Consider the following 71,325-nt stretch of genomic DNA (forward strand, 5'->3'; position numbering starts at 1 on the left):
CAAATAAGACCCTCTAAAACAGGGGTCTATAACCCATGGCCCCCAGGCCAAATCTGCCCAGTTTCCTATGTTCATACAGCCCATAGGCTGGGAAAGGCTTTTACATTTTTAAATGATTGGGGAGGGAATCAAAAGAAGAATATTCCATGACATGTGAAAATTGTCGGAAATTCAAATTTCCACGTCAGTGAATAAAGCCTTGTCAGACTACAGCCACGTGCATTTGTTGATGTCTGTGGCTGTTTTTGCCTTTCAGTGGCAAAGGTGAGCAGCTGTCACAGACATGGTAAGGCCTGCCAAGCCCCAAATATGTATTATTCAGTCCTTTACAGAAAAAATTTGCTACCACTGCTCCAGAACAACAAAACTAAGCAAATGGGAACTCTTGAGTCAAACCCCAATCTTTGGCTGTGTCCACAATCCTTACATCTTTGGGTCTTTGAGAGTCGATGCAGACCTGACTTCCTGGAGTCTGAATTGCTTATGACTTGGGCTGAATTGGCAAAGCCCCCAGGAGAGCCCTGGTGCAGGGCGCCCCGCAGACCTGCCCCTTAGGAGAGTTGCAGAGCCATACAAATCCCATCCTGCCTGCTGCACATCAGCCATTGAAGTTGCCTCGCGTCAGCCACTGGAGAGCTTCGCCTGGTGACAGATCTTCCATTTAGATATAATCACCTTTTTATATCCTCTCTGAATACCTCTCCCCACCAGAGCTTTCCCTGGTGATTGAAAAGAGCTGATCCAACAAACGGCACGAACTCCTCTGAATGGCCTCTGTTTATCACCTGGACAAGCCCAGAGAGTTCCACCCTGAGCTTCTCTTTGTTGTAGCAACAGGTGCTCAGGAAGGGGGTGGAGGTGGCTGAGGGGGAGGATGGCTTTAAGCACTGGAATGGGGCAAGAGGAGGAAGGCTGTAGAATGATCTTTGGGGGAGAGCTTTAGAAATAGGATCAGCTTCACTAGTCTGATATGGGCTGGGGGGTAACATATGTCTCAAATGCTAATATTTTTAGAGGTATTATAATGTTTAAATATACAGTAAAAGTTAGTACTGGGGAGCCTGGAGCTTAAGTTCAGAGAAAGCCATATAGTATAGGGCAGGGGTTGGGAAAGTTTTTCTGGAAAGAGTTAAATAGTGAAGAGAACAGGTCTGCAGGTCATGTGGTCTCTGCAACTATTCAACTCTGCTGTTGTGCAAAATTAGCCATAGATAATGTGTAAGTAAATGATCCTGGCTGTGAACCAATAAAACTTTATTTACAAAAGCAAGTGGCAGGCCAGATTTGGCCATGGGCTGTAGTTTGCAGATCCCTGCTATAGGGTTTTATCCTGCTCTGTATTAACATTCTCTGCTTTTCCCTATCAGATACTAAAGCACAGAGAATGTGTCAATTTATGGCAGGAGGAGCCCTAGTGGGTCTAATGTGAGCTGAAGTTATGAGGAAGCAGAATCCGGGAGAAGAGGGGCAAGGTACTCAGAGTCCAGGTGAGATGGTGGTCAACAGCAGAAGGAAGAGTAGAAGCAGGAGGGAAGGAGCTAGGTCTGCCCATTGGCAGAGCATCTGAGTATAGATGCTGAGGTTGGGGTGGGCTATGGTGGTAAGACACCTGGTCCCTTGAGCTGCCAAGGACCCTAAACAACCTCACTCTCCCAGGCTCCATGAGGTCCACTTCTACTATGATTTCTGCTCTTTTTGGCTATCCCGGATGTCTTCTAGGATTTCTGTCTTCTTTAGTGCATCTATATTATTATAAACTCCCAGTCTCGGCTCTCCCAGAAAGCTCTCCTTTAATAACCCTGCCTTGTGATAACAATAACCGTCCCAGGTTCATGACATTCAGAATGAATTAACCCTCCTCTGTGCTTCCCTGGTCCAGGTATAAATTCCATAGTAGTGCAACTTATACTTATGGCTTCCTTACTGTTTGATTGTGAGATTTTCATGTGTCAGTTCTCCTTATCTTTACATTTTCAATGGCCAGTTGGAGAAAAATGCTCATCCAAGAAAGAAATATACATAGGTGCAAGGAGGAGTTAATTAAGGCTACTCAATCTAGTGCCATCTGGCATGGCTTTTACTTGTTTTGTTTACAATGTCTTCTTTCTCAAGAGGTTATACTGTCTTTGAATGAGAGGACGATGCTGTAGTATACAACCTACAATTGTATTATATTGTAGGTAGCATATTGTAAGTCATAGAGTCACAAATGGCAGAATTCCCATAATCACTCCAAGCTAGAAGAAGGATTTGTTGGTTCCTGTATCCACAGTAAGGGAAGGCAGAGTGTAGCTGGTCCCAGGGACAACTGAATATGGGGAAAAGATGAGGGACAAGACTTTCTGTCCCTCATCTCTGTTTCAGTCCATGTGCCGAGTTTCACATCTACCATCTTTATCCCAAAGGAGGAACTGCCTTTTTTTTTTTTCTTCCCTGAGGTCTAATTCAGAAAGTCTTAGGGAAACATTAACCTTCCTTGGATCATGTGCCCAACCTGTGATCAGAGAGGCAGATTTCCATCATTGGTAGCTCCCAGAAAAATATCATTGGCATGAAGTGGGAGCACTATACCCCAAGGAAAGAGGATGCAGAATAAGAGACACCATATTAGTGTCTGCCCTTCCTCAGTGCTTGGTCCTGAACTGGGTAGAAACATACCTGGACCAATAGGAGCCATTTTCCTTCCGAGCAGCCACTGTTTATCCCTTGTTCAATTTATCTCCAGACTGGGGCTGCGAAAAATTTTATCCAGAGTAAATGCATCCCCTTCACACTGATGGATAAAGAATCCACCTTTTCCCAGACGTTATAGGGTAGAAATGCTACCATCGACTTTGTTCTCCCTTCCTTGTCCTTAAGTGTTGAATAAATAAGTCCTAACCATTCATCATCCATTCAACACATATCTGTCTGGCACTATTTTTTAAATTAATACATTTTTTAAGAGTAATTTTAGGTTCACAGCAAAATCCAGCAGGAAATACAGAGCCCCATCCAGCTTTTCGTAGGCTACTGCCTGGCCAGCTTCTGCTGACGTTATCTTAGTTGTTCCACTCAGCAGCTCTGGGAGGCAGGGATGCATTTTCACCTGTGCTTTTTGAATAAGAAAAAGGTCTAGAAAGGTAAAGGGTCTTGACCAAGACTGTGTGGCTTTTGAGTGGCCAATCTGGAGTATTACTGTCGCTTTTGTTGGATACTTTTAAAAAGCAGAAGATTTCAAGGCAGGAAGGGCTGATTCTTGAATGGTAGAATTCTCCACACTCATCCAGATGCAGGGAGACATAGCATACATTTTCGAAACTGTGAACACAGCAAACAGACCAAATTGTTTGCCCAAATCTGTTCAAGTTATCAACCTCCAGTCCCCACTGTGTGCCTAGAAGCAAGTCTGGCAATTCAGTTAAGTGATGAGGATCTGGCGTGTGGCTCCCTCTACGATACAGATTTGGACATCCTGAGCCCCCCATGCCCATTGGCTCCAAACAGCAGATTCTCTGGAGGGAAAGGTGCCAGGGACGAGGGGGAGGTGGCTGGCAGGGCTCTCCGGATGCCTCCAGTTTGTCTCTTCCAGAGCCAGTTCTCATGCCCAAAGGAGTCTCATGGCTCAGCTCATGAGGCCCGCAGGGCTCCAATTCCAGCTTCTTTCTTTGGCTTCAGTGCTTCCTAGCTCAGGTCTCCTGGGGTTAGGGTGTATGTGGCTGAGAAGTGGAGACTGGGGCAAGGGAGGGGGCAGTTGAGTGGAGTGGGTAGCTGGTAATATTTTCCAGCTCTTTCTAAAACGTCTGCCTTCCCTTAATGGATACGGAAGTGAGCCAGCCAACTGACTGCTCCCACTGCAAGATTGGTTACTGCTTACATCATCTGGGCAGCCAGACTGGGGATGGGGTGGGGGGAGAGGGGGGAAACTGAGCAGGGATTAAGCCAACCCTAAGGGAATTGATAGACAAAGGCGGTGGTGATCAGGTAACCTTTTTCCCAAGCATGGGCCCTGGGGAGGTGGAGAGAAGCCAGGTAGTCACATTAGTGCCTGCATGGGGTGCTTGTTCTGCCCTTTACCAACATTTCAATTCCATTTCATTCCACTCTATGCCGCTCCATCCTAAGAGCTTTGACTGAGAACTGAATGTCCCAGGAATATACTAGTGAAGAAGTGATATACAGACATCTAAGATTAACCAGCCTGCGGTGAGGGACGGGGATGCACATCAGTTAGCGTGTGCTGCGTGATAAACCACCCCCAAAGTCAGTGGTCTCTGGCACCATTCCTGTAGTGCTGCTTCTGAGGCTAAAGGGCAGTGGGGCAGCTCTGCTGAATTGGAAACGGGTTCTGTGGCCAGTGGGTCAGCTGGCTGGCCAGTGATGCCCTGGACCACCGGCCTTTCTCCACATGCCCTCTTATCCTCTCCCAGGGCCACCTCGGACTTGTTCACGTGCAGGGGCAGACTTCCAAGAAAGTAGCGGGCAGCATACAGAGCCTTGAAGTCTAGGCTTGGAGCACGTGTGGAGTCATTTCTGGCACATTCTACTGGCCCCAGCAAGTTGCAAGGTCAGCCTGGATCGAAGAGGTGGGGGAAGGGGCTCCACCCCCTGCTGGGGGAAGGGGCAGAGAACTGCAGACACTTTTGTCCTCTCCTCTACACACATGCATCCTTATTATGTACATAACACTGATAGCGCTCTATTATTACTTTTTATCATAAACTGCTCAGCAGGACGGAGGAGGAGTAGATTCTGATAATGGAGGGTGGGGTGGGAAGGAGTTTGGAGAATAGTTCACAGAAAAGGGAGCCTTGAAGGACAAATAGTGTTTCAACAAGAGCTGAAACACACACCCGAGTCGCTTCCTTTCTTATTCTGTTCCTTTTTGCCAAAATCCAGCCCTGGATCTATGAGCTACCACCATTGGTCTGATTTACAGGGATTCCATCAGTGACCTGGCAGGGTGTCATCTCTGCTCCCTGCATCTGGAGACAAGAAAGGCTCCAGCCAGCCCTTCTGGTAATTAGAAATAAAGGGAGATTCCTTGACTCATGTTCGGGCCAAATTGTGGCATTTCTCTCCTATCTCTCTTCTCTTCTTGAGCTCTCTCCCTATTTCTCTATCTTCCTCCCCCTGTAATTTCTTTCTTTTTTTTTTCCCACTGTAATTTCTTATGAGATGGGTCATGGGAAATCAGCAAAGGAAAAAGATAAATAAAAATGGCTTTCATTCCATTGCCAGTGGAAAACAAATTCGCTTCTCTTGGTTTACTGTGGGGTCATGCGGACCATTCCATGTGCTGGCAGGTAAAGCACTTAGCCCAGTGCTGGGGATGGAGTAGGTGGGTGACTAAATGGGGTGGGGGCTGCAGGAGCGGTAGCAGTGGTTGTAACTATCGTACCTAATGTGTCTTTGGAGCTGGAAACATTGTTTGAGCAGAACTCTCCCACCTTAGCAGAATTTGCTGGGATGCTTTACCAGTATGATCATTAGAAACAAACAAATAAGCAGCTTTCCATTTTAGCAAATGCTTGGGGGAACTCTCTTCCCTTTAGACCAAAGGGGGAAAAATCCCAGGAGGAATCTCAGCCTGGGGTTGGTTATCCTCTGGTTAAGTCTACCCTTGGAGAAATCCTCGGGCTTCACTTCCTACTGCAGGAGGACCATCTGAGCATGTCCTGCACCACCCACTGCTCCCCCCAACCCCGTCTCCCTAGCACCAGCTAGAGAAGACAAGAAGAATTCTGAGGGTGCAGGCAGGACTACTTAGGCAAAGAAAGGGGTGGTTCTGTAATCCTGATTTGTCTTTTCTTGGCCTTAGAAGTTCCCAGAGGCCTCTTGCTTTCTTGGGTACCGATAATGGAGGGGACTGGAGTCTTTGTTGGGGCTTCTGTTCCATTTGGTCCCACTCTAGAAGACAGGGCCAAGAATTGGGGGTGCAAGATGGGGGCAGCGGCAGCCCTAGATACCTCTACTCATACAAGGATGTCAGACCTCCTTCCTCTCTGCTCTTTGTGACACCAACAGTGTCTAAATCTGAAATCATTGGTTGCAAGGAGCAGAAACATAGCTCCCATGAGTGTAGACAAATGAGACATTTATTCCAGAATTGGGCAGGGCCCTGGTGCTCATAGAAATAAAGGAAGAGCTGCAGGAATCAAGGCCCCTCCTCTTCCTCGCTATTTGCCCACCTCTGCTTCTCTGTGTTTGTCTCTGACAGTTAGTCAATTTTAACTACTTCTCAGAGGCTTTCTTCTCCTGGTAGGTATGGTGACCACCAGCAGTCCCTGCTTAGGAACTTCTGCAGAAAGAGGGTGACTTTTTCTTTTTTTTTTTTTTCCCCCTCTAGTATTCTTAGTTCAATCTCAGGGAAGGATTCTGAATTTCCCTACTTAGGTTATAAGCCACTGCTGCCTGAACTTGGGCACTGGGCTTTCTGGGCCCTCAGTCAGGTCTCCATCCCTCTGAGTAGGGCTTTAGGTCCTGTCACTAGAAGAAAGAGGATGAGAAATTTTGCTCAACAGACTGCAACCAATTAGAACAATGCCGTTACTATCATGGTACTAATTGGTGTAACCTAATCATTGCTGTTCTGCCACCCCCCCCCCCCCATCGGCAGTGACGGTTTTAGGCACAAGCAGATGATGTAATTCTGGCCAAAGTACTGTAATGAGACACCAAACTGGAAGACTTCAGAGAAAGGTTCTCGTTCTGAAGAATAATCTCTTTTATTGGCTGCTGTCTGATCTGCAGAGGATGCCGGGAGCTGATAGACCAGGTTGTAGCTGTGAGGACCCAGTCAAGATTGAGACTGAGATGCTGAAGAGGACAGAGCAGAGTGGAGCCAGGTCCTTGAGGAGTGAGCCAGTGAGTCAACTAACCTTGGAGCCATCTTCTCCAGGGGCATTTTGTTTATGAGAGTACATTTTTTCCTTATAGTTTAAACCAGTGGCCTTCAAAGTATGGTCTCTGGACTAGGAACATCAGCATACCTTGGGAACTTGTCAAAAATACAAATTCTTGCAGTGGAGGGGGGAGTGTGGCTCAGTGGTAGAGCACATGTCTTGCATAAATGAAGTCCTGGGTTCAATTCCCAGAGCCGCCATTAAATAAATAAGTAAATAAATAAATAAACCTAATTATCTACCACCTACCCCCAAACAAAAACAAAAACAAACAAAAATGCAAATTCTTGAGTCTCACTCAGATCTGCTGAATTCTGGGACTAGGGCCCTGCCATGTGGGTTTCAAGGAATCCTCCAGGTAACTCTGATACTTGCTAAGTTTAGGGAACCACTGTTTAAGCCATTTGAGGCAGAATTGCTGGGGTGGGGGGAATTTTATTTTGTTTACTTGCAGCCAAATTTTCTAATTGGGGCCTTCATCAGAGAAAGGGTCTGGAAAAGACCTAGGATCATTCTAATTGCACACTTGTATTTCACACCTGGGCCTGGGTGTAGGGAAGACCCATAAGCAAGGTGTGTAGTCTTTCTGCCATGATGCTGTTTCTGAAGTCTGGGTCCCTTCTCCCTTGGAGCCTTTGATCTCATCATTTTTATTGTTATCATAAGACATCCTTACTTTCCCTTATTTTGCTTTGAGGACTGCATGGAGTGAGTCACATAGACTCTGTCCTTGATGGCTTTAATCTCAAGATGCCAGCAACAGTCAGGGTCCTGGCAGGAAACAAAGGCTCAAAGCAGGAAGTTAGAAGAGAGTTTAATCAAGGAACTGTTTATTAGTGCGGGAAGGGCAAAGGGAGCCCAACCAGGGACAGTGCATCTCCACCCCTAGGCCTCTGACAGCAGGAGCGAGAACAGTTGCTAGAACCCACAGAGAGGGCAGCTGTTGTGGGGTGAATGGTGGCTCCCAAAGATATATCCACACCTAATCTCTGGAACCTGTGACTATTATTTTATGCAAAAAGAGTCTTTTTGAATCTGATTAAGTTAAGGATTTTCAAATGAGGAAATTATCCTTTATTATCCATGTGGGCCCTAAATCCAGTGATATGTACTTATAAAGGAAGGGCAGAGGGAGTTTGAGACAGGCAGAGGAGGAGAAGACAGAGAAGAGGAGGCCACGTGACCACAGAGGCAGAGACCAGTGATGGGGCCACATGCTGAGTACTGACAGCACAGGACGCTGAGAGGCAGAGCGCAGATTCCCCCTCAGAGCATCCCAGAGAGTGTGGCCCTGCCAACACTTTGGTTCCAGACTTCTGACTGCCAAAACTGTGAGAGAGTAACGTTCTGTTGCTTTAAGCCACAAGTTGGTCATGGTTTGTTTCACCAGCCCCAGAAAACAAATATAGTAGCAGCTCCACGGAGAGGACTGCGTGACTACTGCAGAGAAGCTGGGTCGGCTGGCCGGAGACAGCGCGGCAGGGAGGGAGCTGGGGGGCTGGTTTCTCACTTGCTTCGTTCTCTGACCTCCAGATGGTGCATCCCACTGGCCTAATTCAGATGAAAACCGCAGGGCACAGGACCCCATGATACGGTCCATCAGGTCATCCTCCCAAGACATCCTCCCTATGAGAGCAGGGTGAGAAGGCTGGGAGAGGACCAGAGGGGACAGGTGAAAGCTGCCCAGCACTCACAACTGCAGGACAAGCACAACTGAACTGTAACCTTTGGACAGACATGGAAGGGTAAGGTCCAGACATTGACATGAGATGAATGTGGCAAGAATTAGAGCTTTGTGAAGTTAGAGAAAAACAGTCACAACGACAGTGACAACAATGTTCCTCTGGAGAAACTGGCCAGAAGGAGCGGAAATTCCAGAGATGTTTAAGTAGTGGGATGACGATGGCTCGATGCTCTGGGGGTGAGGAAGTGTTGCCTTGCATACATCCATGCTTGGAAGATAGCTAGAGGTGATAGTGGGGTAAGAGTATGAAGGGTGTGTGACCAGGAGGTGTTTAAGAGGAGTGGGACACAGGTGGGGAGAGGGAGGAATTGGGGAACTACGACATTACCCAACGGAGGACTTTGACTTTTTTGTAAATTTCTGGCATTACAGTTCACTCAACAATAGGGTCACTGTTGCCCCATTGAGGGCCTTAACTGTCCCTTTTACTGACAGGTGAGGACAACCCCATAAGATCTCGCCTCAAAAGCTTGGAGAGTTCTGCTTCCCAGAAGCACGGCAGAGTGAGTGTTGGGGTCAGTTCTGTGCCATTTGGATGAGGATGCTCGGGACCCACAGCATGTCCTGGGTTCATCTTCCCAGAAGGAAGTTGCTAGGCAGGGTCTGGTGACAGGGTTGGACTCAGATCCATCACAGCCACTGCCTTCTGTGGCCCCAGGCAGTATCTTTTGTCTTTTCTGTGCCTCAGTACAGTAGGAAGAATGAGGCTCGCTAGCTCTATCTTGAAGAGACTTTGAAAAGAACAAATAACAGTAAATAAACCAAGGGAAATAAATAAATAACAGTATGAGTTACTAAACAACTCAAAATTATCTAATTACAAAGCAGGAAAGAAAAAGAACAGGCTAGGGAGGTGGGAGATCCAGAAAGGGCTAAGTGGGGGGGCCACAGAGGGACTAAAGGAATCGAGATTGATTAGCAGGAGAGACAGCCTCACGCCCCCTTCCCCCTTCTCAACAAAATTTGCTCATCTCCTCCAGATACGCAAAGAGGGAGGGCTTCTTCACCCTGACTTGGGAGGATTTGGTCTGCGGAATTGTTTTCAAGCCTGCAAATTGTTTGGCAGCCTCTAGTCTGTGACACTTCTTTCTGCACCAAGTAAGGCACAAGCTACAACAAAGAACTAAGTTACACAAGGAAATACAAATTTGTCAGTCACTTGCCGAGGGCCCCTGAGCCTGGGGGCGGGTGGGGCAGGGTTAGGCATCCGACCCCTGGAGGGCCCTGTGGCCTGCGGCTAGCTCTTGCTGTTTGCGTGTTTCATTGTGAGCAGAGGCTGGCTCTAAAATGTACAGAGAACTAATAGTTTCAGAGTCTTTTGCATTTGGAGTGTGTTTGTGAGGGTGTGTGTGTCTCTGACTGTATCTGTGTGCCTGTGTGTGACTCTGGGCCAGCAGAGGTGGACATACTTCCAGGCATAAGACAGGCCCTAGCCTGGCGGCGGGTTGTGGGGGATGTATGAGGAGGGGTGTTGATGTGAGCTGATCCGGAGTCCGGGCCCAGGGCCTCTGGGGGCCTGTCGCCTGCAGGGCTCATTATAGAGAAGACCAGGTGCTTGGAGTGTCCCCAAAGCAATACAGAGTGCAGTCATGAGTTTGAAAAATATTCCTGCGAGAGATATAAATAAAAACTGCAAGCCCAAAGCCAGGGTTTGAGAAAGCCATCCTTAAACACAGGATAATTTATAGCCATTGCTGTCCTGTCCTGTGGATGACTCAGCTGGCCTAGCCCGGCAGGCCCAGCATGATCTGGCTGAAAGGGAAGCGCTCAGGAGAGCTCCAAGGAACCCACCGAGCTAACCACCCAGCTGCTGGGCCACTCCTGCTGGGCACACCTCGTCTCTTCCCTTTGGGCAGACTCCAGCCACGACGTGGATGACCAGGCCCTGGAAGCTGAGAAACGTGACACTTGGGTACTCCCAGCTGGCTGGCCCCCTGGAAACCACAAGATGGGTTTGCGTCTACCTCTGTCACCCACACAAGGGGCCCGCCTTCCTTCCAGCCACCGTGCATTGTCCTCACCCCTGGGAGGCACAGTGTCCGAATGCAGGCCTGCGTAGGACTGGAGAGTTGATCTCAGTGACAGGGACTCTTGATCCCACAGAAAGAATAGAAGTGAGAGTACTTTGCCCTTTTATTAAAAAAGTCACTTACCCAAGTCAAGTGCCAAAAATGGGCTGAGAAGAGGGGCAGATGGTGATACGCTTAAACATCGTGGTGAATTTGTGGGGGGACCAGTCAGAAATGAACCGGGTTAGTTTCTACTTTTCTCTTACTGACACCGCCAGCCCCCCTTCCTTCATTATATTTTTAGCAGACTCTGGCCAACCGCGCCTAACAAGACAAATGCAAGTACAGAGAGTGCTTATCTAAACCAATGGATGTTTCTTTTTACTCTTTCTTCTTTTTCCCTTAAAAACCTTCCAGGAGCAGAGAAAGGACTGGAAGTACTTGAAGGTCTTTTTAGCTCCATTCCTCACCCCGGCTTGGATCTCAAGAACATTTTGATGCCAAGGCCATGGGCCTGACTGTCCAAGTGTAGGGAGAAAAAAAAATCATTCAGGGCTATTTTAAAAATAGTTTCGCTCTTTGATTAAATTGCTACATAGCCCTGAATCAACTTTTCTCTGCTCTAGCAGATGAATTTGTGCAATTGGCCTAGTTTTAACCAGGTCACTGCACATCAGAGGTATGTAATAATTGTTGAATAGATGAAGTGCCTTAAATCCATAACTAGGTGTCTTTATTTAACATACATTTAATAAGCCACTCTGTGTGTGTGTGTGTGTGTTTCTGCAGATGTGTGTCTGCGAAGGGGGTTGTTAAAGATTTAAGTGAGGAGGAGCTGGGGTTTGATACGAGATGAAGCCCAGAGCATCCTAGAATTCAGTGCAGGGTGGTCAAGGGGTCTGCCCTCTGGACAAGGCAGCATCCTGGATGCCCACCCCTGCTGTGTGCAGGACTTATTTCTAAACCACTGTCCAGGAGGGGCAGCCCTGGCCTGGGCCCCCCAGGTATTTGTTGCTATACTTAGTGTTTATTTGTGGTCCATAAAGTTTTCTTTATTTGGTGTATGATCAATAAACACTTTTAAAGAGAAGGCAACTTCTTCCAAGAAGGAAGCTTCAAGTCAGCCAACTGAAAACACGAACCCATATGCATCGACCCCCAAAGCTGCACAAACTGACTTCACAGATGATAGAAAGCAGAGGACCTTGGAAGCCGCATCATTAAATCCACACAATTCTGGCCTGGCCTTGTCTCGTTGGGAACACACAGAGCCTCCTTCAGACACTGTAGCTCAGTCTTTTGAAGTCTGTCCTCTGTCCCCTGCCTCCTCTTCTTTCTGATCTTTCCCTCTGGGAATTTTTTTGCACCTTATTTCAGTTTCTAAAGGCCCTTCACTCTTCACATTATCAAGATAAGAAGGCTACCTTTCTCCAACTGATCATATGTGTGGATTGACGGGTACCTATACATTGATTTGACCCCTGCATTTTATGGGAAGAAAACAGACTTATGGAGAAGTGAAGAGACTCCGAAGATCACCCAGCTATTGAAGAGCAGGGACCCAGCCCCCTTATACTGATGGAGAATCAGGCTGTAATTGTTTAGTAAGAGCTGGAGAGAATTCCACAAGCCTGCCAGCTAGGAACACTGAGGTGGCACTGAGGTTGAGTCAGGCCAGTCCTCCTGCCCTTTGGGAGCAGATTGCTCTGTCTGAATCAGTGCTAGGGAGCATTTGCTTAGGCTGTCAGTGGTTTGTCCTCCTCTGTTTAGAATCCACACATTGTATTTAGAATCCACACACCTGGCGGGGCTCCCTGGATGTCATCTATGCTCTGAAGTTCTCAGCCACCATGCAGAAGAGGTCCAGCCCAGCAGTCTTTGCTTCTGAAGGTTATGGGAAAGCCCTTTGGTAAGAAGGCCAGTCTTGGATTTCTGGATTCTCTTCCAGAGACAGAGACTCCCTTTCTGCTGGGTTTGCAAAGTGAACCCTGGAAGCCCCCACTGTGCACACTCTGATCATCACCATTCTTGGTGAAATACTCCAAAGACACAGCACCCCATTTTGGGTGCAACAGGGAACTCAGAGAGCCAAAAAATACGAACCTCCAGCCCCCAGGGTTAAGGTTGGAAGGAAGACAAATACACAGGAGTATCTGTTGCTCAGAGGAAAGGGACTGTGTGTATACAGATGGATGGTGGGGTGGCCTTTGGCCAAAAGCAACACAGTTCTGATCTGCCGGACTTTGTCAGATGGGCTGTTCACGTGCACCGCAGCGCATGCCGAGGTCACCGGGACCGGCACGTATGACCACTTTGGGAAAGGAAGATCTGGAGTCTCTGGAGAAAACTCAGAGGAGCGCAGAAGGAGAGGGGGAGGGGGAGGGCAGAGAGGGGGAAGCCCACCTTGAGAAGCCGCTTCCACCCGCTCCCACCTCCCTCAAGGCAGAAGCCAAAGACGGGACAGACCGGAGCCCGCTGATTCTGCGGCTGTTTATACCTGTAACCCGAGCCTGCGCAGCCCGCTCTTGCCCAGGCTGCCTAACAGCTGCGGAGATGAGGCGATGGGCTGGTGCTTCCAGAGACAGGATGACCTGTGCTGGCGTCCCCCCGGGGGCAGCTCATCCCGATCATCTGCCCAAGCCAGGGGGTGAGAATGGGAAGAGGTGGGGCAGGCTCCCAGCTACTGGCAGAGGTGACCTTCCCGAACCTGGGGTGAATCCTTGAGCTCTACATTGGCTTTGCGCCTGTGCGCTCGCCAAACCCCCGGCCCCACCGTGGAGTTGCTTTCTGCAGGGTCAAGGGAGGTAAGAGAGGAGTTCTGCCTGTTTCATGGGTTTGTTTTCCTCCCTCTTTATCTTTGTCATCGCAGAAACAGAAAAGAACACGTCGTGAAGCTCTGGGTCAGGCAAAATGTCTAGATTCTGCTGCCAAATGCATCTTTCAGGCCAGAGCACTTCTCGCCTTGCCCCCATCCAGGGTCCTCCCCTCAGAGTTTGGCTTGTCTTCCCTCCCATCTCGGTCCTCCCCGCTCTCCAGGCAGTAGCAGGGACCTCCCTCCATTCAGGCCATTCTGGACTCCCTGCAGGAAGGCAAGGGTAGTGAGTTGTCCCTGCCAGTATCTGGTGATGACTCACAGTCTTCAAACCAGGGGCATCGTACTGGTCCTTCAATGAGCGATGCCTGACGCCCACCATCAGTGCCATATCCCTCCACCTCCACCCTCGTCTTCCTTTCTTCTCTCCCATTCTGGCCCTTCTGGCAGCTTCTGTGACCATCCCCAGTCCCCGGTCCTTGGTGCCCTCTAGGGCGGGTACACATCGAGTTCTGATTCTCAGTGTTCACACCTCTCAAGTATGAGATTTGAAGATTGTTAACATGTTCTTCCCTCTGGTCTCTTGTTCCCCTGCCACCTTGGCGGGATGCAGATTTCTCTTCTCCTGGAGCCCAGCACTGGCATGGTCTATGACCTGGGATGCCAAACAGCTTTTTCACTGTTCCTGCCCTTCCCTCTTCTGACAGCAACTTTGGCAGGGGTAGGGAGGGAGCCCATGGGGTCGGCTGAGTTTGTTCAACAGCTGCCTCAGAACGGACAAGGTGAGGGTGAGGACCTCGGGTAGGGGATAAACAGCACAAACCAAAGGCTTTAGACTGGGAGAGTTCTGAGTTCAAGTCCATACCTGGCCAGTGACCAGCTGTGGAACCTCAGCAGTTCCCTCATCATTCAACATGGAGATGATGCTACGTCACACCTCTTGGTGGGGAGATCAGGGTCAGAGGAGCTACTGGAAGGGAAGATGCTTGGGAAATTTCTTCCTGTGTGTGGCTCGTGGAAGGGGTGTCAGCAGTATTTGCTGCATGTGCTGATAAAAAGACAGGAGAAGGGGAGGAAGAAGGAAGGAGGGAAGGAGAGAAAGAGAGAGGGGAGAGAGAGGAGAATGAAACATGCAGCTACCCTTGCTTTTTCAAGTATCAAAATCTGAAGCAGACTGATCAGAGGCTGCTGAGTTTTCAGGGTCCGGCTCCAAGATTTTCTGTGTCTCAGCTTTGTCATTGGCTGCTCACTAATGAAGCTTTTCTTTTTTCTTTTTTTTTTTCCTGCCCATTGATCAGCATCTAAGGGAGCAGGGAGAGCACCAGTTTAACAGCAGGCTGCCTGGCCCAGCAAGTCTCACCCCTCCCCGCTCTCCGCCTCACTCTGTGCCCCAAGCTCATCGTCCCTGCTCAGTTCTCAGGTTTCCCTTGCTCCCTCCCTCTGCGAGGCCTCTGCCACATCTTCCCTGGGCCTGGAATACTTTCTGATGCAGGTCACCTCCAAGACTCTGCCACTTTCCAACTGAGTGACCGGGGTAGGTCACTGAATGCCTTTGGGTTTCAGTTTCCTTATCTGTAAAGAGGAAAACTAGACACAACCTTTGGCTTCTTGGGAAAATGAAATGTGATCAGGTAGGTAAAGGAAAGACCCAGTCGGAGGCCTGGCACTGCACAGGCACTGGCCTCTGCTACTTCCGGTTATTCAGGTAATCTCCTCCTCTCTCTGGGGGAGCTGTCACCTTCTGTTCCATTCTTAACTCTGCTCTTCCCCCAGCAAAGACAGGCTTTAGCCAGTTTCCTCCCTATCACCAAAGGTAAGCCCATCACCTCCCACCTTCCCTTCCTGCGCTTTGTTTTACTGGGTGTGAGAGAAGTTATAAAGATTTTAGAACTTAACACAGTCCCACATGCAGACACCTGCTTAAGATCTTCTCTGTTGGAATAATAGCTAGAAACTCTGTTGTGAGTTAGCCTCCTGCTTGAATTCTTTTTTATTTTTTATTTTTAAAAGCAAAACCACATTTATTTGCTAATCAAAGGGACACTTTGATATAGTCATATGTAAAATGTTTGTAATAAAGATAATTGAATGCAGAAACAAAATTTTTAAAAAAACAGCACTATGAAGATTTGGACTGAGCTTGCTTATAATCTCACAGCTAGCTGTCATCAAACGTAATGATGAATTTTTATTCTGCTCTTTCATAGATCTGAACACAGGTGACATCGTTCATGACGCAGCCCACCACTAATTTTCCATCGTTCATTTTCTTGTCATTGGTTTTTTTCTCTCTCATTCTGTTGCTGGTGTTGAACCCGTGTGTCTTTTGTCAGATTGCAGATCTGAGTTTTCTGCCATCAGCTACAGTTTCTTCGACCCTCTCTCCTGGGTTACAAGAAAACTGTGTCGCTTTCACAGAGCTCACAGCTTTTATAGTGAGGCTTTTGTTGTCAGAAGGGATGATACAATCCGATTTGGCCATTGCACCCATTTTTGACAGAGCCATTCCCGCTCCTACTGCTTTCATGTGTTTATCAAAGTCCATGCTCTTTCCCAGGCGCCATCTTTCTCCTGGCTGCTGAATGGTGGGCGTGGTGGGCATGGCTGGGCTTTGGGCATGGGCAGGGCAGGGTCTGGCTTGGGGAGTGGGCACCAGGTGGCCAATGGGTGGGGAGGCTTCCTATTTGAATTCTTAGTAGTGGCGTCACAAAGCTCTAGCCCCTCTATTTCTGATAGCTCCCACCTCCTGGATGGCTCTCCCCTTATCAGAAGTAGACCTGGGGATGCAATCAAGGAAGAACAGTAAAGGGTACTAGCTCTTCTCTGGACATCCCCCACACCAGCTATGAGCTTGACCCTGAGCGTCGGTATGGGGAAGTGAGAAGAAATTTGCTTAGTGGTGGTTCTTAGATTTTAATGTGCAGAAAATCACTAGGGTGCTTTCTAATAAATGCTAACAAACACAACAACAACAACAGCAAAATGAAATAAAATAAAAAATTAAAAATGCCAACTACCTGTCTTCCCTACCCACCCCCTCACCACTGATTCTGTCTCCATAGGTCTCAGGAGGGGCCAGAAATTTATTCTTTAGCAGGCCCCTCAGATGATCTGAGGCAAGCAGTCTAGGGAACCCCAACCATAATCATGAACAACTGAAAATACCTTGTGCTCATCCCAGAGTAAGTGTGTCACTCCCAGCTTGTCTTCCCTGTCACAGCCAACTGGAGTCTACCTACCTGAGCACAAGTCTTGGGTATTTTCGAAGGTTAATGTAGAGCTAAAGAAGCTGGATTTGGGTGAGGTGAGCTGTTCCATCTACTCCCGCCACCATGTTCTAAGGAAAGCAAGTCTGGCCAGATTCATACCTACAGTTATCAAACAGGTGTTCAGAGTCAAATAGGCAGGATCGCACATCTGCTCTGTTAACCTAAGTGAGGTTGTCCTGGTAGCTGCTGTGACCTCCCATGCAAGGTTTACTCAAGGCAGAAGCCACACAGTCCCAAAGGGGGGCTCCTATTACGCTAACTAGCATCAGGCCACTAAAAATCTTTCCGCGCAATGGCTGGACCCAGGGTCACTTAGGGGCCAAGTCCCAGAAGCTCTCCTAGTTACAGGCCCAAGTCTTCTCTGGTTTTTACACCCTCTTCATGCCAGGTGGGGAGGGTTTCTAACCTATTTTAGCCAATCTACATGTTGTACCTAGCTTTAATTTCATGAAAACAGCCCATTTCCATCATTCTTCATACTCATAATTGGGGTACCAATTTCACCAGTAAAAACCCAGTTTTGACTAGAAAATTAACAAAGTCTTAGATGTGGTTAAGATCTTGATACTTGAAGGACTCAGGGTGGCTGACCCTGGAGACGCGACTTACCCTCCAGAGTCCCTGGGGGAGCAGGCGGAAGCCACTTTCTGCTGGACTTTGTCTGAGTTCACATCCTAGCTGGGTTTCTTCCTTCTTGTTCTGCATCTCCATTTCCTTATTGGACCTTTTGGGGGCACTACCATAATAAATTGTCATGTAAGAACCCTCCTCTCAGGGTCTGCTTTTGGGGAACCTAATTTAAGATGATTGGTTATGCATTTCTGTAGGTTGGTGGTTCTCGGGGTTTGAGAGCGAATCAGACTCACTAGAGGATCTTGTGAAAAATGTAGATTTCAAGGTCAGGTCCCCGAGACTGTGGTTGAAAAGGGTGGGACCCCCAAATCTTCAATCTACTGAGCTCTCTGGGGGGGCCAGGGGTCCCTGTTGTCTGTGGCCCTTGAGCCGCATTTTGAGAGCCTCCTCTGTAGCCCGTCTGGAAGCACTGTTCCACCAAGTAACAGGCTGGTCACTAGCTTAGGCTTCTGTAGCCCGCCCCTGCCCTGACATCTGCTGATCCTACAACTCCAAGTGGCTTGGCTGCATCCTAGAACAAATTGCTGCTGCCTACAGTCCAATTGGCACCCCGCCCCTCAGTGTCAGGCTGATCCTCTAGGCTGGGTCACTGACACTCAGCTCCAATCCAGTGGGGGTGCCTTTCAGAGACCTACAGGGCTGAACGTTTGAGAACCATGAGGCTTCTCCTTGGTTCCCATTCTTCTGTTCTTTCCAGCACCTGCTCAAGTTGCTCAGTTTTCATGTTCTGGTTACTGAGACTCACACACACACACACACACTCACTCTTTTATCTCAGTCTCAGCAGCACTGGGGGAGGGACAGAACCCTGAAACAGCCACTTCTGGCAGTAACCCTAGTAGTTACATACACAGCTATTATTACACTGCTTGGGTTGAACCCGGTCTCCATCACTTACTACTGTGTGGCTTTGGGCAAGCTGTTTAATCTTTCTGTGCCTCGTTTTTTTTTTTTTTTTTTTTTTTCAAACTGGAAATAATAAGAGTAACTACCTTTGAGTTTATTTGTTACTGATAAGTTAAAAGTCTGGCACAGAGAATGCTCAGTAAGTGTTAGCTAATCTTATGATGAAGGCAGAACAGACTCCTCCAACTGCCAACGAAGCAAGTTGCCTGGAGATGACTGAATGTTATTTGCACCCTCAGTTCAAGGGGGTGTATCTCTAAGGGGGCCCCAGTGATGCTGTCTTTCTTCTCTTCGCCTTGGTACACGCTCTGCAGCATAAGAAGCAAGGGCTGGAGACAAGTTGCACAAGTGTTTTGTAGCTTTGCGTGATTATGTCTGGACTGTTGACAGACGTGCAGAAATTTTGACATGCAGGAGGGATAGCTGAGGGGACAGGGAAATGACATGATTTGTACTGGGAAGCAGCCTCATCTAACACACACCCACACACTCACATACACACTCCATCCACTCACGTTCACTTGCACAGTATACTCACACTCATATACACATGCATGCACAGACCTGCTCACACTCTCACACACTATCTCACAAACACCCTGTCCCCAACCTGATCCCCATGGAGTCAGAATTAAAGAGGCCTTTACTGAGAGCCAGTAGGGATGGCAGGATCTGAGGGGGAGGAGCAGGAGGTACCATGGGTCCGACCCTGTGCTGGGCTTGGGGAGGGGATAGGTAAACCAGACTGGATTCCTGTGTCTTCTAAGTAAGGCACCCATGGGCAAAAACAATCTCATTACAGAGCCAAATAATTCAGCCCCATGCTGGAGATTCGGGTAAACTATGGTTGAAGTGTGGAGGTGGGGTCTAAGAGATCTACCTGGGAGACAACACCACCACCAGTGGTAGAAAGATACCAGCAATGTGCCTGGAGCTACATACATGCTTTTAATGAAGTAGCTCATTTACTCTGCTAACAACTGGTAGGAATGCTATGGTCCTGTGTTGCAGATGAAGAAACTGAGGTTTAGTAACTTTCTTGAGGTCCCTCAGCTCCTATATGTGGCAGTCGGTTGTGAACCCAATGGCAGCCTGCCTGCCCCCAGGGTCACACGGAGGAGATGATGTTTGAGCTGAACTTGGAAGCCTGTGTGTGGTGGGATAGGGACAGGGAGGTGGAGAAAAGGCACACAAGTGGGAAAGTGGATGGCAAGTCCCAGAGAGGGAAGGCAGTCAAAGTGGGGCTCAGATCTGGAAGCCACCTGAATGCTTGTTGAAGGACTTTGGCTTGTGTTTCTCCCTGGGGGCAATGGCAGAGAGCAGAGGTCCAGAGGAGAATGATTTGTGTTTTAGGAGGATGGTTCTGACAAGATGGATGGAAAAGGTCACAGATTAGAGAAGGAAAGTCTGGTTAGGAAGCTATTACAGTGATCGGTCCACGTGAGAAGAGATGGAGACCTGACAAGTCTAGTGGCACAGAGCTAAGGCCACCCCAGGGGTCCGATGGGCAGGGCTTTCTGGCTGATGGCAGGAGATGGTCTTGGGGAAGAAGGAAGGGGGAGGCCAAGTTTGACGGGAGGTTTCTAGCCAGGAAGCTGGTTGGATAGTGGATCTGGTGACAGAACTAAGAACACAGGAGGAGAGGATCAACTGCCTAGTGACAGAAAGAAACTAAATTTTTGGTGGTGAGCATGATGGAGGGCAGCACAGAAATAGAAATAGAATGTCACACACATGAAACTTATGTAATGTTATAAATCAATATCACCTTGATAAAAAAAATTTAAAAGCCTATCATTGTTAAGTCAAAAAATTAGTAACCTAAAAAAGCCAACAACAACAAAACCTCATTGTGGTCTATTGAAAGTCAGTCCTTGGGGGAGGGTATAGCTCAGTGGTGGAGTGTGTGCTTAGCATGCATGAAGTCCTGGGTTCAATCCCAGTACTTCCATTAAAAATAAATAGATAAATAAATACATAAATAAACCTAATTACACCCCCCAAAATAAAAATAATAAATTAAAAAAATCCTTTAAAAAAAGTCAACCCTTGACACAAGTGTTTGTATTTAAAAAAAAAAAGAAAAGGAAAAAAAAAAAACTTTCTTCCTAAGAAATAATTGGAAAAAAGAGCTAATGGGATGAGAGGTCTAAAATGCATTGTGATTTCAACTTCTTTTCCTAAAAAAAAAGGTGTATATCTTTAAAAGTCTTCCCCAAATCAAAAAGTCTGAAGACATTTGCTTTACAGTAACTTCTGGAATTGATACAATAATTGTGTTAGAAAAAAACAGTAAAAAATAAAACAGGCATAAGAAATTAGACAGGGTGTACTACATTAAGTATGTATGTTTCTCTTGTTAACTGATTTGCATAGTCTATTAAAGCAAAGGAACACAGGAGAAGATGTGGGTGGGAGAGGCCGTGAGGAATAGGGCGTGGATGCACTCATTTGGGAGGGGTCCTTCAGCTGCCTGCACAGGGGACGCTCAGCCACAGGAAGCTCTGCCGGCGCCAGGGCCTGGGGGACAGGCACTTGGGGCAGTGCCCTGAGGAGAATGCCCGTGTGCCGCGCTGGGAGAGCTGCCAGCATGATCATCAGAAAGGTCAGGCAGAGAGTAATGGAAGAGAATGGTCAGTGTGTGTGTGTGTTCTGGGACTGCCCTTCCTCGTCCCCTCCCTCCTAGGAGCCAGCTTTTCTCCTCGAGGCCTGCTTTCTTCCACTGACCTCTTCCCCATGGCCACCAACAAGCCCAGACTCCCTACTTCCAACCTGGGCTTCTCCCCACAAATTTGCCAGCTCAGGGGGAACCAGCAGACTGTGGGGAAACCTTTCCCTTTAGGGCAAACAACTGTGACTGAGCCAGAGCTGGGAGCCACCGTGCTGAGGGAGAGTGGTGGTAGCGAGAAGTAAGATACATGGTCTGGACATTGACCAAGATCTCTACTCTTCCCAGGACTGGGCAAAGCCCCTGGGGTACAAAGATGAATGAGACCCAGTCCCTGGCCTCAAAGGCTTCAGAGACCAGCAAGAGAGACCCATGTATGGTCTCATGGTGTAGATGTTGCAGTTGGGGCGTCAATGGTGGGACCAGAGAAAAGGGACTGATTGATTCCTTCTGGGAGCATCATGGAATACTGCCTCAGAGAAGGAACTTTTTGCACTGGGCCTGGAATGCTGGGCAGGGTTTTCTAGGAAGACAGCAACAGAGGGTAGTCTGGGGTACAGACTAGGGAGGGTATTCTCAACAAAGGAAAGCCACATGAAGAAAGTCACAAACAGGTGGAAATACCAGCCAGGAAGAACATGTGGTTTGGTATAGAACATAAGAGAGCAGATGGGTGGGTGTGGAAGGAAATGAACTTGGGCAGGTAGACTGGGACTAAACTTTGAAGGACCCCATGGCTGATAAGAGTTTTCTTGTAGTGCTGTGCAATAGAATTTTCTGTGTGGTGTCAGGGTTCTATTTCTGCCTTGTCCAATATGGTAGCTACTAGACACATGTGGCTACTGAGCACTTGAAATGTGGCTTGTGTGGATAATGAATTGAATTTTTACTTAACCTTACCTTATATTTCAACTTAAACAGCCACCTAGCTGGTGGCTACTGCAAGGAACATGGGAAATCATTTGCACCTCACAATAACTCAATGAGTCGGGCAGAGATCACCTATCCATTTTTCAGGCAAGCTGGGATTCTGGAAGATTATGTGACCTGCCCAAAGTTACATGAATATTAAATGGCAGAACCAAGGTTTACATGAGGATTTCACCTGCAGTGAGCTATTCAAGGTTACTGACTTGGGCAACGTAAGGCTCTGATCTGCCTTCTGAGTCGTTAAGAATAGATTTTCCCAGTAGCAGTCTTTGAAAACTGGTCCCTGTGGGTTATGGTGGGGAGCTCTGTTTGTTATCATATCCAGGCTCCTGCCACAATGAAGCATCAGAAATACTAAGGAGGTAATACAATCAGAGGGTGAGGTGGAGGAGTCGGGTGAGGCCTTTGTTGGGGTAATGGAAGGAGGACTGTGTTCTCTTGACTTTGTCAAATGGCAAAATCGAGTTGTAGATCTTGGACCAGTTACCTCCTGCTTCGTCATCGATGGAATGAGGAGGCTCACCAAGATGGCCCCATGGTCCTTTCCACCCTACTTTCGGGAACTAAGACTCAATAGGAGCCATGCTCTGGAATTCTTACAGCTCAGAGAGGTGTAGATGGGGCTGATCCCAGGTGAACGTGAGTGTGCAGCTTCTGCCTCTTGTCCAGAGGCCCTGGGTGTGAGCTAATTCCAGGTTCCAACACAGCAAATGCAGCTTCAATACAGTTCAGCTTCCTCCTCACCAGGCATGAGGGATAAAGTTCTGGGACTCAAAGGGAGTTGCCACTCTGGCCAGATTAAGGATCTGGGCAGGAAGGAAGCTAGGCTTCTGATGGCCCGAAAGCTGAGGAGGTCTCACTATTGGACGAATGTAGAAGGTCTGGACATTTTGAAGCTACAAGAAAAAAATATAGACAGTATATTTTTTAAGCATTTAAATTTTTTATTCCTCAAAATAAGAAACATCTACTCACTCTAGAGCTTTTAAGATGATCACATTTGGTATTTTTGAGAAGAGAAGTCTGCCTGAAAACAATGAAAGGATTTGCAGGAAAAAAACACTGACTTTTGACCTTTGTATCCTCATTATTAATGAAAATTAGTATTTCTGTTCTTTCATTCCCTGCAGGCGTTGCTTTGTTGCAGATGCCCACAGCCACAGAGGGGCGTGGTGGGGAGCCCCGCACGAGGTCTTGTCCGTATCAAGCGTAGGGTTCCTTTCCTGGGTTTTGAGTCCCTGAAGAACTGGAAATTCTGTTTCATCTCACCTGGCTGCATGATTTTTTCTTTTCCTGCCACCTCTCCTGCCTTGTAAGGAGGAACCACAGGTCATCATTCATAATGGAGCCACTTCTATACCTAAGGTTTGGAGAAATGGGAAATTTAAAGATCCTCAAGACAGATAGATAAAATCCTTAAAGGAGATTGAAGTGGGGCTGAGGCTTAGCGTGGCAGGTCTCCTATTCCCAATTGTATACGGCACATGGGGTTGCCAGATAAAACACAGGATGCCCAGTCAATTTGAATTATTTGAATTTCAGAACAATGGATAATTTATTTACTGTAAGCATATCCCAAAGATTGCATAGGACATATTCACTGCTGATCTGAAAATTCAAATTTGACTGGGCATACTGTATTTTTCCTAAGCCTGGCAAACCCTCATTGTACATCCTCTTGGATCACCTTTTACACCATTGCTGTGGCGACTAGCTCAGAGCCCTGAACAGTCCCCGTCTAAGCTGCAACTTGTATCTCTTGCTTCTTACTGGGACTTCTCTGATGTGACTGTATAGAACTTCTGGCTCATTAGAAGGGGACGAACTGGGAAGGAGAAGGGAGTTTACCCTCATGGGACACCTGGCCAGTGGGATGGGAGCTGATGGAAAAACGTTCCTCTCTTTCCATCCCTCTGGTGCATGGAATTATGAGTGCATTCTGTATGGCTCTTCAGATAACAGTGAGACTGAGCCTCAGTTTCCTACAGTGATGACCAGCTCAACAACGAACCTTTGGGTTAGCCTTCCTCCCTTCCTTCCTTCCCTCCCCTTCTTCCCTCCTTTCCTTCCTTCCTTCCCTTGCCCAACTCCTATTTCCTGGGATCATTTCAAAAGCTAAGCCTCTTGCACTCAAGCCCTTGGTTCAGGCTCCCCTTTAAGAGCAGAAGCTCAGGTTAAGAGAAGTTTTGAGGCTCTACTGGGACTTGTGCTGGAAGGGAAACTAGATCTCAGAGCTGCATAGAATTTTAGCAAATTTGGACTGGAAGAATACTGAGAGATCATATAGCACACTCAGTCGTTTCAGAGATCTGGAAATAGGCCAGGGATTTACCCAAGATCATCCCCTAACCCTACTAGCCCAGGGATAATCTGGACTTTCTGCTCTTCATGAGGTGAACTAATCTATATAAAAGTACAGTGTTTGTCACACAGCAGGTGCATGGTAAATGTGAAAATGCAGTGACATGGGGAGGGGAGTGGATAAAGGTCTGCTGTGAGAGTGCACAAAATGTTTCCATGGGTCTTGGTGGCAAACCTCTGTCTCCAGGATCCTGGCTCTCTCTACCTGTTGCTGCTCCTCTGGGCTCTGATTTGAACAGATGATGTCAAGAGAACTCTCTATGACTGAAGGCATTCCAGGAAAGGCAGCCCTTAGGGAAGAGGGACTCAGTGACAAATCTTAGTGGAAACCCTTGTTTCTCCATTTCTGCACCAGGGGCAGAGAATTTGGACAAAGGCAACCAGTGATCCCTAGGAATTGCTCAGAGCCTTTATGATCAACCTAACTAAAATAATTTAGTACAATTCCACAATTTTTTTTGTGCCAGGAACTTCCTAGGTCTGAACAGTACGTAACTACTATGACTGGTCTGTGCTCCAGGGAACTTATGGTTCTGGGGATCCCCTAGCCGGTAAGGAAGTACCTGCACCAGGGAGAACAGAAAAAATAAATGACATAAGAAGGAAGGAAGTCCATATGGATAAACGCTTTCTCTGTAACGGAGTTTAGTCCGCAGAGCAGCCTCTTCTGCACCCTGTTCATGCTATTGATGTGATCATGCTACCTGGACTCGCCGATAGTGGTTTGCAGGAAGTGGCTTTGCTAAGACACATGTTTGCCGGAAGGTGGGAGTTAAGCTCCACAAAGATTCAGAATCTATTTGTTCAAAGATTGAGCATGTTTTAAGGGGCCCACTGGTTTGGAGCATACCAGAACAACCCTTCTAAGGTAAGTGGCAAGTTGTTGTATCTTGGGCCCTCTATAACAACCACTACTGCCAGCTCACTTTGGGCTTCTCATGCTAATGGACTGGCAGGCAAAGAAAAGAATTACCGCACTGGCGGGGGTAATTGACCCTGACTGATATGAGGAACTATGGTGGCTTCTATACAACAAAGGGCAGAGAGGAATATACCTGGAATTCATGGGATTCATTGGTTATGACTTATGCTTCCTTGCTCAGTGATATTAGTGGATGAGTAATTTCCCAAGTGGCCTAAAAAAGACAAGACAATTAAAGATGCAGACTGTTCTCTTAAGGGCCAGTGATGCCCCACTAGGAAAGTAACCCAGACCAATCAAAGTTCTGACTGAGGGAGGAAATCTAGAAGGGTGGTGGAGGAAGAGGGTGATGGATATGAATTATGGCTTCAGGATGGCTGCAGCAGTAGGGACTGTAGCTGGTTTCGCTAACTCTCTTTTTATTAATTCTCTGGGGAGATGCGGCTCACCACCACACCCTGAAGGAGACTCTGTGATAAATTAGATTTAAGGGAGGGAGGGCACGAACAGTTCTGAGTGGCACAAGAGGTGGACTGTATCAGTTACTCCTTGACCATCACTTTATATCCTCTTGGGCTCATTCTTTCCAGGTGCTGCTGCTGTAACCACTCCAACAGAGATTTCCACTCATTCCCTTCACAAAGGTGGAACCTCACTGCCCTCTTGCTATTTGTCCTGGGCTTCCTGATGGTACAATATGGGACACCCATGGGAAACTGCTAGGCATTGCCATATACGCAACCTGGAAGTGCAGAGCAATGAACACTTGGGGATGGGGCCAGACCTTAACCAATGGGGGATGGTTGCTGATGGGTAAATACTCCTCAATTTTCTTCCCTTGGATGGACAACCTCAAGATACAATTCAAATGATAAACCGTGCAGTTCTCTTAATAGTGGCCAATTTGATAACTCATCCTAATATTGGCTCTCCTTTATTCTCTGTTACAATTCCCCTGTCCCTTACTTTTGATCTTGGAATCACGTTCCTGAATAAACCACCCACACAGAAGTCTGCATTTAGGGCTCTGCTTTCTCTGGGCAACCCAGGCTAAGACAAATGCCCACGTTTGCTGCTTTGGAGCTGTGAGACTTCAGGGTTAGTTACTCAATCTTTTAAATCTTGTCCCCCTGCCTCCCACAACTCTGGCATGAGAGAGATGCTCCTTGAAGCACTTGGAATTTGGGAATTAGAGAAAAATGGAGTTCAGTTGGAAAATAAGAGGGAATGAAATGGTTGTTCATAGGTGGCTAAGTCAGGCTTCTGAAGGTAGGAAAGAGCTGGTACACTCAGAAGGAATGATTAAAAAGAGTTTAGCAAAGGAACTACACAGTGTGGACAGGGTTGAGGGAAAACAGAAAGGGGGGGGGGTTAAAGCACACAGTGATTCAGTGACTGGCATGTGGGAAGCTGCTCCCATCCCTGGACGTAACGTTGTCAGGCAGCTTGAAGAGATAACTGCCTGGCAGGTGCTACAGTGTTCGCTAGAGGAATTCAACCACTATCAATTTCAAGATCTGCGAGGAGAGAGTCAGGGGGATAAATAGCCTGACCTTTCTTTCCTCCCACCTGCCATCTCCTGCTGATAACGTCCATTGGCTGAATCCAACCAGAGGCCAGAAGACAAGGAGGCTTTATTGGTTCAGTCCATACAGGTCAGCCTCCGGGGGCACAGAGCAGGTTAGAGTGGAGCTGGAGAGACAAATGGAGAATATCTAGTCTGGGAAAAACAAGCATCTGTTCTAGTAACTTTATTTAAAATCCATAACTATAGTAACACAACTGGCATGGACAGATTTGGGAATACAACTGACTCCTGATAAGCAAACAACTCAATAAGTGAGAACAGAAGTGCATTAGGGCATGAGAGAGTGGCCCGGGGGCTGTGAGAAACCAGTGTGCTGTGGGCTTGTCTGGTTTACTTCTCCGTGGAAATGGAGTATATTAGTTGAGTCTGTGAGTCATTCAGAGGAGATGGGTTAAGAGAGCTTTCCTATTTTACCTCCCTTCTTTCTAAGGGTGGGTAAAAAGCAGGTATGAGTCTGTTAAGTACAGTTTAGTACTGTTTATTAAAGCAGTACCTCTGTACCTATTATTAAGAACTAGATGCTGTAGGGAAAAACAAAGGAAGGATAAGATATGACCTCAAGCCTCCTGGAATTTATGTTCTAGGTGGAGAGATAAATTCCATAGGTGAAACAGAGAAATAAAAAGTAGAGAGAATTGAAAGGCTGAAGTGTGGGATCCAGATGAATCACAAAGAATTTGACTCCACGTCCAAGTCCGTGGTTTCCGCAGGTCCTCAAGGGCCTCCCACCTGGGTGTGACTAGGTTAAAACCCTTATGCATGAGTTTGGAGGCCAGGGTGTGTCTAATCAAAATTGGGCAATGGGACTAAAGAGAATGTATCATACTTGGACATTCAATTTCTTCCCCTTTGGGTGGAGTCCTCTTGGATCTTTTTGTCTTAACTGCATCTATTGAAGACTCATGTTGGGTTTCTTAGGGCCCAGACTGATGAGGGGGTCATAGGCTAGAACAGGCAATTGGGGATCCTTTGCTCTTTGCAGAGATTGCATGTGTCCAGGGAAGAGGAGGACAGCCATTTGCAAGGCTGGTGAGCGGTGTTCGTTCCAGGGGTGCTGTGGATGGATAAGAGGTCTGGTGTCCTCACTGGCCCTATCCTCTCTTCACATCCAAGAGGAAGGTGAAGCATTAAACTCATCCATTCTTCCTCAAGAGTTAGAGCAAGATTCCACAAAACGTGTTCTATGGGACATGCACAGCATTTCAGATATCAGTGGGAAGTTGGGGGGATTCTCTCAGCATTCCTGGAACTTCCTCCTTCTTCTCTTGGGTTGAAGAGTGGGCAACATTGAGGGAGGGCTTTAGGTAGCAGAAACAGTTCCTGCTGATGGACAGAACAAAAGAAGCCAGAGGTAAGGAATTTTGGAACCTCTTTCATAAAGGGCTAAAAGAACAAGGAGAGGGGAAATGTGGGACTTCCAAGATGGTGGGATTTGGGAGATCCTCAGGTGATGTGCTTGCTCCTTCCTTAAAAAGGCTTTCACTTCCTAGCCCCAAGCCAGCAGTGCATATTCTATAAATTTTCCCACCTCCCCCTACCCTCACCCTTGCTGGGAATAGGAAGAGACTGAAGGAACAAGAATCTGTTGCATCTAGAATCTATATTTTTACCAGGCTTTCTAGTTCACGGAATTGTCTGGCAACTGTATTTCAGGTCCATGAGGAAGGAAAACCCCAGCATACTTGAGATGCTGAAGTGTTTTTCTCAGGGCTTCAATGCAATCACCATGAGAAATGGACAGGAACAGCTGGCTTTGGCTTAGAAATAGGAGGGCTCAGAGGTCACAGAAACCCCCAAGGCTGATTTTCTGGTTTAAATGTATTAAGCTGATCCATAATAAGATCACCCATTCTCCTAGGTCAGAAATGGTTGAATGTTGGCCATTTTATATGAATCAGCCTATAGCTGGCAAATATTTATGGGAGAGCCAGAAGGGAGAAAAGTGTGTGTGTATGTGCACGTGTGTGTGTGGGGACGGGCGAAGGCATTGCTAGGAAGATAGTCTTGTATGTAACAGAAATAGTCTCCCTACTGATAAAAAGGTGGAAGAGAAAAGCTCTCTTGGGCATATGTCCAACGGGTGAACAACAAGATTAGAAGCCCATGACAGGTCTGGACTCAAGCAGATAAAGGTGGAGGTTGTAGGGCTCTTAGGATTTGGTGTAGAAAGACACTGGGCACAGTGTTGGTCTCTGAGAGCAAAGCACAGGGACCTGGATCTGACAGTGAAATGCGCCGCAAGCATTTAGTGACTTAGACATGAGAACGAGTGAAATAAAGGGGTCACTTTCATCAGGAGACATTGAATCCAACATGTAGGGTGGTGGCTTCTTCCTTACTCTTTGTCCTGTCTCTTCATTTGTCTTCCCATTACACCTGAAATTCACAGTGGCAGGATATAGGGTCGGGCTGGGGATGGGGTGTACAGAGAGACATGGCTAACACAGGGGAGGGTGGTCAGCTCTTAGAGGGTGACATTAGGACTCTCCGTCCCCATCTCCTCAGCTGTTCCTGTTGGAAGATGAACACAGCTGTTAAAATGGTAAGTTTTCTAATTTCCATAATACTTTACATTTATAAAACAGCCCACAGATGTTATCTCATTTATTCTGATTTTCAAACAACCTTTGTTAAAGGTATTACAGTTCCCATTTTCCAGATTAAGAGATTGTGCCTCAGAAAGCAAATTATTCCAGAATGGTAATTGGCAGAAACAGGCCCAAACCTGTGTCTTTGGACTCCAGACGGAATATTGATTTGGTTTGATCTCATGGAGGCTGATCAAGGCCATCACATAACCGGAAAGTCCTAAGGCAAAAGCAGCTGTTCAAGGGCCAAGAGGTGACAGGTGTGAGTGATGCTGCTTGGTTGTAAGTCAAAAATGGAGTGGTGGGGACTGTGGCTCAGAATTGGTGAGCCCACACCCTGCTGAAGGGGGTAATCACTACTCAGCTCCAGGTGATCATTGCCAGGAAGGTGTGTCAGTCTGATTTTTTTTTTTTGAGAGAATCTGGAAATTCAATTAAACAAATATTTATTGAGTGCCTACCATGTATTAGGCACCAGGGATAAAACAGTGAAGAAAATGGATTAAAAAAAACCTCTAGATTTTTACATGAACTTGTCCAATTTTTAAGTGCTGGAAACTAATAGAAAATTTAGAAAACATTGTTCAGGCCAAACAAAACACATCTGTGGGCTACATTTGGCCTGTAAGTGCCAGTTTGTGACTTCAATTCAAAAACTTTGATGGACCAAGTGTTCTCCAAAGAGGGAACTGTGCAGAATGGCCCACTAGGTCCAGGGAAGAAATTGTAAGCACTTTTATTCATATTAGCCTTTTATCTTGTCCTTTAAAAATTCTTATTTTTGTGAATGCTGTATCATATACATAAGTAATTTGTATATACCACGTGTATGTCCTTCTAAATATTTCAACAGATTTTATTGCTGTTTAACAGGTATTATAATATTTCAATATATCTATTAAGAGTACATGATTGAAGTAGTTTATTGATAGGGATGTGGATCAGGAAAGGTTCAAGACCACTGGGGGTAGCCTTCAAAAAGCGGGTATTTGTAGACCCCCCTGGCTGAAGTAGGGCTACAGTTGTAGACTCAGTTCAATGTCTACAGGGCTTCAGGGAATGCGGAAATGGGCAGAATATCTACAGTAAGAGTGACTCAACACAAACTATCCCCCTGTTCCTTCTGCTGGAGTGCTGTCCTGTGAGTGAAAACTGTGGGCGCTGCTGAGTGATGGAAGAAACGACTGCATGATGGGGCCAGTTCAGGGTAGACCAACATTTCAGCCATCCCCACCAAGGTGAGGGGGCTCTTAATCATGATTGTTTTTACTTAGGAAATGAGACATGCCTGTGAAACTGAGTGGTGCTGGAGAAATGAAGATGGAGGGGTCATTTAATACTCACCCTTAAGTGTCAAGAAGGTTACTATAGGAAGACAGGTGATCAGACACTCTTCAAGTTCTCAGGACAGAACACAAATCAGTCAATGTAAATTGTTAATAGGGAGATTCGGGTTATGATTACAGAATATGCTTCTCACAGTGAGCTCTGTCTGAGTCCTTTTCTAAGGCCTGTCTTGGACACTGTACTTGCCATCGGTCAGTAAAATGGCAATGTTATGTCCTGAAAATAGAATTGGACGAGAAGCCTGAAAATGAGTGCTCTAGTCCTGCAGAGAACTTTGGGTCTCCATGACCTTAGATAGTGCCAGATTTGTCCTTCTCTGGATCTCTTTTTCCTCGCTTAGATAAAGAAGGGCATGGTTTATGGTCTCTGAGCTTCTTCCTTCTACTTCAAACTTTAGTCCCATGCTAAGAATCTGAGTGTTGGACAGTGTTTCTTGGGCCAGAACAAGTTGTTTCTAACCCAGGTCATTATACTAGCTGATGTAGTAAACAGATCACAAAACATATAACGGCTCCTACATGGTAGAAGCTTATTTGTTGTTCACAAAAAGTGTAAATGTGTTTTCTTGATTGGTAGGCTATTTTCCTCCAAGTAGTGATAGAAAGTTCTAGGATCTTTCCATCTAGAAGTTCCACCATCTTCACTACATGGCTCCAAGATGGCCAGTCTCGTCTACATCAATCTGATAAGAAGAGAAAAAAAGCATGGACAGTTGAGCCTGGGATATATATTTTTTTAATTGAAGTGTAGTTGATATACAATGTGTTCATTTCTGGTGTACAGCAAAGTGATTCAGTTTATACACACACACACACACACACACACACACATATATTTTTATATTCTTTTCATTATTGTTTGTTACAAGATACTGAGTATATTTCCCTGTGCTATATAGTAGGGCTTTGTTGTTTAGCTATTTTATATATAATTGTTTGCATCTGCTAATCCCAAATTCCTAATTTATCCTTCCTCCACCCTCTTTCCCCTTTGGTAACCATAGGCTTGTTTTCTATGACTGTGACTGTTTCTGTTTCATAAGTAAGTTTATTTGTGTCGTAGTTTAGATTCCACACCTAAATGTTATCATATGGTATTTGTCTTTCTATTTCTGACTTACTTCACTTCATATGATAATCTCTAGGTCCTTCCATGTTTTGGGAAATGGCATTATTTCATTCTTTTTTATGGTTGAGTAGTATTCCATTGTGTGTATATATCTATATCATATCTCTATCTCTATCTATCTGTCTGTCTGTCTATCTATCTATCTATCTATCTATCTATCTATCTATCTCACATCTTCTTTATCCATTCACATATTGATAGACATTTAAGTTGTTTCCATGTCTTGGATATTGTAAATAGCGCTGATATGAACATTGGGGTGCATGTAGCTTTTGAATTATAGTTTGTATGGCAACTCTATTTTTAGCTTTTTAGGGAATCTTCATACCGTTTTCCATAGTGGCTGCACAAATTTACATTCCCACCAACAGTGTAGGATGGTTCCCTTCACACCCTCTCTAGCACTTGTTATTTGTAGACTTTTTAATGATGCCATTCTGACCAATGTGAGGGAACCTAGGATAATTTTATGGGCCAGACTGGGAATGGTGTGCATTAATTCTGCTCAAATTCTATTGACTAGAAATCAGTCACAAGGAAATGCTTAACTACAAGGAGGCTGGGAAGTGTAGTTTAGCTTTGTACCCAGGAAAAAGAGGAAATGTATTTGGACAGTGGAAACCAATCTGTTCCACAGAGAGGAGAGCTAGAAAGATAAAGATTTGTATGAAGTGGACAAGAGTAAGACAAGAGTGATGTTAATTTTTCTCCTGTTTATGAAGAACTTGGAACAGTCCTCAGCTAATGGATAATGGCAGGACTTGGGCTTCAAAAGATTTCCTGGACTACAGAGAAGAGGAGAAGAGCCTGGAGCTAAGACTCAAGACACTCAAGTTTCTAGTTTTGGTTATATCATGAACTAGCTCTGGGACTGAATAGAATTTACTTGATTATTATGCTTCGGTTTCCTCATCTGTAATTGGCAACCAAAATACCTAACCTATTTACTTGACATGATTCTCTGAAGGGCCAGGCGTAACAACATCATGCACATTTTGGGAAAATTCAAGACTGACTACAACAGAGTTAGATAAGAAAATAAAACTTCCCTCAAAGTGGAACTGAGGAAGCTTTGGGGGCACGTGTAAATAACTTTAAGAAATCAATGTGAAACAAATCTGTGAAAAGTGGGAAGATAATTCAAACTTGGGGAATGTTTTGTGGAGGGAAGGGAGGACATGAGACGTGGGTGCAGGTCCTGGCTCTGCAAGCAAATTGCTGTTTGATCTTGAGTGAGTTACTTCCCCTCTCTGGGCTTCAGTATCCCTCTAGTAAAACAAAGGGATTGAATTAACTACATTTTGCTAAAATCTCATTCCCAAATGGTATGCTTCTGATTAGTTTCTATCTTGTCGAAATGTGGGGATTTGAAGGGCTTTAAGCACCTATGCTGATGCCTGCAGTGCTGACAGATGGGCTCCAAACACATCCAATTGCCGGATGAACCCTTCAACTTGGAAGTCCAACAGACACCTTGAACCTGCCATGCCTGTGCAAAGCATTACGGTTATCTTCCCTTCCCAAACCTTTCCTCCTGCTACCTTCCACATCTTAGTGAGAAGGCAGCTATTCTGGAGGTCCCCCTTAATCCCTCACTTTCAACACACAGCCTACATCCCACTGACCAGCAGGTCCTGTCACTCCACCTTCAAAATACACCCCAAATCTCACCTGCTACCTGGCAACAACTTAGTGCAAGGAGTCATCATCACCTCTTACCTCCTCTCCCAGGTCCCACTCTTGTCCTCTCATCATTGAGTTTTCACACACAGTCAGGGTGAGCTCTCCATCCCTTCCTCCATTAAAAGTCTTCCAGTGACTTCTCATCCTCTTAGGGATAAAATCAGACTCCTTGGCCCATCCAGATCGCTGACCTCATCTCTCACCCTCTCCTGCCCTCCCGTCCACATCCCAGCTCGGCTGCAGCCTTTCTGGCTGCTCTTCAGCACCCCTGGGCTCATTTCTGTCCCAGCACCATGGTGCTAACCATCCCTTCTGCTCGGGGCTGTCTCCTTCCCAGCTCTTTCCCTTGCTCCATTCAGGTCTTGGCTCAAATATCTCTTCTTTGAGGGGGCTGAGGGCCCCCCTTTATTCTTTTTCTAGCTCCTAATCCAGTGATCTCTCACCCTTACAATTTCTCCTTAAAGCACTTAATGCTCCATGAAATTTTTTTCTTCCTTGCTTACTTGTGTATTTTCTGTCTCTCTCCACTAGAATGTTAACTCAGTTAAGTGCAGAGACTTTTTGCCTTTTATACAACTGTGTTCCCCATGACATGGATAGTAAGTATTCAGTAAATGTTAACTGAATTAACGGGTGACTCAATGAAGAGAAACTGACCATAGGACCCCCGCAGAGACAGCTGCTGCCAGGGGCCAACATTCTTCAACAAAGGGAGGAGAGCTGGGGACTTGCATTTGATGAGTGAACCTGGGCCAACATCCCCCAGCCCTAGGGGGTAGCACTTGTGCAGGGCACAGGTCTGATACTGGCGGCCAGCTGTCTCTGCCCGCAGCCCTGATCAGAGCCTGGTGCTCAGAGTTCTGCACTGCCTCTCCTTTTCTCTTTTTAGGAGGCACTTGGCAGGCCTCTCGGGAGGTATATTTGGCTTCTTTTTCAAACTACTTGCTCTTGCTGTTGAGAAATGACTAAGCAGATTCTCCCTCTCCCAGTGGCCAGCCGCCAGCCTGTGGGAGTCGACACTGCCAGCCCAGACTGGTTTGGGAGGACAAGTCCTCTTTCTGAAAGAACCCCCTTCCTTTGCTCTGTATTCAGAAGAAGCACAAAGCAGACACCACCATCACTGCCTTCTTTGAAATCACCTTACTCATGTCTTGATGGGGCTCTGGGCTGATCCCCATGTGGGAGAGGAAGACAGAGATTACTCTGATTCCTACTCTCAGGGCTCAATGTCTGAGTCATGCTGGATGTTGCAAAATGATTGATGGAGGGTATTTTGATGGTGGCCCAATAATGAAGACACCATTTTCTGCATACTGAGTGCTTACTCTGTACCGGGCCTGGTGCTAACCTCTTCAGGTACATTAACTTATTTGATTCTCACAATGATTTTACAAGATAAGTGCTGGGAACTTATAGATCAGGAACCAGAGGTAAAGAAAAGTTAAAGAGCTTGCCCACGGCAACATGACTCATCAGTGGAGGAACTGCATTTAGGCACAGGTCTCTCTGTTTCCAAGAATGTCTGCTTGCTCCTCCAGGTTGCCCTCCTCACACCACTGCACAGATTGTTCCTAAATGTGAGTACAGAGCAAACAAAAAGGGAACCTCAAGTAATGTTTCCACATTTCACACCACCATCCCCTTATTTCACACCAGAAAGACCCCTGCAAAGTTCAGTGGGAAGTTAATAGGTTTAATGTGGAAAATTGATTTAGGAGTGGTCTAAGTTTGGGAACTACTGGGTGTAAATAAAATTGGAAGAGATTTTGCAGAATTATTAATGTGTTGAAATCGATTGCAAATCTTCAAGAGGGGGATGTATCATGCTGCCATTCCAAAATTTAATTGACCATGGAAAACATTTCTCCCAGCAGCATCTTGGGGTTCTAGAGTTCCATGAACACTCTGAAAATCACTGAGATCTGCTAATGCACTCGCTGACCTACAGAGGTGCTTGGGCATTCTTCTTTTTACCTCCACTTTCAGCTGAGATGCACGCATGCGTCCGTCCACCTACCTATCCACCCATAGCAAGTCTACCGTGTTCCAGACACCATGCAAAGTGCTTTATCCTATGTCATCATATCCGTTCTCACCCCAACCCCATTTTATAGACAGAGAAGCAAAGAATCAGCAAGGCCACAAAGTGAGGCAATGAGAGGGCAGACAGTAAGACCCAAGTTGCCCAATTCCAACTGACTGATTTTCCTCCTATGCTCCAGGGTTTCTTCCTTCAGTTGCTTATTCAAATTCTGGGTGTCCGTCTATGTCAAAATCCCAGCTCAAATCCTGCTTCCTCCAGAAGGTCATGTGTGCCTTCCTCCCTACCCACTCTTGGAGTCGTGATCTCTCCCTCTCCTAAACTCCCTTCAGACTCAGTGTTGCTCCCAGAATTTGGCACCCACTCCATCAGATCGCTGGTTTAGAGGTGAGCAAGCGTGAAAGTGTATGTGTGTGTCTTGGACCTCACAGGGAGGTCAAGTCAAGCACCTGGCATGTATCCTCTCCTTAAACTGGTACATCAACCTTGGGAAGGAGGTACCGTTAGACTCATTTTATAGATGAAGAAACTGATGTGCACTGAAGTTCACTCACATGCCCAAAGGCACAAAGCAAGTTAGCAACGAAGCCTGGCCACCGGACCCATGTTCCTTCCTCTTCTCCATACTGCCTCTACCTAGTTCAACCCCTTTGTTTCATAGCTGGGGAAACGAGGCCCAGAGAGGGAAAGTGACTAGCCCCAAATCACACAGCTTGTGTGTAGCAGTGCTAGGACCACCTATAAAGCTTCAATGCCAGGAACCCTTTCTCTTCAGAAGGCTGCCTCCCCAGATTTAATTCTGATCCCAGACATTGCTGACAGTCAGCTCCTATTACCTGAATGCCGTGGAAATTGTATCTTGTAGCTGCAAAGACAGCAGGAGACTGGTAGCCTGCTCCCTGGGGAATAGCCAAGGAAGGTCAGCCTACTACCCTGCAGACCCAGCACCTAAAATAAACCAGGCAGCAAGCTCAAAAAAAAAAAAAAAAAAAAAAAAAAAAAAAAAAAAAAAAAAAAAAAAAAAAAACCCACACAGCCTTCCAACAGCCCAGGGCCAGATGCCGCTTCAAATTCCCAGGTTTCTTTGGCACAGCACCGAGCACAGCACATTGCAGCTACTGCTTCCTTTTATTTTAAAGAAAATGAATTCTGTCACTCTGGATTTAGAATTTGGGGCTGGCAGGAATTGAGGGAACTAAGATCCAGCAGATCCCTGGAACGTGATGGGGAGAGGGAAAGGAATATTCTTCCCATTGCTGGTTTCCAAATTTGAATGCTTATCAGAAACACCAGGACAGCTTCAAAAAAATGGCCCAGCTTTCGTCCCAGACTTACAAAATCAGAATCTCTGGGGACAGGGCCTGGGGCTCTGTATTTGAACATGTTTCCCGGGTGGGTGGTCCAGGTTTGTGAACCACCATCTCAAATACGCTCCTTCTGTTTGCTGGACCACTTGATTTCCATCTCTCATTCTCAACTCTCACTTGGCACATGATTTTTTTTTTTCACCTGTGAAATTTAAATTTCAAATTGTCCTGTAGCATTGTGAGTTGGTAAGATAATACTTAGTAAGTTTTCCATTATTTTTGTAAATGGGGATTTCAAGTATTCCCTTCTAATTGAAGTTTAGGAAGGTTCTGTTCTGTAAGAGGTATACGTCCCTGGAAGAATCAGTTCTGGGGAATTTGGTTGCCTAAGACGTCTGCTACCAATTCCCTTGGTATCTCAGGCGGTCTGTAAAAGTTAGAGGTTGCTAGAGTAACTGCAGGAGCCAAGGCGCATGCCATTGTATTTAAATTTCTTGAAACTCCCTTGTCAGCAGCTGGAAATACCTACTGAAGGAAGAGAGTTTCTTTTCTTATTTAAGAAGGGATTGGAAAGTTATTTTCCTCTGGCTTGGGAAGAGTCAGAAGTTTGAGCTGGGTGTTGCCTCCTCCTGTCCAAGGTGAAGAAAGAGTTCTCAGATGGAATGGGGGACCTTCCTAGCTCATCAGAAGACCAGAAAGGAAATCCAAACTAAGGGTCCTCCCTCCGCAACCTAAAGCATGGGCAGCACCATCTACCAGAGAGAAGCCACACCAGCCATGGCGGGACCCCAGATGGGTGTTGGCATCAAGCTGATCTGAACTCCTGGGCTAAAGTTCTAGATGCATGTCCTCACCTGCCTCTAGAGGACTTGCTTCCATTACAGGGATTCTGGGGAAGTAGTTAGCATCTTAGGGCAAGGGGCATTGGCTTCCATTCTGCACCTTCTCCTGCATGATTAGGGCAACAGAAGGAAAGGATGGGGGAGGGCTTGTGTCAGCTGAACACCCACCGCACCGTCAGGGGTTGTGTGAGGTGTGGGGAAATAAATATCGCTAAGACGGATGCAAGGAGTGCGTGCAAGGAGTTGGTTGTCTAGAGGAAGCGCATAACCAGAAATGGCAGGGAGCTGTGCTTTTGTTTGCTGAGTGGATGGTGGTGATTGACTGTGTCTGCCATGGGCGTGTGTGTTTATGGGGAGGGAGGGACAGATGCCATCTGCTGTGCCCGGATCTAGAGAAACCACACCATGATACCTGCTGCTTCGGGGAGCTCTGTGTCCACCGTGGTTCGGCTCGGGGAAGACCTCAGCAGATGCGGTGATCATGCTGCTCCAAGACGGACAAGGCATCCTGGGAGTCGAGAAGAGGAGAGTGAGTCCGGGCAGAGGGCGTGGCTGTTTCAGGGTAAGGCAGTGGGCCCCTGTGGGAGCTCAAAGAAGTTTCCCTTTCTGTATCCTTCATCGGAGTGCTGGTGACTGTGCTCGGCCTTAGCCATACATAAAGAAGACCGAGTTTTCCTTGGGGATTCCCTTGTTTTGAACCCTTTAGCCCTGTTAGAAAACCTTCCTTAAGATCCCTATGTCTTTGAACAGTTTCCTTTTTTCAGAGAAAAAAATTGCCAGACAAATAAATTATACCACTAAAGGTAACTTAAAGCACTTCTGGAAAGGCTTTGATTTAAGAAGAAGAAGAGAGAGACAGATAGACAGACAGAGAGACAGAGACACAAGAGAGGGAGCAATGTTTAATCCAAAACAAAGAATGCTGGCGATTTAGACATTTACCTACCTGGGAGATTCTTTAGGCCAGGGACTGGCAAACTTTTTCTGCAAAAGGCCAGATAGCAAATATTCTCAGCTTTGTGGATCACACAGTCTCTGTTGCAAGAACTCAATTTTGCTCTTTTGCAAAAGCAGCCACAGATAACAGCAGTGAGTGAGCGAGAATGGCTGTGCGCCGATAAAACTTTACTAATGGACATTGAAATTTGAATTTCATGTGAGTTTTATGCATAATGAAATTCAGTTAACTCTTGAACAACGTAGGAGTTGGGAGCGCTGACCCTCAGAGTGGTTGAAGATCTGTGTATAACTTAACCGCCTGCCCTCTGCATGCCCTGTTCCTTCGTATTCCTGGTTCTCTGTATTTGCTATTACTCTGCATCCACAGTTCCGTATCTGCAGATTCAACCAACCGCTGATGGCGTAGTACCACATTATTTACTACTGAAAAAAACCTGCTTGTAAGTGGACCTGTGCGGTTCAAACACACGTTGTTCAAGAGTCAGCTGTATTGTTTTTCTTTGCATTTTTCAGCTCATGGGCTGTACAAACAGGATTTGGCCCATTGGTGGTGGTTGGCTAACTCATCACCTCTCCTATCACAGCCTAAGAGGAGATGCACTGTGTCTGGGTGAGGTCACTCTGCTTGGAGATTCTCTTTGTAAAGCCTCAAAATTCATCCACTTATTCCATCAAATGCTTATTGAAGACTCATTGTGAGTTAGGGGCTGCTCTGGGTGCTAGGAATTCAGAAGTGGACAAAGCAAGATGCTTGTCCCTAGGTAGTTTACATTCCCTGGTCATAGCGGGAAGGTTCAGGGTCTGGAGGCAAGGATTTGGGGTTTGGTCTCAGCCCTCACTTCCCTGGCCTTAAATCTCTTTCGGCCACCGTCTTGAGAGTGATGCACATTTGCAGCACTGGGCTGAGGACCCTGAGCCCAGGTCCTCTAGTGATCAGCCACAGGGGAGCCGCTTGGCATGCTTGGAACGAATGGCCCGGGATAGCTTTAGTGTTCTGAATTTCCAACTAAAAAAGTCCAGCCAGAAAATAAAAAGGGATAAAATAGCATAAAATCCAAGACCTTTTGGGCTCAGTGTACTCTGGCAAAGCATTCCAGTGGGATTCTGGGATGGTTTTCAAGAGTCGTGGCTTCTCTTGGACTTTCCCATGGCCTCTTCCAAGACAACCACTGCTCTGCAGATGTTCCCCCAGGACTGGGTCACAGCGAAGGCCCATTGAAGCAGCGGCCACCACTGCTGCTCACAGGGGCTCTGGCAATGGCTCTAAGGCCCCCAGCGCCCACCCATTCCCTGGCAGGTGATTGAGAAACTCTGTGAATTTCTTCTCTGAGACCAAGAAGTCTCCCCCATGATGTGGGGGAAGAGATATGGCTGTGTGAAGAGAGAAGAGCAGTGAGCAAGAAGTTGCTCCCAGCCCAGGGGCCCCATAATTTATAAGACATCTGCTCCACATCTGCCCCTTTACTGCATGCTGTGGGCTGGGAGTGGGGAGTTGAACCTGGAGAGAAGACAGCAGGAAGATTAGGGATGTGGTATGGTACCTGCTTCCAAGTTCTGTATAATCTTGGTAGGTGGGAACTTAGATAAACCAGTTAGGGAATCCCAGGCAGCAATGCCTTTGTTCTCTCCTAAAACCCGAAGTGGCCTAATCATCAGTGAGCCACATGATCTTGATGTCCCCCAAGTTCCTCATGTGGACCACGAGTGACTTCATTACACGATCACATGATTGCAGAAGGTTTTTTCCTGTTGTCAAGGTCTCCAGTTTGAAGCATCCTGCCTTCTCCTTTTCTGGGCTCCCCCGTCTTTTCTGCACCCACTCCATCTCTCGTGGACTCCCTCTGCCTCTTCTATTCTGATCGAGCTCAGAGACGTTCAGTATTTGCCCAAAGCTCACCTGGGAGTGCCATCCCAGGCCAGTCTCCCAGGAAACTGGGCAGAGGATGTGGAAAGGAGGCAGAGGAGGAGGGACGTGGCTCCTGACTTGCTGGGTTTTCATTAGGATCCTTCTCTATCTACCATCTTGTCCCCAGCTGGATTTCTTTCAGCAATTCTGAATGTAGATAGGTAGTTATTTTTCATGGCTTGATCATATATATTACATAGTACATATTCATTCACTCAGAAATTATTTGTTAAGTGTGGACTACACACCAAACACCATGGTGGGGATAGAAGAGTGGGTGAAGCAGACCCAGAATCTTCCTAGATGGTGCCGTTCACTCTCATTTTGTGGTTGAGGATTTTGAGATTCAAAGTGGGAGAGCGACTTATATAGATGATACAATGAATTAAGGACAGAGCCAGGACAAGAACACAGGACCTCTTAACCTAAAATCAGGCTTCCTCACAACTGGACAACAGAAATTGTGTTTCTATACCTTTGCTTAACATTAGAAATGTACAGAGTATGTCTGGTCTCCATCTCTGTTGGGTAAGGGGCCAGGTATAATAATTATTATTCATATAGTTATAAATAGCCTCCACATGGTTATTCACTTTTCAGATAAATGAACTGAGGATCAGGAAGTTAAGTATTAGAATAAAGGTCACGTGGTCAGAGGAGGCAGAGATGCAAGAACTTAGATCTTCTGATCACCCACAGCACAAATATTCCCACCTGCACTCTCCACCTCCTCTGTGACTCCCTGGCCACCTCTGGTCCAAGAGGAGTGAGAAGAAGCCCTCAGCCATCTCAGAAGTATGCTGCAGTACTGTTGGAATGCAGGAAAGAGACGAGAACTCAGAGACCATTAAGGATGAGGCAAAGACAATTTAGAAAAGACTGGAGCACAGAGAGAGGTGAGGGGTACTGGTGAGATTAGAGAAGAAAGAGTCCTGAAACAGGCCAGATCAGGGAGAATGGACCTTGTCAATAATTTTGACACCCCCTCCAACATAAAAATTGACATACCTTGTGCAGATCAAAACAGTTGTCATGATAAGGGAGTTAATGGCACACACAAGGAGGTTTGGACCACTGATAATCATGGGAGGTATGAACCCTGTCTGTGATTTGATTACCTGAGGTCTGGTGAACCAGAGTGTTGGGCTCCCTAACTTCACCCTTGAGTTCCTGACTTCTGATCAGATCTCTTCTTACCAACCCCTCTCCCACTGGGAACTAGAAACAGTAGACGTGTGACATGCTCCTAGAATTCGGTTAGGGCAGGGGAAGTTCTACATTGAGGAGAGTTGGTCAAAGAGAGAGACAAACCCCCAGATTCTCCCATTGTCTTTTAAATGACTTTCCCCAGGCTTTTGGGGATCTTAGTGGCACTGAATGTACCAGGACTGACTTTACCAGTAACCTATACATTAAGTCATCAGTTTTTAAATTCAAATTTCTATCAACGATTCAGTGAATATGTAATGAGCAACTTCTGTGCAGCCATTCTTTGATTGCCTGCTTTGGGGGATATGAAAAGAATGTAACTCCAGGACTTTTCAGTTAGCTTATGAGCACCTTGGATCAAGACTAATGTCAAGACTATATGTAATTATTCACCTATTTGCTTGGCAGATTACTGGGGCTCTGGCAGTTTATCCCCCATCCATCATTACCCTGTCAGTGGCTCTGTGTTGTGTAGAGAGATTATGAATTTTCTGTCCCTTTAACAAATATTTTTTGGGTGTATACTATCTGCTAAATAGGGAGATGAAATAGTGATCAAAGTAGTCATGGTTCTGACTTCAGAGAGCCTGTGTTTACTGAAAAGAGAGAAGTAACAGCCAAGAAGAGAATAACTCAATCATGAGAAATGCTGGGAAGGGAGCAAAGAGGGTATGAGACAAAGTAATAATGTTCAGGGTGGGGTGGAACCCAGGATATTTAGATGGGGTGAGAAAGGAAGACCTTGATGTGGGCTAGGGCCTGAAGTTTGACAACAGTGAGGGACATGAGGTAGACATGAGATAAACGTGGATGAGAACGAACAGATTCAAACAAAGACAACGAGCCCTGCAGTTATCTATTGCCACATAACAAACTACCCCAAAACCTACTGGTTTAAAACAAAAATGTATTTTTGTCTCTCCTAGCTCTGTGGGTTAATTGGGCTTTGCTGGGTGCTGGTTCTCACTCGGGAGGGGGTCTTGCAGTTGTAGTCAGACAGCAGTTGGGACTGGATTTCTGAAGGCTTGACTAGGCTGAATGTTCAAGATGGTTTCCTCACTGATATGTCTGGTGGGTGGGCTGGGCTGGCTGGAATAGCTGGAGGTTGACTGTCTGTGCTCTCTCTTCATATGGCTTCCCTGCTTGGTCAGCCTGAGCTTCCTTATAGCACGGAGGACTCAGGATTGTTGGACTTCTTATATGGAGGCTGGCTTTCTCCAGAGTGAGCAAGAAGGAGGAATCTGACCAACTTGCTATTAAAGACTAAGTCTGAATCTGGTCTAGTGTCACTTCCGCAGTATTCTGTTGATTCGAACTGTCTTTGGCCAGCCTGGATTCTAGGACTTGGAGAATGAGACTCCATCACTCAGAGGGAGAATAGCTGGTGCATTCAGGAGGGAATGGGTTGATGGTGGCCATCTTGAAGACAAGCAATGGCTTTGAGATATAAAAGGCTTGGGGTGTTAGTGGACCAGAAAGACAGCCAATGTTGCTAGAGTGTAGTGTAGTGAGCCTGGCACAAGATGAGGCAGGAGTGATAGACAGAGTAGGGTCTTTGTAGCTAAGCTGTGGTAGGGAATTTAGATTTCTTTTAAAGAGTCATGAAATCCTTAGGTATTCTGCTTTCCAAGGGCTGATAATCACTAGGCATCTCCTTTCTTCCTCCATCCAACCCATTCCCACTTTCTGCCGGTAGGTTATCCTAAGTCATAGTACTTGTCACATGCTCCTGTGTATCCCGGACTTTCAGGGAGTCCCCATTGCCTCCTGAACCAGGTATCCATCTTCCAACCTGGCTTTCAGGATGCTCTGCCAAGTTGAGCACTCACGCATTTTTCTCACTTTTTTGCCCAACCTCTCCTATTGGATCCCTTGTTTCCCCTGGTCATATCAGTCACTTGGCTCATAGTGCCCTTCTGTGATCCCATCTCCATCTTCCCAAATCCTACCCTTATTCTATCTTCAGTGTCACTTATTCAAGCTGTGTGTGACTCCTCACTCTTGGAGACCTCCTAGTTCTTGTTAATTGGAAAGGGCACTGACATCTATATTTGTCTAACCCTCACCCTCTTGGGCCCACCTCCATTGACTCTAGGTCTTCAAGGACAGAAAACAGGACACCTTTGCGTCTTCTGCCTCATAGCACCAGGCCTCGGGCACAGCAATTATTTGGGTGATGCTTGTCAAGTTGAATAGTGGTTTCTCTAGGACACCAACCTCCAATTCTCTTCCTTTTCCATGGCAAATTCAGCATTCAGCTCCCAGAAACCCCTGGTCTATGGCCTCGCTTCCTGGCAGTCCTTTCTTATAGGACCATGGAGCTGCCGTTCCCAGACAGCCAGGCCTGCACAGGCCAGAGCCAGCTCCCAAGGAGATGGAGAGCTTCTGGTTCTGCAGGGCCCCCAGCTCGTCTCTTCCAGCTGCCTTATACTTGTTTTCCTTGGCAGGAGGAAGCCCGCAGTCACAACTTCATCTTCCATTTATAGGAATATATGCATCTTTGTTATTCTTTTCACAAAATGACAGTGTTCTCAGTTTAGAAAAGGAGAGAAAAAGAGTCGAGGGCCATGCAAAGCAAAGAAAAGCATTTGATACCGAGTCTCCAGGGCTCCCTGTAATATTTCTGTTCATACTGGAGAATGGAAGACATTCTTCCTATCTCCACTGCTCTCTCACCTGTGCCTCAACCTACACCTTTAGCTCCCCAAACTTTATTGGTGGGTAAAAGGAAGGCCAGGGCATGAGCAGTAAATGGGGCAAAGACCCTTGTTTTTCAGACAAGAAAATGGGCATGGGCTTGGGTCCAAGTTTTCATAGTCTTTGAGCCAGTCTTCGGCATAACAAAGTATTCTGTGGCCAAGAGTCAAACTCTGTGTGTTCTGGGTTTGCCCATCAGTCAAGCTGCGCCTGTATGCAAAAAGGAGGGACAATAATAACACACATTTATGTAATGCTTCCTCTAGGCCAGCTACTCTTTTAAGCAGTTTTTTGAATAGTAGTTCACGTAAACCTCTCAGTAACCCTGTGAAGTAGTACCATTATTACCCCCATTTTACAGATGAGGGAACAGAGTCAGAGAGGGGTTAAGTCAGTTAACCTAAGGTCATACACTGATGGTGCATAACAGCTGGGATCTGAATCTAGGAAGGCAGACTCCAGATTCTGTGTCTTTAGCCACTGACAATACTGCTTTAATTGCTCAACAAATTAAGATGCTTAAATAACCAAGTGGGGTCACTTTGTCTTTCTTACATACCCAAGTGCACTGGAAACAACACTGTATCTGAGGGCTGTAGGCAAGAGCCTGGACAGGTATGAACCTGTTCTCAACACAGGTAATTCAATTTGGATTAAATTCTGAGTTTCCCACAGATTTATGATTCTTAGTCTAGTGTTTTGTGCCTTTTTGGAAGGGTAGATTATCAAAGGGATTTTCTGATGTATCCAAGAGCAACCTGCTTCTCTTGGCTGAAACTCATGGCCTGGGAATTCACTAAATAACTGATTAATTCATTTCTTCTTTCCTTCACTCATACAACAAACTTTGACCCTATGTCTTGTGTGTGTAAGATATCATACAGGCATGAGAAAGGTGAGTGGGAAAAAGGAAAACTAACTGAAATAGACTTAGTCTCTGCCTTCTATCTGTGGGCTTGTCGCACATGTATACACCTACAGGTAAACCTAAGAATCCAACTGTATCTGTCTACATACTTTTTTGGGTCATTTAGTACTCTATAAAGAGCTAAATGTGGTTTATTTCACTGATTCCCTGGAGTCTAAACTGCTTTGTATAAAAAGGTTTTTATAAGGAAACCCACTGATGCTCTTAGAGGCCAATGGATCTCCAAATGATCCAAACTGCATAGCATTGTGATGGTAGATTCCTGGCCAGCATGTGCATGACACTATTCAGGTGAGTTAGAATTCGGACTGTGTTAGTAGTTTCCTAAGGATGCCATACAAATTACCACAAACTTGGTGGTTTTAGACAAAAGGAATTTATTCTCTTACAGTTCTCTAGGCCAATAGTCTGAAAGCAAGATGTCAGCAGCATGAGTTCCTTCTGAAGGCTCTGACGGGGAATCTGTTCTATGGCTCTCTCCTAGCCTCTGGTGGTTGCCGGCAATCCTTGGTGTTCCTTGGCTTGTAGATGCATCACTCCAGTCTCTGCCTCATCTTCACATGACCACCTTATCTCTGTGGCTCAATTATAAGTACACCATCACTGGCTTTAGAGTGTACACTAGATCTAAGATGATTTCATTCTGAGACCCTTAATTATATCTGTAAAGACTCCATCTGGCCAAACCCAACCAGAGCCAGTTAACAAGGGTGTCTGTGTATAGTGTTCTAGGAGTACTCCCTGGGCCAAGAAGAGCAGAGATGGGTCTGCAGTAACAACTAATCAGCACAAATCTATACATGGATTAAGAAAGCCTATCGGTGCATCTGATGCATACAGAGTCACGGAATCTTGGAAGTGGGCTAGCGCTTAGAGATTATCTACTCTAACTTTGAATTTTATAGATGAGGAATTGGATTCCATAGAGGCTAAGTGTCTGCATGTGTGTATGGGCACACTTTCCTGGGTGAGATATGGTTTTCTGCCATCATCCAAAATCTTAAGAAGGGTGGGTAGTGAGGCTACTAAGCCCTTGGGATTTAGAATGCTTAGTCCTTGTATCAGATGTGTCTTTTGCAAAATTTTCTCTTAGTCTACAGCTTGTCTTCTGGTTTTCTTAACATCTTCTTACATAAAAGGGCTATTATCCCAAAATGAAAAGAACGCTTAAAGCTCAACAATAAGGAGACAATCTGATTAAAAAGTCAGCCAAAGACCTTAACAGACACCCCATCAAAGAAGATATGCAGATAGCAAATAAGTATATGAAAAAATACTCCACATTATATGTTATAAGGGAAACGCAAAATAAAACAACAGCGAGATACAAATCCACACCAATTAGAATGGCCTAAATCAAAAACACTGACAACACCAAATGCTGGTGAGGATGTGGAGCAACAGGAACTCTCATTCCTTGCTGGTAAGAATGCAAAGTAGTACGGAGACTTTGGAAGACAATTTGTTAGTTTCTTACAAAACTTAACATACTCTCACCATACGATGCAGCAGCTGTGCTGCTTAGTATTTACCCAAAGAAATTGAAAACTTACTTCCACACGAAAACTTGCACATGGAAGTTTGTTACAGATTTATTCATAATGGCAAAACTTGAAAGCAACCAAGATGTCCTTCAGTAGGTAGGTGGGTAAATAGACTGTGGTACATCCAGGCAGTGAAATATTATTCAGCACTAAAAAGAAATGAGCTATGAAACCATGAAAAAGAGTGGAGGAATTTTAAATGTATATTACTAAGAGCAAGAAGCCAATCTGAAAAGCCTACACACTATATGTCTCCAATTATATGACATTCTGGAAAAGGCAAAATTATGGAGACAATAAAAAGATTAGTGGTTGCCGGGGGTTGAGGGATTGGGAAATGGATGAATAGGCAGAGAACAGAGGACCTTAATGGCAGTGAAAATACTCTGTATGATACATTTGTCTAAAGCCATAAAATGCACAGCACCAAGAGTGCATGGTAATGTAAACCATGGACTTTGGGTGATTACTACGTGTCAATGTAAGTTCATCAATCATAACAAATGTACCACTCTGGTGGAGGATGTTGATAATGAAGATGCATGTGGGGGCAGACGTTATATAGGAAATCTCTGTACCTTCTTAGTTTTGCTGTGAACCTAAAGCTTCTATAAAAATAAGGCCTTAAAAGCAAACAAACAAGAGGACAAATTCTAGGGTTCTTCACTTGAAGAACCACTTTATATCTACAGGAGATATAAGCTGGTTATCTTCCAGCTTCTATTTTCCCTTCCTTTTTCCCAAAGGCCTCCAATTTCATTTAGGAATTCAAGTGATTCAGTGGGAGCTACCTTTGCTGTTGGCTCAGTGGGAATTTAGTCAACTAGGGTTTCCCAGCTTCTGCCAATAACGATCACCTGTGGAGTGGCAAGTGGCTCAAGCTAGACAAGTCTGAGTGAGTATCAGGAATTCTGTTGTCAACGCTGGGACAAAGACGTTCCTGCATTCCTTCTGGATGTGAATGAGGAAGTTCATGACCTTGGCGGCTGCCGGAAGCCATCCAATAATAGGCTAATGAGTGTTAAGATGAAGTTGAAGTTAGGATAGAGAGATAGAAAGAGCTTAGGTTCTAAGTGAAATTATTGAAGCCAGTATACCTTTCATCTTTTAAACTAAATGAGCCAATAAATTACTCCTGAGAGTTAAGCTATTTGAGTCAGAGTTTCTTTACATGCAGTCAAAAGAGACAGCAGGTAGCTGCATCACCTCCTCTGGCACGCACTCTTCCGAACATGAATGAATCACTTAGCCTCTTTGATTTTTTTTGCTGGATTCAGGTGGAGTAGAAAGAGAATTAAAATACATCTAAAAAAGTTAATTCTTTCTTTCCTGTATCTCATTTTCCTCTTCTAGGGAGCACAAATGCCACCACCATAGTTGCCAGAGCCTGTTGGTTATTATATTGGATTGCACGGGCAAGTACTGCCAAAGAGCAGAACAGAAGGCAGCAGAGGGGGAGACTGTGCATTTGAATTGCACTAGCAGCTTTCCTTTTCAGGCTTGCTGTCTTTCAGCAGGCAGACTCTTGCTCCCTCATACTTTCCCTTGGAGATGGAGAGCCCTCTTGGTTTTGGGGGGAGGTTTGAAGAAGAGGATGTAAAGAGAGGCTTGTAGTGTATGGGCAGGAGGAAGGACTTTAGTAAAGACAACGGACATGTCAGGAGAGGTAGAAATCTCTCAGGGATTTCTTTCTATTCTTTTAGGAAGATAAACTAAGGCTTCGAGTCACATCCTGTTCTACATCACACAGACAATCCAGCAGCATTACAGAAATTTGAACTCCAGAGTCTGAACTTCCCAACCAGCCTCTCCCTCCAGAGGACCTCTTTGCTTCCTCCTAAGTCCTGTGAATTGCTTCCCCTGGAACCAAACCAGTTGTGCTGGAGAAAGCACTGTGTCAACACTCTAGGTGGAAGGGCCAGGTCCCCTGAGATGCCATTTGCTACATTCACTGCACTGAACTGACTCTGAGCCCAGGTGTTCTCCAAAGTCAGATGACAGACTTTTAGGGTCTCTTGGATCTCCTTTCAGAAGAACATGAAGCATATGTGGCGGGGGTCTCATAAAAGCCGGAGAAGGGACTGAGGGCTGAGGCATGGCAATGAGCAGCAGTCAGTAAGAGTCTAAAAAGTGACAGCAGTCCACAGTGTGTAGTGGCATTGTCCCCGCTTGCATTCAGCTCCTGGAATTCCAGTAAAAGTCTTGGCTTCACTACAGGGACTGAGCCTCTGTGCCCCAGTAATGTCTTTTCTCTTTCACAGCAGGATTGAAAAGAGCAGGAAGGACAGAGCCCTAAGGCAGAGCTGGGGGCCTGGAAGAAGGTGGGGAATGACAGGGGTGTAGGATGGTGATGGGGGCACAGGGAAAGGTTTGGGAGATTGCACCAGGATTAGTCATAGACTGATAAGTTTGGAAAGCTGGAAAGGATTTATAGAGATCTTCTTTCCCACATTCCTCATTTCATGGGAGAGGAAGTTGATTGTTTCCCAGAGAGAAGAATACTTGCCTAAGGGTTCCCTGTAAGCTGCTTGCAAAGCTGAGACTAGGGCCTATTTACTTCCAGACTGCATGTACTAGTTAGCTATTGCTGTGTAAGAAATTACCCCCAAATTTAGTGCCTTAAAATCAGGAACACATTATTTCATAGTTACTGTGGGTCAAGGAAATGGATGTGTGTTAACTAAGTCCTCTGGCTGAGAGTCTCTCATGATGCTTCAATCAGGGTGTGAGGAAGGTTGCATTCTCATCTCAAGGCTCAGTTGGGAGGACCTGCTTCCAAGCTCACTGAACAAGCTTACTTGTCAGGATGCTGTTCCTCACATGCTTTGGACCAAGAACTTCAGTTCTCCACCAACTATTGGCCAGAGGCCTCCCCAAGTTCCTTGTCATGTATCGTTCTCTGAATGGCAACACACAACAAATCTGCTGTCTTTCATCAGTGTGAACGAGTGAGAGAGCAAGAGAGGTTGAGCAAGTCAGCAGCCAGTCTCTTTCTAACCTAATCTTGGAAGTGACATCAACACTCTTGCTGTACCCAGTTATTGAAATGAGTCCCTATGTATGGTCCCCACTCCTGAATATCAGGGGCAGGGATCCTTAGGAGCCAACTTAGAAGCTACCTACCATAATGAGCACTTTTCACCATTATTTACTGCTTCTTTCAGCTATCTGGCAGAAAGGTCTGGAAAGGCAGAAATTGAGGAGACAGGTGTTCTTTTAGATAGCTATTTTGTTTTTGAATTGGAGAAAACATCCTTCTTCTCAAGGAAGGGGAGATAAGAGCTAGAGGCAGAAAGGATACTTTAAACCCCAGAAAGGAGAAATCATGGTAATAGTTATGAAAGTCTCACTTACTTTCACCTTATAAAAAATGCTCTTTCTTCACTATTAGTCAATTGTGGATATGATAGGAAAAACAAGGAATTTGATTTAGAATCTGAAAACTTGAGTCTGATTATAACTTTTAACCCCAGACAAGTCACTTATATGCATGGAGCCTCAGTCTGCTCATCTAATCAGCAGGGTAAGAGTGCCAATTTTACAGGATTAATTGAATGAAATATAATAATCTTCAAAGTCAAAAAGATGCTTTTTTAAATAGGGTGACTTAACTAATAAAATGGGCTTATTAGAAAGTAGAATGTGGATCTCTTCTCCTGGCACACCTTAAACTTTGAAAGAAGGTACATAGGTAGCCAATGTGATAAGACAGGAAACTGAAATATGTGGTGGATCTATGGGGGAAGAACAGCCAGATTCTTATAATTTTCTGACTGTGTGATGATGCATTAGTTTACTGGGGCTGACATAGCAAAATGCCACAGGTTGTGTAGCTTGAACAACAAGAAAATTACTTTCTCACAGTTCTAGAGGCTAGAAGTCCAAAATTAAGATGTCAGCTGGCTTGGTTGGTTTCTTTGGAGGCTTCTCTTGTTGGTTTGCAGATGGCCACCCTCTTGCTGCCTCTTGACATGACATGTGCGTGCACATCCTGTGTGTCCAAATTCCCTCTTCTTAAAAGTTCACCAGTCAGATTGGATTAAAGCCCACCCTAAAGTCCTCATTTTTGCTTAATTATGTCTTTAAAGGCCCTATCTCCAAATATAGTCATATTCTGAGGTACTGGAGGTTAGGGCTTCAACATATGAATTGCCAGCAGGGGCACAATTCAACCCATAACAGATGGAATGCCTAAAACAACTGAGGGAATGAATCTATGAGGACTAATTAGAGGTCAGTAAGGTAGCCGGATGCATAATAAGTATGTGAAAGTCTAGAGCTTTATAGCATAGGAGTATTAACTTATCGAAAATTACAATGGAAAAAAGACACCATTCTTAACAGTCACGCATCTTCAGTCCAAGGATGCTTCCACGCAGGGCAGAGAGGAAGGCCATCTCATGGGTCAGGGCTTCATTTGGTCACCTGAGCATAGAAAGAGCACAGCTTGCAACCAGAGTCTCAGGAAAGATCTTATAAAAATATTCCAAGCCTCTTGCCCTCAGACTTCTAACCATAGGAGCTCAAACCCAGAGTATGCTGCTGCTGGGTGAGACATGAAAGCCTCACCATTCCGCTGGGTCCTCATTCCTTTGTCAGTGAGGCCACATGTTCTCAAAAATCTCCTAGTCCAATCATCTCTGCTCTAACATGGAGACATGTTAACACAGGAAATATTACCCTTACGTGAAAAAAAAAAAAAAAACAAAAACCAAAACCCTTTTCCTCCTGGCAACCACATCTCAAGATCAGAAGCCAGTCTTTACTTTCCATTTATATAATTAAAACTCTTATTCGGGCAATTTCCTTAGAACAAAGAGACTCTCTATACTAAAGGACTGTTGATGTTTCCATTTCGTGCCAGATAGAATTTGCTTGCAGCTTGAAGAAATTAAAAAAAAAAAGTTAATTACAGAAGTAATGTGTAATAAAATTCAAACAATATAGATAAATCAAAAGTCTTCTTTGTTCACCACTTAATTTCATTCTTCTCCCCAGAGATGATCACTGTCAACAGCTTGGTGCAAGTATTTTAAAAATGTACAAAATTATGTCTGTGTGTGGGTACACATATGTGTATTTGTCTCCATGTATATATAAACATTCATATACACATACCTTATTTTCACATATAAAATTCTATCCTCTTCCCTGGGGAAGAGGGGGTATCATATTGTATGTATTGCCTTGCTACTTCCTTTTTTTCTGATCTCTCCATATCAGTGCATATATGTACATGCGGATCTATGCACATATGCATATGTATTCACTTCTTAACTGTTATGGACTATATCATGGTATAGATGTAATTTGCCTTACTTCTCTGGTCCCCGTGGGTGTACTATAAGAGGAGAGACCCATGTTAGTTTTCGCAGCAGGCCCACTTTTATGAGTCCAGTCACTGTGTGTGAGTCCTGTTAACTTGCTAACTGCTATGACTGTTTTGGAACACTTCTTGTGTAGAGATGTAAAGATTTCTCTAGAATAGATGCCCAGAGTGGAAATTTCTGGGTCCAAGAATTTGCCCATTTGCATTTTTAATAGATCAGCTTTTAAGCTTTTGTTTATTTTTGGTTTCAGCTTCTACCCTTCAAGGTTTCAAAAATCTTAGGACCCGAGTTTCTGCATGGCCAGCTCAGACACAGCCCTTGGCTCTTCTCACAGTGAATGTGTGCCCACATGACATTGTTTAGTTTGTCACGATTTTCTTCCTCAGACTAGACCTTAGAACCAGGACCTGGCTCCTCATTCATATTCTAAATGTAAAGTCTCCCTTTATGATGCATTAGCCTCATGATACTGCCCTCCTTTTTCTGATTAGAGTCAAATCTCAGTACGCTATATACTGGAGGGTGACTTATAGGCACATAGCTTGGTACAGATTAATACCGATCAGAATGAAATGTCAGGTTTATGTTTCACACTTTGGCTAGCTCTGCCACCTCTGTCAGTCCTGAGCCTAGAGGTTGCTGAGTTCTTTCCAGTGGTGATATAGTTATGAACCTTCCCAAATGTGGATCCAAGCTTTTCTCCCTGCTGCCACTTGGCCACTGAGGCTGGTTGCTCACTCTCTCAGTTCCACCAGTAGACTCTTCTACATTCCTGTCTTCCCCCAGCCTACACCTTGGAGTCCTTCAGTGTGCTCTCTGGCCAGATTAGCGTGAGTCCAAGTTTTGAAAGACACGCTTCCCCACAACTCCATCCTTTCCTAAGGCAGAATCTCCTTATTTTGTGCTAACAGACATGCATCTTTCTGGGCCTCACCAGCTCCCCAGAATTCAACTCTCTTCAGGTCTGGTCAACCGGAAGCTTTCTCAGATACAACTTTACAGTTGCAAGGTGGCTGCATTTGCAATAAGAGCCACTCTAACCTTCATGAAAAATTCAGCATGTTATTGAGAAAGTATTATTAATAAATACTTGTATTTAACAAACACTTACTGGGTAATTCAGGTGAACGTGGGGAATACAATGTTTGGCGAGAAAGAAATAAACAAACCCAAACCATGACCTCCAGCTTTATGAAACTTGCAGTCAAAGGATTACAGAAGAAGAGAATCATGATTGTGAATAGTGATGTTAAAGAGCATGCATGTGTGTTGCGGTCATGGAGTGGACCTGACCTAGCCAGTGGTGGGGAAAAGTGGTAAAAACAGCTGCCCTAACAGCAACCCCTTACTAACAGTTCTTTTTCCTGAGTTTGGTCAGAACTGGCGAGTCCAGGTTTTTCAAACTCCTGTTCAGTGCCCTTTTCTACTCCACCACGCAGACTTGGACTTGGCCCTCATTTTCTTATTTAAGCATGAGATCAGTCTAGAACTCTGAAGTCCCTTCTGTCTGAAATATTATTTATCTTCCTCCTCCTTATGGAGACATATGTGGTCACGTGCCAGCAGCATCACCTACATCCAACTGCCATCCGTTCAATACGTGCTTGTTGAGCAACTGTTATGTGCCAGGCACCGTACTAGGGGCTGGACATACAAAGGAGTACAAACATCCTGCTGCCTGCTCTCATGGGAGTGTCCCAGCCTGGAGTACCAGTTCGGGTTCATGGAGACCTCCTTTAGCCTTTTTGACCAAATCAGTACATTTAGGACTTAGGTATTAGGAACTGAGTAAAATTAAGAACTCTTGGTATACATTCAATAATCCCCCAGTGAGTTAGTTGGGAGAATATTGTCTCAACCTGAGAGGCCCTATAATAAGCAATGTGGGTGAGACAATAACCATCAACCAACCTGATGATGGTTCTGTCTTCAGGGAAATTATGTTCCTTTAGAGCCATGAGACCATACCCAAGTAGTTACAAAATTGTTGCATCCAGGGAGGACTTCTAAAAGGGCAAACACACTGAGATGGAAACTCAGTGAAAAAGCCCTTTCATTTCTGGCTGGTGGATTAGGAAAGACTCTTGGAAGCATGTGTTAAAATATGGGAGGAATGTTAGAGAGGTGATAGAAACAAAAGAGGTCTCTTCCCAGAGAGGAGCCTCCTCTGGGTCTCTGGCCTAACTTCCCTGCAATTGAAACCAGGGAAAGTCAAACTGATCCAGAAAAAGAAGGAGCTCCCTCATCTCTGGGGGCCTTGGGGGGGTCTCTCCCATTTGTTTCCCACCTGTTCAGCAGGGGTGAGGGCTGGCTGTGCTGTGGGCAGGGACATGGAGAAGGTGGCCCCAGGAGGGATCTCTGAGGGGCCTTTGACATTTTGAGTCTTTTAGTTAGGAACCCAAGGCATGGAAAGTGGAACCTCTTTAAGCCCAAATGGCTTTAAAAATGAATTTTAGTTAAACTCTGAGCTAACAGAAATAGGAAAGAGACATCTCTCTTTTCCCAAGTCGCTGCTCTTTGTCCACACCTGTCCCGCATCACAGGGCACCTCCACTGGCCCTTGCAACACCCAGGCTGGGCACCAGGGCAGCCTTTCTTAGATGAAATCCAGGCTGCCAGGTCACCCCGCCCACCACTGTCCCCCCAGCCCAAGGCCCCACCCCGCCCTCTCCTAGGAGACACAAAGGGCTTCTGTGACTCAGGCTGGAGCTCACAATTCTCCTCTTTCTTTCTAGCAACACAGACTGAGGCCGTGGGGCGCATCCTGTGGTGGTCACTCTGCCTCGCTCACTGTGTTGCAAGTAGTGTGAAGCTTTCTGCTCCCCAGTCTTCGGGGCCACCCCTCTAGACCTACACTTTTGTTTCACTCCAGTGCAGACCCTTCTGCAGGAGTTTCAGGGGTCCCTGTTTGGTCCCAGGTGAAGTTAAGGCGGGTGAGGGCAGGGCTGTTCTGGAGAGGAACGAATGTTTATAAAGCACTTGCGACGTACGTGCACCAGGTGTGGTGCGAGCTGTTTGGCATACAGATCTTATACAGATCCTCATGGTGGTCCTTGAAGAAGGTGTTTTTAACCCAGCCATGTATAAGTGACAAAGATTCAGAGAAGTTGGGAAACTTGCCAAATCATGTTATTTTCCGGTGGTTGTGGCAAGATTTGGGTCTAGAACTGGCTGTTGCCAAAGTCTTTGGTTTTTCTGTTATAATTCATTGTGTGGGGTTTGAATCAATTGGCCCTGCCTTTACTAGGTTGAGAAGAGAAATATTGTTGGCTTCTGCTTCTTCCTGTCTCTCATTCCCCAAGCATCCTAATGTGCTTATATCAAAATTCCCCTTCACTTTGGACACTGGCATGGTCTGGTTTTGGGGAGACTGGGGCATTGTGGGGCACATTGGAGGACAGGGTCCTAGTCCAGCCTTTACCACTAACTGCCATCTTAAGCGTGTCCTTTCCATTCTCTAGGCCTCAATTCCTCCACCTGTAAAAGGCCACAGCCTAGTGGTTACGCACACAGACATGGAACAGACAGCCTGGTTCGAATCCCAGCTCTGCTGCTCACCAGCCGTGTGGCCTTGGACAAATCGCTTGGTCTCACTCACCTCTAAAACAGAGGTCATAATCATATCTACTTTATGGGGTCGTGCTGAGGGTGAAAGAAGTTAATATGTATGAAGCTCTTAGGAGACCATTTGGCGTAAGAATTTTACAAGTGCTATTACTATAACTATTCCTAGATGTAACATTTCTAAAACAACATAGTTAGAATTTAAAGCTGAGTACCACCACTTTGAATTCTTCTCTCCTTTTTGACTGTGTGTATGTGTGTGTGTGTGTGTGTGTGTGTGAGTTAGCAGGTAGAGATGTGAGTAGATCATGGTGATAATCAGATATCAAGTTATCCCCCCTCCTGTGTGTGACATATAGATCTTCTTGATATGACAAACAGAACAAGCATTTTTAATTTGTATATTATACGTTTATAAGCCAACCAGCTTTGAGCCCATTCAGTAGGAGCCAAAATTGTCTGGGTAGAAGATAACACAGCTATAGAGTGGTGGGCAGTTCTGGCCCCAGACATCCAGGGAAGCGATGATTTATGCACATCAAGGTCCATAAAGACCAGGAGAAAAACAAGAATAACACAACAGAGCACGGCAACCACCTCCCAAACCTCTGGACCTAAAGGATCCAGTTAAGACAGTAGGCACATGTGTATCAGCGTGTGGTTGAGGGTTGGAAAGCTGAGGCTAGGTGGTGGGCTTTATTCATCTCTCTGCGGTGCTGGCTGAACACAGGGCCTGGCTTGGTAGGCGCTGCTCTAAAGGAAGAGAGCAGGAAGCACAGGGCATGAGGAGCTACTGAGCTGTGCAAATCCAGAGGACCCTTGGCCAGTTCTGTCCAACAGAAATACAACATGAGTAACATTTGTGTTTTTCAGTTTTCTCATAGCCACATTTTAAAATGCTAAAGAAAAAAAAAGAAACATGTAAAATCAATTTTAGTGCTTTTATTTAATCTAGCATGACTAAAATATTATTTCAATATACAGTCAATGTGAAAAATTATTAATGAGATGTCTTTTTTTGTTTTATACTAAGTCTTTGAAGCAAGTATATGTGTTACGGTGAGAACAGATCTCAGTTCGAGCCATCCACATCTCAGGTGCATGGCAGCTGCATGTGGCCAGTGGCTCCTGTACTGGACAGCCTAGACCCAAACCCTTGGGAGCTTCTATGCTAAACCAACCAGAACATGTCTTGCTTCTTGAGTGTCTGGAGTGGAAGGAGGGAAAGAAGGAAATCGTTCTTCTTAGGAGCCAAACAGGAGAAGATGGAGTCCCCCCTGAGCCCAGGGCTTCCTTCACACACCTCAAATTTACATGACTGTGCTCTTGATTTTCATGGAGATCCTAGACGTGTTTACTTTTTCTGAGCCATGAATATAAAATGTGCACTCCGGGGAATAGAACTTATGCACCCCACCCCCCACCCCAGCAGCAGCCCTGCGTGTGGCTCTGGGACTGGCTCTCTCCTTGCTCTCCCATTTGCTGTTAATTCTTTCAATATGGGGAAAAAATGGAGTGGAGAATGAAGCCAATTTATGGTTCTGGCAGTGAAAGTGAAATGTATGTTATAGGTTCTAAGCAAGTTCTTTGTGCTAAGATGGCAGTCTTACAGGAAAATCTGCAAGACATAAGGGTGTTCGCACATTTAGTGATTCAAGAAAGTGTCTGTTGTGTGTGCAGGATGCTGAGTTTTTACTCTGTGAGCAAGTCCCCTGGAATTGCTTGCATCACAGGGACATAATTCCTTGCCCCCTGTGCCTGGCTGGTTGGCATGCAGCTTCCCTTTTTGGTAACAGTTCCTCAATTTTCTTTCTGGGATCAACCCTGCACCCCTGTAACACAAGCTTGACCATCATTTTCTCTCTCTGGCACCCTGAATTTTCAGGGGAGTGATGTAAGAATGGAAAACAATTGGAGCCATTTCAATGCAGGGAGGGCGCCCTTGAGTTCCTGCCTGCTTCCTGCCTTTCTCCCATCATGGAGCCTACTTGTCCAGCTTTTCCTTCTATTCTCTAAGCAATGCCACACCCTTCCAGGAGATTCCATTTCCCCCTCTTTTAAGTTAGGTGGAATCTGTTTCTACTGTTCTCCTCCAAATGCACGCCTTGAGCCACAGGTGGGCTGTGGTCTGACCCAGGATCTGCAGCCAAGGGGAGCAGAGAGAAAAAGAAAAGGGGAAAGATTGAGTCGTCAAACCAGAGGTTCTCTTTCTAGCCTCTAGTGGGGGTAGTGGTGGGAGAGGCATCACTGTTGGCAGAGCGATTTCTCACCCCTTCTCTCACTTCTTTCTTTTTATATCCCTAGGAAGTACCACCCCCATGTTCTGAAATGATTTGGCCTGCCCATGGTTCTGAGGGGCAGAGAAACCCTCTATCCATGTTCTATGATGCCACTGCTTTCTAGTCCTGAGAAGTCATCAGAGGGTTGGGTGCTTCTGGGCTACATTTATTTAATCCAATCCTTTAGAATCGTAGGATTTTTTTTTTTTAAAGAATTGGGATAGATGTTAGAGAAAGCCCCAGAGAAGAGCAATGAATTGCTGTGGAAGTTCGGGCAGAGCTGAGCTAGACCTGCTCTTTGAGCCTTCCAGCCAAGTCTCTTCACTACCCATAATGTGGTCCCTGGACCATCAGAGTAAGAGCCACCTGGGAGCTCCTTGGACATGCAGAATCTCAGGGCCACCCTGAACCTACAGAATTAGAACCTGCATTTCATCAGATTGATTCCAGGTGATACTATGCAGGTGAATATTTCCAAAGCATCTTGTATACCTCGTGTGATATTGTTCTTCTTGGTTCCCGAAGGAAAAAGTAAGTCATAAATCAAGGTCCTGTTTTCAGTCCTGTTGAGAAGCACTCCCTTCTTCAGAGCTTCCATTCTGAGGCACTTTGGTGGCTTGTCCCTGCAACTTGGAAAATTCAAGCTCTTTATGTCTTTTCAATGAAAACCACTCACGCATTAGACCTAGGACTTCATAGATAATTAATTGCAGAGACACTTGTCTGCTGCTGATGGGAGAAATAAACACTCCTAATCAGTGAGTTTATTCATCCATCCTCAGTCCTTTTCATCATGCTCAGATTTTACTTTTCACAAGTGAGAAGATTGATTAATTGATTTTTTTGATGGATTCATTGATTTGTTTCCCAAGAAACAATGGCTATTGGTGTGCCCTGATGTGATCCTTCTGCCCTTCACTTGGGGATGGCTTGGCTCCTGGTCCCAGGAGTTTATAGTCTAGTTGGAGATATAAGATCTTCCTTAACTCCTTAATTTTATGGGAGGGCAAAATAAGCCACAGGGAGATGTAGATGCTTCCTGATCTCAGGATCTGTCCTAGGCAAAGGATCAGGAGAGAGAGAGGCTCTAGGTCACAGTGGGAATCTGAGCTCTCTGCAGAGCACAGGGCCCCACTGGGGAATCTGTCCATATGTGTGACACCCAGAGACTACCACAGGAAGCAGGGTCATGAGTCAGGGCCAGACAGAAACAATGACACCTGCAAGGCCAGTTCAAAGGGAGAAAGGTGAGGGCAGCCAACTCCACTCAAGGCCTATAATTTACAGTATTTTATATTCTTACAAGCCCACTGTGTGGTAGATGTTATGGCTGACATTTTATAGATAAGGAAGATGAGGCTTAGGGAGGTTGGAAAATTTACCTAAGATTATATGGCCCAATATTAGAACCATTGCCTATCTGCGTTAGCCTACCCTGCTGGCTGTCCAGAGATGCTTCACTCCCTGAGGTCAGGCATGGTTATGGAGATGGTAAACCTGGGCCTTAGGAAGAGATGAAATGACTCCAGCTGCAGAGGGGAGGTGTGAAAAGGCTGGAAATAAAGCATGAGAGATGGATGAAGGTCACAAGGTGAGAGGAGTTGGCTGTTGGAACCCAGGCACTGGGGTTTCACTTCTGGACCCCTTTCCTGGCTACTGTGCTCCATGGAGAAGACTGTCATCTACACCACTTTTGGGACACTGAGCTGAAGGGCAGGAGTGGCTGTAGGGCTCCGACTGGGGAGAGGTCTCACATTGGACTGATAAAAGGCTGGTGAGGGAGGATTTTTTGGGGGATGCAGAAGAGAGGAGAGACTCTCTTGGAGCCAAGCAACCAGCTTCCTCACTTGTTAACCTGGTGAGGTGGACCGGCCTGGTGACTAGGGGGACCTGGTGCTCCTGGACGTGTGGTTCTTCCTCTAGGGGGTGGGGAGGGTGGGGAGGAGTGAGTGATGGCTCAGACTGCAGAGCCAGGCTGGGCTGTCCTCTGGTCTCAAAGGACAGACCTTGGGGTGACCCTGAGAGCTGAGCCCCTGGCCATGTCTGACTTGTACCACCCACCCCCAGGGCGTCAGAGCGGCCCCCAACCCGGTTGCTGCTTCTGTGCCCTCACTTCCTCACACAGCCGTGAGCACTTCTCCAGAACTTCCTGTTTGCCTGTGGCTGCACACGCACAGTCGGTCCCACCTGGGGTGATCTGACAAAGCCCAGGGCGAGAGGTGGGAGTCAGCTGTGTCCTCCCTTTAGCTCCTCTGGGCTCTCTCCACCCACATGTGGGTCCTCTGGGACCACTCTCATCAGACCTCGAGGCCAGTGGGGCAGAGGTCCTGTGCCCAAGTCAGCTCACAAGAAGGTCAAGGTGACCCAGAAAGGCTTATGGTCAAAATCCTTAACTTAAAAAAATTTTTTTTCTTATTTTTGACTTTCCAAAAAGGCCAAGTAAGTGATGACTTAAGGACATGGTGTTCCAGAGAAAACTGGAGACAGGAACAGAGTCCCCTTGGTGAGGGAGATGGAGAAAAATCACACAGAGGGTGAGGTCTTCTAGTGGCACCAAGGTCAAAAGCCCCCTGTTTTCTTTCCCTACAGGGGCCTGCCTGGTGGGGGCTGGGCCTGCAGGAGCTGTCAACAGGGAGACGGAATGAACGTTCCTGGAGGGCAGGGACCAAGTCAACACCAGGGCTGGAAAACGTCCAGCCTGTGGGCCTGGAAAATGTTCCTACTGCAAAACAGAGTTTTCTTGGCTGCTCCCAATCCTTCCACACCTGTCTAAGAGGGCAAAGACTGAAGTCACCAGGCAAGGATCTGGCTGCCCTGACCGCCTTGAGCTGTTCACCACCTCATCCTAAATATTGATCAACACTGTCTTAGAACATTAGGTCTGGGAATCTTAACATCCTGCAAATGACATGAACATATGCTTTTGAGTTGAGAGTTCAGGAGCCCTGAGTAACTTGGTTCGGGGTTTTTCTGCTAGTCACTTCCCAAGGGACTTGGTCCTGTGACAACAAGTGAGAGAAGACAAATAGGATGCTAAAGTGGCAGACTTCTAGAAGTCCAAGGAAAGAGGAAATTTTGCCTACCAGGTTGTGCTACCTACCACCATTAGTTTCTCAGAGCTCTTCTCCAACATTCTCTGCCCCTTGATGTCTGCATCACCTGCAATTTGTTCCCTGCTGCCTTCTGGTTGAGTCTGGCCACTGGAAGCATCAGGAGGAGACTGGAGGGCTGGAGGAGAGGGATGGTAGGGCGTTTCTGAGACTGGCAGTGGCTGTGCTCCTCCCTACTACAGCTTTTACCAAGAGGGCCATCTGCCACCCTCCTTCACCCAACACACAGTTTTGGCTCCCATGGGGCTCCTGTGACTATTTCATCCTTTGCCTCTTCACAACCATTGTTGCCAGGCTCTAGAGGTCTTTGGGTCCCCACCAGGATCTGCTTTCCTGGGGGATCCTGATGAATACAGGATGACTTCATGGTTATGATAAGTTTCTCGGGGAAAGAACATTTCGCACTATTTCGCTGTTCTGCTGACTCTTCCCTACAGGACAGCTTGTCTTTGCCCATCTTAGCAATCTGAAAGGTGGCAGGGAAAAGATGAAGTGGAGAACGTGGTGCGAAGGGGCGAGCTGTGAGCGAAAGCACTTGAAGGCTCCTGGCACACAGCCACAGCTGGGAGTGGTGAGAGCAAAAGTGGGAACAAGCAGGTGGGAAGGGATGCAGGGTACCAGAAGGCAAGAGGAAGAGACACAGGCGTGTGGCCCAGATTGTGGGGCATGTGGTCCAGCAAACAAACTCCTAACTTCAGCTTGACTTCAGGCTTTGCCTCAGCACGGAGAAATGCCCGGCCTGAGGCATTTCTCTATCCCAGGCAGGCTTGCTCTTTTGGCCCCATGGGGGAGTTCTGACTGTACTCCCCAGTAGCTGATGAATTGGAAGAATGTACAGCCAGAGCAGCAAAAGCTTGGCATTACAATAAATGGACTTTGTGTGTTGCAAGGAGCTTTCAGGCTTTCTTTATATGGAGACTAAAGGAACTCCCAAAAGGCACAAGAGAATGTGAGAGCTGGTTGTTTCTTATTAGGGGTTCCAGTTGAATCTGTTAAAAAGCTTTGTGCAGTCACACTGTGGACATATATTTAAGAAACTTCTAGTCTGAGTTTGATTTGGAAAATCAAGGACAAAAGGAATATTTAGGAGATAAAACTGTGGAAGATGAGGATTATGAAGGGATATTTCTTTACAAAAGTGGGAACTGAAAAAATTAGGTGGGAAATACAAGTCTGATGTTTTTGAAGTGTCTGGGCACCTGATGCTGATTTAGCTCTCAAGCAGTACGTGCCTCCTCTAGGGCTAGGAGACAGGACAAAGCAACTCACTTCATGAGCTGGGCTTTTCTCATCATTTTCTGTTACACTACTAGAATCTAACCCACAGGGACAGCCTTTGTTCCCCTCCCAACATCCCAGTGCTGACACACCTCCAGGGGACTCAGAGTCAATGGTCTCATTGAGAATACGTGGAGCTCTGCACAGAAAGGCTCCCTTTCCTTGCTTCGTCACTGGCCCCACGTCTCACTCCCCCCACTGTTGGAAACTTCATGTCTGGCCTCACGCTCCTCTCATTCCTTCCGGCTTATATCCTTTCCTGGTTGCTTCCCCAGAATCCAAGTGGGTGGCTTGGTTCTGCGGGTGGCTTGGTTTCAATGTCTCAATTCCTCCCTGTGCCACCCTGGAACTGCCTCTGAGGCAACAGGAAGCACTCATTAAAAATATTGCTGGGTGCTGAGAGGAGGTGTCAGATCCTTGGAGACTACATAAACCATATCAGAACTCAAGGTCAAGGTGAAGTGAGGGCTACAGCAAAGGACTGTTTTTCCCTGCCAATACGGTCCACCCAGACTGAGGTCATTCCTACTTCCAGACACACCTGACTAAGGTTCATTTATGACATCAGAGTCACACCATCTGGTGTGAAATCTCCCAGGCAGGATCCCTGCCACCAGTCTTGTCCATCTCAAACCCAGCATAGCTCTTATAAACACCATGTTGGCCTCTGCCTACTAATCATGCCCATAAAATCAGATGAATTAAAAACACTGTCCACCTCTGGGACATGTCTTTAGCTTTAGTTTAGCTCTTGGTTTGGGGATCATGGTTTGGTGTCTCCATGCTATAAGCCTCTTGACAAATTGGCACTCTGATGTGTTTCTCTCATTTCTTTTATCCCCTCTCCTCCTTTCTAAGTTGGGGAGGGAGAGAGTACATTGAGATCAAGACCTAAATATGGTGATGGTACATGGCTAGAGTTGGGGCACAGGGAGAGAGAGTTGCAAGGACAAATTGCTTTGATATTCTCCAAGTCATGTTCTATGGTTTCATACCTGCTAATTCTTCCCCAAGTCTGCCCAGCTCAGGAAAGTGGGCTCAACTCTGCCCATTTCCCAAGCCAAAGAGCAAAGGAAACATGCTTTTCAGTTTTCAAAATTTTATTGAGATGTTGAGGAGAAACAGCCAACATATACATTCCTCATTTCATCGCGATTGGCATTTTACCCACACGATAAGCTCTTCTCTGTCTTTGCTCTAACTTCAGGTCTCCTTGGCAGTCCCCCTTCTGTTCTCTGTTGCTGCCTGGTGTTGTTTGAAGTCCACCAGGGCAGAGCCCCCTGGCGTAGTCACAAGTGGGAGCGGTAATTGCGATTGGCTGTAGGGAAAGGACAGATTTGCAATAGGGACGCCTGTAGAACATACCCATTCATCCCCTTCCTGCCCAAATGTGAGCCTAATTCAAAATGAAATTCTCAGCCTGAGGTTTCAGGGTCCTATGAGAGCTAACTCCAAGAGGGAGGGCCCACTGGCTAACAATACCCCCCTCACCCCTGTTTGATGGCTCCCCAGCTCATCCCTCACTCACCATCATCGCACCGTTTTCTACTCTTCAGGCTGCCCTTCCGATATTTTCTTTTGCTACCACCTCGCTTGACTCCCTTGTGAGGAGCTCGGTTCTTGCCCCTCCTCATGCCATGACTTTTAAATTTGCGGCTGGTCGACATTGTACTTTCTGCCAAAATGAGGGGCTTTGCAGGGCCCTGAGGCTCTGAGTCTGGGTATTTAAAGCCTTAGCCATTGTGACTGTGAAAGGGGCGTGGCTGAGCAGGTGGGCAGGTCTCCACTGTGATGTCACCAGCCTTTGTTACACTTTGCTAATATATGAGAAATAAGGTGGCCCCCCTACTGCAGCTCAAGGCTACCCTCAACTTTGAGGGGTTTTTTTTAATGTTAAATGAGGCTTTCCAGACAGGTGTTACTGAGCACCTAAATTCCAGCCCTGTGCCGGGCATCTGGAGAGTACACGAACCATTAAAATAGGTATTGCCTGCTTGTAGGAAATTTAATGGTTGTTGAGTGTGTATATATGCATCACATCTAAGCCTCTTACAGCATTGGGAGATAACGAGTAAGGATTTGACTCTGGGGAACTCAATCAATAAGACCAAAACATAAATGTTTCTTCTCTTTCTCCTAAAGTTTTCTCAACCTGAGCACTGCTGAGGCTATGGGCTGACTATGTGGGACTGTTGTTAAAAAGCATTTAACTGAGCAAATTTGAAGATCTCATTGGCTTTATTAAATGATTCATGAATCAGGCAGCATCTCATCTGGCAAACAGAGAGATACTCCAAGGGGTTACACAACATGGGTGCCTTTTATAGTAAGGGGAGCTGGACAAGGAAAGGAAGTCATCAGTAAGGAAACAATGAGAATTCATGGAGGAAAGTAAAAGTTCAGGTGATGATGGCTTCTCATTGGCTGAGCTGCGGCCGTTTCCATTGGCTGTGCTTGTTGCTGGGCGATGGAAATCTTCCTTCCTCCTGCTGGGGGAGTAAAGTAGTTGCACTTCCTGTTGGGGTCAGTACCTGATGTCTTCCTTTTGGGGTGAGTAACTGACTGTGGTAGGGTGTGAGAGTGCCCTCTATGGGTACTTCCAACTCCAATTTTAGTTGAGGTTTCCTTTTACTAATTTTCACATTGCCTTGTGCATTGTAGGATGTTTGGCGGCATTTTTGGCCTGCACCCATTAGATGCCAGGAGAGCCCCTATAGCTGTGGAAACCAAAAATGTTTCCAAACACTGCCTGTGGGTAGGGGCAAAAATCACCCCTGGTTGAGAACCTTTGACTTAGCCATTTAAAAAAATTTGGTTAGCACGTATTTATTGATCACATAGTATGTGCCATAAACTTAGGTGCTAGGAAAATAGCAGTGGGTGAAAACAGACATAGAGCTTTCAGCTTAGGGGGGAGAAAGCTATTATCAGACATCTACACCAATCAGTGAGTAATCACTTCTCAACATGGTGCAAGGTGAGGTTGGAGGGAGAGGCAGATACCAGACCAGGCTCAAGCCATGGGAAAATGTTTAAGAGGATGACGTGATAAGATTACAGGCTGCTGGAATGGGAGGGGATGGATTGATGAGGAAGCAAAGTGAACAAAGGGAGAGGATATTGAGAATGGTAGTGGTTCAGGAGAGAAATATTTGAAAATGGCTGAGGCCTGGGACAGGGAGCATGTTGATTAGGATGTAGAGATGTGGACAGGAAACAAAGGCTTGATTATGAATTGGGTTTGGTTGATGAGAGCAGAGGGCATCAATGGTATGGATTTTGTTTCTGCTTAATGCAGCCACCGAGATGCTGGTGCCACTTACTGGGATAAAGGCCAGGCATGGAGGCAGTGATCATCATGATTTTGGTCTAAGACATTTTGGGTTTGAGGTACCTTGAGACTTCCAAATAGAGATACTGAATGGTTACTGGGAATATGGGTCTGGAGGTCAGAGTAGAAGTCTGAGCTGGAGATATTCACATTCCCAGCTTCCCTGATAATGGACTCCTCATCCAATTTTTTCTTCTTCATCTTTTATACCTTGTATTGAGCCCTTTTGGAAAAAAAAATTTTAATAGAGCTTGATAACTGGTCTGTCTCTCCTCTTTCCCCTGCCATCATCTTCTTTCAAAAATCAGCCTCCCTTGCATGTTGGAGGTTCTTAACAAAAGTTGATTGAATAGAAGAGAGAATGTAGTTCAAGTCCTGCTCCCTGTATTTCTAATATCTATAGATAAGATGGCAAATCATGTTTTTAAAATGCAGATTCCTTGAACAACCATCATGTGACAGCTTCCACTTTCATGTTTCTAGGCAGTTCTCTCTGGAGAACTTCTGTGGGACACTTTTATTCACCCAAAGAAGGAGATGCTCCATGACACAGCCTGCTGCCTTGCCTCTTTGTATCTTGGAAACTTTTCTATCTACTCGAGCCTGATTGTTCCTCCTACAAGTAAACTCCATGAAAGCAGTAATTTAAAAATCACTTTTACTGCTGTATATTCCCGGGGCATTGAACGGTCCTGCCACAGGGTAGGAGCCCAACAAGGGTTTATGGAATCTTTAATTGAATAAATAAAAAGTCCTATTTTTCTATCTGATTCCTCTCCATTTTGTCCCAATTTCTCCAAGGAAGACTTCCTTGACTTCGCAAATTTTCATCATCTATTGAAATTTGTTCAAAGTCCATGATTCTCTAATGTTGTCCCCTAAAGTCTGGAAAACTAATCCTCATTGTTTGAAATGTTGTTTTGTGCCCACATTGTCATGTCACGTGTGTGAGTCTGATCTCAACAGGGGTCATGTGTCTTGGTTCTAGGCCTCGACTGTGCCACAAATATCATTTTTCTGGACTTTGGCTCTTTTAGTTTGTAAATAACCTGGTTGGGTTTAGTGATCTCTGAGCTAATCTGACTTTTGGGGTGGGCTCCTTGTAGTTAGGGACTGTGTTTTTATTTCTGCTGTATTTCCCACCTGGTCCATAGTAGGTGGTCATAAACATTTGTTCATTTTAGAGACTTTGGTGTTATGAGGACATAACTCTGTACAACACAGAGTGACTTTGTAAATCAAATGGGAGCATTTCTAGGGAGGAAAGGGAAAAAGGACTTTGTCTCCATAACAGGCCCTTGGGTGCTTCACATCGGCCTCTCATACCTGGCCCTGCTGGTGAACATGTTTGCAGAGGGACTGGTCTCTTAAGTCTGAGAAGCATTTTCTGGATGGTCCTGGAGACTGGATAATATTTCTCTCCCCCAATCCTTCCCATCTCCAAAAGACCCATGCTGCCAAGGAGAAGCTGAGATTACAGGGAGGAAGGCAGCCAGACTTGAGAACGGATGAAGAAATAAACAAACAAAAACGTCCCCTTTGCATAGGGTTAAGGAGAGGTTCTGGTTTCAGATGCTCATGCTGAGAAACTCCAGCAGCAGGAGGCCCAGTGTGGAAGGAGGCAGGTTGCAGGCTGGCCGGGGCGGGCTGTGGGGGTTGTTTGTGTTGGCTTCTGTGTCAGACATCCTGGAGTGAGGATGGAGCAGGGTTGAGCACTGGCACTGCTGCCTATCTCTGTCTCTTTTTTTCCATTTCTGCCCCAGTGTTGCTTGAACCAAGAGCAAGTTAGTTAGAGCACAGTGAATTCACTCCTGCCCCTTAGTGCACCTGGAGATAGCCTTTACTGAGCATGGTCTGTTGATTCAGTCTGTTGTCTCCTCGCCGTTTCTTCTGCCCTCTCTGTTAAATTTATCCTTTTGGATGAAGAAACTGAGGCCCAGAGTGGCTACATGAGCTGCTTCAAATAACCCAGCACAGCAGCAGCAGAGACACCCCAATAAATCCACTTCTTCCACACTTTGGTTTCCTAGTGGGACTTAGCTTTTGTTTCTCTTGATGAAAGGAGATAGATATTTTCTAGTAGTTATTGGGACATGGAGAGGGAACTGAATTCCTTCTCTTTGAGGGCTGAGTGTTATCTTGTCTGGAACAGGTGGATGGACAAAGTGGTATCTTTATCTTGTAGAAAGATGGTCAGAGCAGCACAGCAGGGAAGGGCTGGGAGGCCGGCGCTCCCACTGGCCTCTTTCTTAGATTAGGAACGGGCAGGCTTTGGGCATCACTGTTTTGGAAGTCAGGCCTCTAGTTGGGTCCCATCTCACCTCTCCGGTTCAAGCTCAGTCCATTAATTTTCCTGGGAGTCCAATGGACAACTTCCCAAGGCTGGATCTTCCCAGCAGGGTGGGAATTGGGGCTCATTAAGAGATAACATGGAAAAGTTGCTGACAGTCCTTACCCATGTTGATGACTCAGTTTGAATCCCTCTCTGAAACCTAAGTCTCTCCAGATGTTGACCTCAGCTGGGAAGTGGGGACCTTCTACCCTGTTCACATGCGCACCCTGTCTTCTCTGCTCTTGCTAAGGGGGCTCAGGGTAAGCTGGAGCAGGGGTGGGTGGGGGCCTCACCATGGAGCCAAACTCTCTGAGCTCAGGACTCACTGGAAGTCTCCAGGAGGAAGTAAAGAGAAACCAGAGCCCAAGGCCATGGGGTGGTTTTCAGAGAAAAAGGAAGGAGGGACTTCAACTCCATTCACCTTTTCCCATCCAGTTCTAGGAAACGGGAGCATCTTGGCTCTGAGGATGGTCTGGGTTCTGCCTAAAGGTTTGTCGGGGTTCTTTCCCATTTTTCCTTTAGACTCCTCTCCCATCCTTTCTGCCTGTGTTTCTGAACTGTCTTTCCATAAGGAATTTCTGTTTTCCAGGAATAGAGAGACTGGGCTGCTAAAAGGCAGGAGACTCCACAATAATGGTGGCCCTGGGAGCCACCAGGCTTGTCTAAGGGCTGCACCCAGGAAATGTGAGAGCCATGACTGGACTCAGGATGGCCGACCCCCGAGGCAAAGTCTGTGCACCGCTCCACACTGTCTTCCCTACTTGCCTTAAAAATAGATCTGACCTCGACTCTCGGCTTTCTTTGCCTTTTCTCTCCTATATGCAATGCTAGGATCACAAAGAAGGAATCTGGTACTGAAGGGAGAAAGAGAACTGGGAAGAAGTAGTGAACTCTTCTCAGAGGCAAGGCGTGAATTTGGAGTTCTCATTTGGAGAGAATTCAAACTTTCATTAGTTGTTGTTATTTTCAGACATATGAAAAATTATTTGACTGTTTCTATTCCTTTTGCCACCACTGGCAATAATGCCACATGGTACAGTAATACAATGAAAATCCAAACTTTATGCTTCAGAAGTTTCCCAATAATGTTCTTCTCCGCCCCCCACTGACCTTAATCCCCGTCTGTAAAACAGTGAAGAAAAAGTTGCCCCTTCCCAGAACACACTGGGAGTCCAGTGCCCTTCAGCCACAAGACAAAAATAAAGCTGCCTCCCAGGGTGTTGGAAAGGGTGTGATATGTGTGACAATGTCACACACGTTAAATTATTTGGCCTCATACAGTCCTTAGGAACGAATGAGTTTTAATCCACCTAACAACTGGAGTAAGGAACTATAAGTTGCAAGGGTTCCTAGAGAACAATTCCATAATAAATAAGTCTGGGGATAAAGGATAACTTGGCCAAAGTCACAAATTACAGGCAAAGTTGGATCTCAAGCTCAGATCTCCTAATCTCCAGTCCAGGATTCTTGCCTCTGTACTGTAAGGCACTATTGTTGACTCTTCAGGCCTCTTTTTTTTTTCTCCTGTGCTTTTCCTCTACTTTTGAATTCTCCCTTCACATTCTGAGAGCCACGTACTAAGAGCCCTGCCCTCTTGAATCATCCCACCCACCAGGGGCCATCATGTCATTGAATTTGCGGATACTTGTCCCTGTGAAATGTGAAAGAGTTGTCACCCTAAGGGGAAAATGACCTGAAAGACAGGCTGAAGTTGTCACATATGAGGGTCAGTGCCTTCATAATTGATAATTTCAAAGCATTTTGACCATCAGGCTGGTGTAGGGTACACGGACCAGAGGAGGCACTCAATATTTCAGGATTATTTGTAACATAAATACCTGTTATGACTACTGATCAAGGTTGGGTCAAAATCCAGTCATATCTCTTTGCCCTGATTTGATGAAACTCTACTTCCTACTTGTAGTGGGAATCAATTGAGGATGAAGAAGAGATTGGTCAGAAGCATAATTTCACTCTGCCTCTTGAGGATCTTGAAAAATGGAACTGACAGAAGTCTTGCCCGGCAGTATCATCGTCTGTTTGGTTTCCCCATTGTTCTCCTGGGCAGAATTCTCATATTTGGAGAAGTAGCTTTAGTTGTATTTATACTAGAAAGGGAACAAAAGAAGTCCTCCACTGTTCTTTCTAGTCCTGGAATTCAAAGTTTTGGCGATTCTTTGCCCTTCACACACCCTATGCTAGGACAGCAGGGATGACTTGCCTAGTGAAACCTTCAAAACAAACCCTTCTTTTTCAGTAAGGGCCCAGAGAAAGGCTCAGATTTGTTGAGTGGTGCAAGGAATTCTCAATGCTGAGCACCCTTATTTCTATTCTGGGAGGAAATGTGGAAGGTCATACTACTGAGATGTTCTGGCGTTCTGGTAAGGACTGTGTCGCCATGCAGAAGTGCTTGTTTCCTCAGGAGACCACTGCCCTGTAATAGAGTGGAAACCTCGTCATGCTACAAGGCAGCAAAGACAAAATTGAAGTTATAAAGCTCCCTGGTTTGGGTGGGAGAGTCTCAGAAAGTTCTTCTGGTGGGCACACTGGCCAACTTGACATTTTCTAGATTTTCCCTTATGATTTTGTTACCCCTTTAGCTACTGTTTGGGCTGGCTTACTTGTGACATCCTGTGAAGCCTGCTCTAGGTCAGCCAAGTCTTCCAGAACCAGCTGCATTTTCTGTGGGGTGTAGTACAAGGTGACTATGCTGGGGTATTGTTTAAAACAAAATGCTTTCAAGGTGGTGACCACAGAGTGTAAACCAAGCTTAAAGTCCCCTGGGCACAGGGCCATTTGTGACTGCACAGGTCCCTTGCCCATGAAGCCCACTTTGTCCCTCCTGACTGAAGTTACTTCATATGGTAAACATCCATATAACACATTGAAAGATCCCTATCTCATTCATCTGTGTAATCTGGGAGAGTCGGTCAATGTCTTAGTCATAATGGGGGCTTGATGAATACTTATAAGTGGGCTGCTTCTCACTTAGGCTGTGCCATGTGCCTGAGAATGAATGAAGCCTCTTCAGCAATGGCTCCATCACCACCTCCTCTCTCCTTTTCTCACACACATTCTTCAACTGCTCCCCCCACTCCTCCTACACTTCCTCAGGACCACACGTTCAAGAGCTTTGCCAGTTGCACCCTCCTCCTCCTCCATGCTATCATTGGTGACTCTTTCTTTGCTCCTGCA

The 71,325-nt window shown here is 45.9% G+C and overlaps 1 protein-coding gene, 1 long non-coding RNA gene and 1 pseudogene across 3 annotated transcripts; all 3 read right to left on the reverse strand.

Moving 5' to 3' along the window:
• Positions 1-15,637: 15,637 nt before the first annotated feature.
• On the reverse strand, positions 15,638-16,051 carry LOC105096128 (fatty acid-binding protein 5-like; annotated as a pseudogene).
• Positions 16,052-26,901: 10,850 nt separating this feature from the next.
• LOC135321222 (uncharacterized) lies at positions 26,902-33,994 on the reverse strand. Of its 2 annotated transcripts, XR_010380789.1 has the most exons (4): positions 33,509-33,994; positions 30,659-31,343; positions 29,066-29,237; positions 26,902-28,049 (listed from the first exon to the last, which is right to left on the reverse strand). It is a non-coding gene; the product is annotated as an uncharacterized LOC135321222 (long non-coding RNA). The 2 variants fall into 2 exon arrangements; XR_010380790.1 differs by lacking the exon at positions 26,902-28,049 and having other exon boundaries at positions 28,997-29,237.
• Positions 33,995-63,549: 29,555 nt separating this feature from the next.
• On the reverse strand, positions 63,550-64,164 carry TNP1 (transition protein 1). Its single transcript, XM_010988307.1, has 2 exons — positions 63,996-64,164; positions 63,550-63,785 (listed from the first exon to the last, which is right to left on the reverse strand). The coding sequence occupies exons 1-2, from the start codon at positions 64,132-64,134 to the stop codon at positions 63,757-63,759; spliced, it is 168 nt and encodes a 55-aa protein (XP_010986609.1). The 5' UTR covers positions 64,135-64,164; the 3' UTR covers positions 63,550-63,756.
• Positions 64,165-71,325: the final 7,161 nt, after the last annotated feature.

Source organism: Camelus dromedarius, chromosome 4, assembly GCF_036321535.1.
Source record: "Camelus dromedarius isolate mCamDro1 chromosome 4, mCamDro1.pat, whole genome shotgun sequence".
NCBI lineage: Eukaryota > Metazoa > Chordata > Mammalia > Artiodactyla > Camelidae > Camelus > Camelus dromedarius.

Excerpts from the sequence above, each read along its gene's own strand:
- TNP1 (XM_010988307.1), bottom strand. The coding sequence starts at position 64,134 with ATGTCGACCAGCCGCAAATTTAAAAGTCATGGCATGAGGAGGGGCAAG. Across the intron at positions 63,786-63,995 it reads TAGAAAACGGTGCGATGATG|CCAATCGCAATTACCGCTCC; the intron begins GTGAGTGAGGGA and ends CTTTCCCTACAG.